Source organism: Rhipicephalus sanguineus, chromosome 7 (assembly GCF_013339695.2).
Source record: "Rhipicephalus sanguineus isolate Rsan-2018 chromosome 7, BIME_Rsan_1.4, whole genome shotgun sequence".
Lineage (NCBI taxonomy): Eukaryota > Metazoa > Arthropoda > Arachnida > Ixodida > Ixodidae > Rhipicephalus > Rhipicephalus sanguineus.
The window spans coordinates 138,698,673-138,770,761 of record NC_051182.1 but is presented as its reverse complement, the minus strand read 5'-3'; the positions used below and the strand labels follow the sequence as shown (position 1 = coordinate 138,770,761).

General features: G+C 46.9%; 2 protein-coding genes and 1 non-coding gene across 7 annotated transcripts; 1 reads left to right on the top strand and 2 right to left on the bottom strand.

The window, feature by feature from the left end:
- Positions 1-5,313: 5,313 nt before the first annotated feature.
- Positions 5,314-14,131, top strand: LOC119399073 (uncharacterized). Its single transcript, XM_037665889.2, has 4 exons — positions 5,314-5,683; positions 8,327-8,551; positions 11,755-11,898; positions 13,720-14,131. The coding sequence occupies exons 1-4, from the start codon at positions 5,414-5,416 to the stop codon at positions 14,110-14,112; spliced, it is 1,032 nt and encodes a 343-aa protein (XP_037521817.2). The 5' UTR covers positions 5,314-5,413; the 3' UTR covers positions 14,113-14,131.
- Trnas-gga (transfer RNA serine (anticodon GGA)) lies at positions 10,761-10,834 on the bottom strand. The gene has a single exon. It is a non-coding gene; the product is annotated as a tRNA-Ser (tRNA).
- Positions 14,132-32,774: 18,643 nt separating the features above from the next.
- On the bottom strand, positions 32,775-60,193 carry LOC119400079 (epsin-2). Of its 5 annotated transcripts, none has more exons than XM_037667005.2 (11): positions 60,119-60,193; positions 55,200-55,602; positions 53,055-53,815; positions 48,661-48,888; positions 47,373-47,445; positions 46,384-46,570; positions 44,315-44,507; positions 43,853-43,949; positions 41,532-41,666; positions 37,931-38,095; positions 32,775-33,219 (listed from the first exon to the last, which is right to left on the bottom strand). In XM_037667005.2, exons 3-11 carry the CDS (start codon positions 53,328-53,330, stop codon positions 32,888-32,890), a joined length of 1,686 nt encoding a protein of 561 aa, XP_037522933.1. In that variant the 5' UTR covers positions 53,331-53,815; positions 55,200-55,602; positions 60,119-60,193; the 3' UTR covers positions 32,775-32,887. The 5 variants fall into 5 exon arrangements, with proteins under 5 accessions (XP_037522933.1, XP_049273912.1, XP_037522934.1 ...); XM_049417955.1 differs by having other exon boundaries at positions 55,345-55,602; XM_037667006.2 differs by having other exon boundaries at positions 47,391-47,445; positions 60,119-60,192.
- Positions 60,194-72,089: the final 11,896 nt, after the last annotated feature.

Here is a 72,089-nt window from a genome sequence, read left to right as displayed (position 1 = left end):
AGAGAGCGGCCGTCGATCGCTCCTCGAGCAGAGAGGAAACGCCCCGATCGTCTCTCTTCGCGCGAAAGGCGCATGGAGATAGGAGCCATAGCGGGCCTACGTGCCTCCCGGAGAAATGCGCTTTGGGCTCCCGCGGCCGTCCATCTTTAGAGGGAATCAGTAGACGGCTCGTACCTTAGTACATATTGTGTGTTCTCTCACCGCCTACTTAACGTTGAAGTGACAGACAGCACAAAACTTCTTCGCTCGCTGGAGCGGCCGTATTCCCTTTCGCTAGCGTTTTGTAGAGTTACGCCACATCGGATCCTGAAGGAGTTAGCCGCTAGCATTACTGCCTATAACCTTCCAATTTGTTACTCTCATATTCATTGCTTCGCCCTGGCGTCGAAACCGTGACTTTTTGTGTTTTGTAATCAATACATCCCTTTTTATTTCACTTCAGAGCGGTGTAATTGAGTACCCTTCTTCGCCGCAGTCGGTGATCACTTGCGGACAAGGACGAGTTTTTTTCACTAACCAAGAAACTTTTCTTTCTGAGAAACCTGTATGGATTTCCTGGTAGCTTCGGGCTATAAACGGTGGATGCCAACTTTTCCTTTTTCACAACGCTTGCTCCGCCTTGACGGTTCCGCAGAACACATTGACCAGAATCATGCATCGCCTACAACGCCTTGATGTCCTGTCCTCCCGTGAGAACTATTTTGTGTATACGATGCGGGAAAACGGATTGAAATGTATTTACTCTGTAATTGTTTTTTTTTCGCAACTTTCGGCTGAAGATGTAGCTTCGGTGGTACATTAATAACAACCAGGCCTGGAAAGCCGTAAGCGTACAGTTAGCACGTGCAAATAATAGTGCTGCTGCAGTATTAGATGAGAAATCACTGAATGGGAGTGTCGCTAGAGCCGACGTTTCAACAAGGCAACTTCTCCTCTTAAGGCAGTAACTGTAGGGCAGGAACATTGCTCCCCTGACAAAGGCAAGTACAATGTTAATGTTTGGCCTTGTTGGTGTGCATATAGGGGGGGGGGGGGGGGGGAATGTGGAGCTCACTCAGACTCACTCACGAAACATATCAACCGGACTCACTCGGACTCAGACTCACTCTAATTTTTCTCAACCGAACTCACTCGGACTCACCAAAAGATAATTCACTCGGACTCACTCAGACTGACAGTCTGAGTGAGCCGACTCATGAGTCCGTTAGCATGTAATTAGCTTTGTCTGCCATAGTTAGTGTCAATGCTCTTTAACATCAATATCTCGCATAATCGGGGCTCTACTTAGCGCAATTTGATCTCGTGCCTTCAAATACGAGTTATCAGAGTTTGTAATTCAGTAGGGACATTTTTATCGAAACAGATTACTCACACGAGCCAGCCGGTCTATGAACTGGCTAACCTCCCTGTCTTTCCGCTTGTTTCTTCCTTTATCAATAACTTCCCGTGAAACAGTTTGCGGGGGGGAGGGGGGGGGGTCAAGGCACCTCCTCCCCCTCTCCCCGCGCAGCTCACGCCTCTGATCAATAAATATTGAGCTCACGTATGAACGGTAGCGCGTGGAAGTATGTGTGAGTAGACGTGAGTATAAACGTGAGCCGTCATAAGGCTGATAGTAATGCTGAAGTTAAGTAGTTATCACCATAGGTCGGCGAAAAAATGTGGAACTCACTCAGACTCACCGACGAAACATACTTGCCCTTAGCTAAGCTCACTCGGAATCATCAGACTCACCAAAATTTTCCTCAACCGGACTCACTCGGGCTCAGACTCACTATAATTTTTCTCAACCGGGCTCGCTCGTGCTCAGACTCACAATAACATTACTCACCCCGACTCACTCAGACTCAGACTCACGTCTTGATCTGAGTCTGAGTGAGTCGACTCATGAGTGAGTTTGCCGGCCTATGTTGGTGTGACATAACTGCAAATCGCTAGAAAGGACAGAAAGAACACAATACGAGCGCTACTGACAAGTCCTCTCGTCGAAACGTTGTCTCCGGTGACACTCACTGTACAAGAATGCCTCGTCCCCATAGGCCTCCATCAAGGGCGCAGGCAGAAATCTTTCTGCGGGGAAGGGTGTTCAATCACCTTTAATGTATGTTCGTACGTGTGTTTGTATATGCGCGTGTATATATGCACATTCAAAATTTAAAAAATTTCGGGGAGGCTTTAAACCCCCTGGTTACGCCGGTGATCTCCATCTTCCCGTAAACTTCTCTCACTTCTGGATTTCTGTCAGTATTGCTTCACGTGAATCGCGCCACTTCGTTCGTATAACAGATCACCTTGAACCCCGAAGTGAGAGAATTCGTCAACGCGCTCCACTCGCTCGAAGAGGACGAGGTCGACGACTTCTACCAATACCTCCTCGCCCACTACGCTCTCGTGGACGACGCAAACGTGACGGAGCAGCTCATGGACGCGGACGAGGAAAGTGAGTTTGCGCAAAGTACATCCGAGATAGTTCCTATTAGGGCTATAGTTGTCACAAGTCGTTTGCAGTAGCGTTTAGTACCATTATGAAGGTGCACTCGTTTTACAGCGCCCATATGTGGGTCAGGGAACGGGAAACATGGCGGGAATATAGGTGATCATGCAGAATTATGGATATAATTGATCATACAGGAGCAGCATAAACCAATAGGATTATCGTGAGTTACGCAAACACCGTCAGCGAGTGAATCTTATTTCGTTAAACACCTCTTTTCCATCGCTGTCACATTGAACATCTCCTGTGCTACCTCTTTTACTCACCCCTTTATCTCCCATAACATCTATCCGTCATGATACAGGATATTATGTTACGTAGTGCCAGCCTTATAGCGAGGATGTCCGGATGTTCGGGTAGTCTATGCTATGCACATACGTATAGTCGGAGCACTGAAACCTATGTCTTCGTTGAATGCAGTCGCAGAGTTCGTAAACGTGACAGCTGCAGCTCCGAGCCGTCTACTCAGAATGAGCATTGCAGACCTCTTCAACACCACGGGTATCTCGACAGGTGAGTGAACACTAAAACAATAACTCTGCCAAAAGCTTTGCTTTTGAACGCCAATAATAACAGAGCAAGGTAATGAACACGCTCGCAAATGAAGTCGTTGAGCTCTAGAGCAGCTTAGAGTGGCACTAACACCAATTTTTGAAAGTGAGTTTACTCTGCCATACAGAGACGCCTCCACGCAAGCGTAACGACGATAAGATATTGATAAGATATTTTGACATGAAAGTCGGCTTTCGCATGGCGCACCTGCTGACATCGACACTATCGTTACGTCAGACTACAGCGTCAATTCGTGTGAATTCACGCACCAGTATGGCTAGTTGTGATAGCGTCAGGTACCAAAACATTCAAAATGGCAGCTTGTGCGTCACCAACGGGGCCACGTAGCGGAGTTGCCGAGACAGGTTTCACTTTCGTGTTATACCGATTCTTATGACAGAGGGATCAGCCATGTTTCTTTTTTTCAGCCATTCGTTACGCATGATTCGTCAAGAAGGATATCATTACCTTGTGTAATTTCTTATGCACGGCAGGTCGGTGGGAGCAGCTGTTTGCACGGTTCGGCCTTTCCAAGGATGGCGTGAACGGCCACGTGACTGTGGACCAGCCGGCTTTGGAACTGGTGGCGTACCTCTCGCGGCCGGCAGAGACCCTGGCCAGGCGAAGGGCGCTCGCCTGGCACGTCCTTCGCTACCTGGTCGGAGCAAAGGCGGACGTCGTGGCGGCCCTCAACTGGACCCGGGGCGTAGAAGACGTTCCAGGAAAGCTCGCAGTCATGGTATGTCCGGTTACAGAAATGTGTCCTGGCCGGGACGCCAGTGATAACTGGGGTCAAGGTTATGCATGCTTCCTCTAAACTTGGGTGCGTCAGTAAAGGAATCTCTTATATAGGCCAGAGGCTGAATACCCCATGTTTCTCATTCGTAAGTTGGCGTGTAGTACTACTGTACGGTAGTAATGAGCGCGGATGAAATTACCTTTGCAGCCAACACCGGAGTCCAAGTGTCGGCGACTTGTGGAGAGACTGAGCGGAGTGCCGCACGGGGTTCTCGACTTCTTCGAAGGTGAGCCAAGAGTCTGTCTCGTTATATATGTGGCAGAACTTCCAATATCAAATCGCATAGCTGCTATTCGTGAAGATGAACTTTTTTTTTGGTGGTTTACGAGTATTTCAAAATGCGAGGTTCGTGCAGAAATGCGAGGAGTTTCATCCCCGCCGGCATAGTGTAGGCAATCAAACTTGTTGGTTCATACTTGTCTTTTGAATAGCAACTCAAGAAACGCAGACAAAGAAGCCACACGCACGCAGGACGTGCGCTGTCCTGCAACCATCCTGTGTACTTGAGCAGGAATGTGTACTTCTGCAGGACTGTGCATTGTGCAGGACTGCGCCCGTCCTGTGTACTTGTGCCTTCTTTTTCTGCGTTTTTTCCACTGCTCTTTAAAAGTCACGGCGTATGCGTGCAACGCGAGAGCTTTACGTATAGTGCAAAAGTCATACGTCCCCCGAAGAGCTAGACTTGATTTACCGGCTTTACGACAGTCATTCGCCCTTTCTGAAGAGTTCTGTGCGTGTGTAAATTCTACTAATTGGTCACTATATTTTATTTGGGCTTTCACTACGGATGCCGCACATACGAAGTTGTGAACATATTTTATATGAATTGTAAGAACTGTAGTTCAACGTTCGAAAAGTATTCGATATTCGATTGGGTTCGCATTTGGCTCTGTCACGGACATAACTGTTTGCACATTACTATATTGTAAATGGTCGTAGAATTAAGGGGGGGGGGTGTTAGGGTGATATTCAATGTGAGCATATGCAATAGAAGTTGTACAAACAGGGATAAGGTGCCCAAAACAGGACGGCGGACGTTTGGACAGGTAGACCTATCTTCGTGAAAGGCACCATGTCATGGTGTCAGTTTTAAAAGTGTTAGCGGATGACGCCACGCGGTGCCACAATCGGTAATTGAAAAAGGAAAATTCATAGCTCTTCCACTACTGCGAAGAGAAAATCCAGCGAAGCCAGCAGCTCTACGGTGGCATGTTCTGCGGAAGCTGCTTCACTTCGTTTTCGCGCCCATTCACGCTTCTGTGCGCGTTGGCGCTCCTTCGCTTGCCGCTCTTCTTCCTCCGAGCGAACGACACGCGTCCGTCCGGTAGCGAGCCCAAAAGGCAACTGCTGATAATAGTACTAGCACGATCTCTACGTCACGTGACAAAGGGGCACAAAGACTGGTTGGGAGTGCCGCCGCCGAGCATCGAGACACTTGTGAAATAGGCATCAGCGGTGGCGAGAAGCGGCGAAAATGATTGTTCTGCGCGTCGTTTTGTGCGAGGACGCGATGCGTCAGAACCTAGCCATAGACGTCTTCGATGTAAGAAAGAAAACCTGGACTGGAAATGAGTATTGTTCGTATTTCGTGCACAGGCAAGAACGCAGTGCCCTCAGCGACCGTACTAGACGTGACGGGCTTCATGGCAGAGCTCCAGGGAGCCGTGGCTTCCATCTTCAAAGGCAGCGCCACCAACGGTAGCCCCGTCGCAGCAGAGGCGGTCTCGGCGCCTTCTCCAACGACCAGTGCTACATCACAAGTGGCACTGTTACCGGATTCTAGACGGCTGGAAGCTGATCACGAACACCTTTTCGCTGCGCTCGAAGGCCCAAGAAAGGTTTTCTTAGTTTCTTTGTAAGATAAAATAGGGGCGGGCCAACTGCCCACTCTGCGCGTTCTTTCGTAATTCTCGTCCGCCTCGGTGGTACGGTGGTTGCGGTGCTCGGCTACTGACCAGAAGGTTGTGGGTTCGATCCCGGCCAAGGCGGTCGCGTTTCGATGGAGGAGAAATGCTTGTTGTCCGTGTACTGTGCGATGTCAGTGCCCGTTAAAGAACACCAGATGGGCGAAATTTTCTGAGCCCTCCACTGCTGTGTGACTCAATATCATATCGTAGTTTTGGAACGTAAAAACCCAGATATTATTACATTTCGTAATTCTGAATACGCAGAGAGGTTTGACGATGCTAAGTAAGACGTTGGTTCCGCCTAGTTGGTGCATTCATTGCTCCTCTGGTTCTAGCACTGCATTTTTAGATGCGAAGCATCTTATACGGAGTTCAAACTGGTGGTGGTGGTGGTGTGCGGCGTGACCACCCTTACTGCGCATGCGCATACCCTCTCCACACACCTCCTCTCCACTCCCTCTTCCCTCCCCTCTCCCCTCTTCCTCTGAAACGCGGGCTAGACATGCCGAAATTCTCTTCTGCGCAACGCCGCGATGAGCGCCAGCGCATGCGCGTCACCTCCCCCTCTCTCTCCTCTCTTATGCTGCCCCCCTCTCACGCGCCTGTCGACCGCGTTCCCCGCTCGCCCTGTGAGAATTAACGGCCAGGCTAGAGGGAAGACAAGACGCGCGTAGCGTTCCACTTCGCGTTCCACGACGCGAGGTCGGTAGCATGCCCAACGAACGCCAACGGAACGCAATCATGCAAGTGCTCCGGCTTCGCATCGCCTCATGGTCCCATTTAGCGGGAGATGGCGTAATTTTTTTCTTGGATGACACTAACTGTTCGTGTCCGAGTATCGTGCTGGAAACCGTTCCGTTGTAAAAGCAAGACTCCACAGGTTATGCAGCAAACTAAGTGTCGTAAAACCATGTTATCTTATAAGAATGGACATAAGGATGGAATGGTTCGTAATACATGTCGATTCGTACAGCTCATTCAACGTGACGGGACGTATCGCCCGTTCAGCGCGCAGTCAAATATGATGTGGCTAAGCAGGCCAAGAACGGTGGCTGAAGCTGTTCGTCTATGTGTTTTCTTTGAGACAACGAGATTTGGAGCCAATCAGTTATAACCAGCTCTGCGTGTTTTCGGATAAATCCGAAATAAAATACGATAAATACTCGACGGTAAAATTTTTGCGAATTCGGATTTATCCGATAAATTCCGATTTTAACGGCCGATATGACCCTGTTTCGTTCTTTATTGAAAGGGCATGTTCTAAGCGGCCATTGATACATGAGGCGGTTTGGACAATATAAAGTTTAACCTGTAATCAGGCCGAACCCATCGCACATTTAACAATGGTCTTGGGCGCTTCTGAATGCAGCTTCTGTACTTACTGGCACTCCACGATGGCGGCTTTGATGACAAACAAGTTGCATCAATGTGAAAACGACCTGGCCGGAACGTCTCTGTGTGTGAACAACGAAAGAACCTGCATGTGATGTTTTGATAACATTAACATCGCAAACGTCGCGTCCCCGCATGATGGTGCTCCCACACGGCGGTTTCACAGACATCAATGCAAGCCATCTATACGCTGCTCTGGGAATCTCTAATTGGTGTCACTCAATGGCGCTTGACGAAAGTCGCTCGACGAAACTTAGCTCCGCATTCGAGAACGCTCCACCTCGAATCGAGAAAGTCGATGGCAGCGCCGCCCTTTCGCAATAGGTGCCACTGTGTATGTGTGATAATCGGCAAGAATTTTTGCGTCATTGTCTGTCGAGTGGCGGCGCTCTACTCAACTCCGTCGTGTGAAGGACAAAAGTTTTGAGTCGAGGCTTGTTCCAGAAAAAAAAATTAGGTCTGGCCCGAATTTTCCTTCAACTGCGAAGTTTTCATTGTGAGACGGGTTGATGGCCATCCTCCTGTTTTGTGGACGATCCTCCATCTTGCCTCTTTCCGCAGACGTGTTTCGTCGTTATTAAAAAAAAAAAGCTTGCCAGTTCCACGCCTGTGAAATCTCAGTAAACTGCGGAACTGGCAAGCAAGCGCCATTAGCTGGCGAACTCAGATTGAGTTCTCTCTTCATCTTTCTTCATCATCTCCTTTTCTTTCTTTCATCTTTCTTTCTTTCTTTCTTTCTTTCTTTCTTTCTTTCTTTTCTCTTTCTATATTGCCCTCTCTCCTCCTTTCCCTCCTCCTTTCCCTCGCTTCTCTTCCCCACCTTTTGCTCTACTTGCTGTACATGGCTATGCTATGGTTTACCCTCTCACCTCCACCTTGTCCTGCTCCTCACTCTCATTTCCATTTCCCATCCTCTTGCTAAACTACGCTATACAAGTCCATGCCGTGTTTTACCCTCTCCCCTCCGCCTTTCTTTCCTCCTCACCCTCACTTCCCTTTCCCACCCCCTTGCTTTACTATACTATGGCTATGCTATGCTAGGAGCTGTTTGGCACGTACCCGCTCTCTGTGGCGCATACCCGCTAAGTTTTACACGCAGGACACACGGCGCTACTCCAATCATAAACAGCTGTTGAAATAACGTTACGTCCCTGTTTTTTTTTTTTTTTTTTTTTTTGTCAGAGCACGAACGGAACGACGCTGCAAAGGCCCGTGGGTGCAGGAGGCAGCTTCCCGCGGCGCTGGCTGCGCCGCCTGCGCGCCTGGCACTCCCTCCCACCGCTGGCGCAGGCGCTGCTTCCGGCCATGACGTCGGCGGTCAGCGTGGACTCGCCGGTCGCCTTCTTCCGGCCGCCCTTCTACGTTCCGGGAGCACCGCCGGCGTACAACCTCGCTGCGCTGGGTCAGGTGTGTGCGCCACTATTACTATTACTTCTTAACTGCGGAGCTGTTCAAGCTGTTCGTTCCGCCGTTTTGCGTGACCAGAAAACTAAGCTGCGCCTAGCGTGGGCAACGCAATGACTCGGCCTGGGCGCGCTCTCTTCGTCCTCTTCTTCATCTTAGGATTGACTATAAATAAAGACAGTTTGCTCTTGCCGACGTACGTTCGAGAAATGAGGATAGTTACAGTGCATTTCTCTGTATCGCCTAGTAATTTGGCGGATAATAAGGCCTGTGGCCAGCACACCCATTGATGTTGACGCGATGTGTGTGCAATGTAGGCGTTTCTTCAATGCGTGTGCCTTTCGAACTACAGAAATGAGAAGCTTGAACAGAAGAGAAAGGAAACAGAAATAGACAGAGAGACAGGAGCTTCCTAATTAAGACTATGGTAATCGAGACCTTGCTAATTACCAGCTTGCTAAATGTGACCATGCTAATTAAGGTCTTGCTAATAATCTCAGTGGTCCACAAGCTCCGCTGTTAGTCTAGCCTTGCACCACTAGTGCAAGCTGCCCACAGTATTTAAAGGGGTCATGAACCATTTTTCTAGGTAATCATCGAATGACCTCAGTATAGAATGAACTCGCAAATCGATTGCCCCCAAAATTTCTCGAATCCGTCAAGAATGAGCGGAGTCATAGGCGTGCGCAGGGTTCCCTTATCAGGGGGTGCGAAGGTTCATCGCAGCGACACCCCCAAACCAAGTCAATGTAGGAGGCAGATTCTGCGCCCCCCCCCCCCTCTTAGGTGACTAGGGGGGTCAATGTATGGGGCTGATTTTGCGCCCCCCTCCTAGGTGACTAGGGGGACGCCCCCCCCCCCTCCCCTGTGCGCACGCGTATGAACGGAGTTGCAGGATTTTGTCCCGCGATTTTTTCTCTCGTCCCGACGAGCGCGCTGGCATCTACATAGAGAGGGATGGCACGGGGGAAATTGCGTCAGCGCGCGTCACGACCTTGAGCAAGCGTTATGAAATGCGGTCGCTCTCTCCTGTTGTGATTCCTGTGCGCGCTAGTGTGGCTACTGTGTAATGTTAGCAGACTATGGAGGCCGACGCCGGCACGTGGCGGTAACCCATGGGAAGAAGCGCATCTGATCCAAAAGCCGCTCTCGATTTATGTCAATAGCGTGCTGTCTGCTGTTTGACGTCAAACAGCAGGAGCCGGCAGCTCCGAAGAGAGTGAGCACAGGCCTCTGTATAAAAAGAGGGCACCTGAGGAAATGGTAAATTGGCGCTCCGCTTGCAAATCCTCCTTCCCGCGCTCTACTGCAACATTTGGCTGAGCTGTTCATAACAGCGTCTGTTTTCTACAGGACTTGTTTTTTTCACCATGCCTGAGGGTTGGTTTATGATCCATTTAAAGGCGAGCTTTCTTTGTGAACCTTCTCAAGCTTTGTTGGCCTTGGAGAGGTTCATGGACTCAATGGGAGGTTCATTGACAGTGTAGTCTGTAAAAGTCCTTCTTGAGAGTCAGCGCAATAAGACAGAAAGAATACAATAAAGATACGGAAGACTTGTCACGGTGTTTCATTACTCTTAAATTGTAACGATGCACTAGAAAACACACAAAGCATCATCGTAAAGCGCCAAAGTGATGGATAAGTAGTCTATAAGCGGTGTTGCTAATCCCAATGCTCTAACAAGAGGGCTGGTCTTCGTAAATCGACGAAGACATTTCACGAAGCATTAGCTTAATTTGTTTGTGGTGTGTGCTTGTGTCTGTGAAGTCGAGCTGTCCAGTTGTATGTCCGCGTCTATTACAGTTAAACCTCGTTATAAAGAACACTGATAAGAAAGGGAAAATAGACAACCACCCGTTTGTAGCACGAAGCCACACAAGGAAATCCATACGGATTTCTCTGAAATAAAGCCTCTTAGTTGCCGAAAAATTCGTCCTGGTCCGGGGATCGAACCCGGGACCAACGCCTTTCCGGGGTGGTCGCTCTACCAATTGAGCTAACCAGGAAGCTAGCAATTGGCAGCGCCAGGGCGAATTCGTCGACAACTCGAAGCAACTGGACACATATTGCAAATCAGTTCTGCGGAATCCCGCAAGGTGGCGGAAGGGTTAAGAAAGGGAAAATAGACAACCACCCGTTTGTAGCACGAAGCCACACAAGGAAATCCATACGGATTTCTCTGAAATAAAGCCTCTTAGTTGCCGAAAAATTCGTCCTGGTCCGGGGATCGAACCCGGGACCAACGCCTTTCCGGGGCGGTCGCTCTACCAATTGAGCTAACCAGGAAGCTAGCAATTGGCAGCGCGAGGGCGAATTCGTCGACAACTCGAAGCAACTGGACACATATTGCAAATCAGTTCTGCGGAATCCCGCAAGGTGGCGGAAGGGTTAAGAAAGGGAAAATAGACAACCACCCGTTTGTAGCACGAAGCCACACAAGGAAATCCATACGGATTTCACTGAGCCACACAAGGCACGAAGCCACACAAGGAAATCCGTATGGATTTCCTTGTGTGGCTTCGTGCTACAAACGGGTGGTTGTTTATTTTCCCTTTCTTAACCCTTCCGCCACCTTGCGGGATTTCGCAGAACTGATTTGCAAAGAACATTGATATTTCAAACTATCAGTTATAGCGAACTAGATACGAACTTTGGTAGGTCAGTGTCGTTCATTCTTCTTATAACGAAATCGAAAAAGCGAGACAAATATATGGTTCATGCGAGGCTCTAGACTCAAAAGGTAGCATAAAAAACAAAATAAATATTGAAAGAAAGCTCCCAACCACATATTTTTTTAATCGTTTAAAGAAGTTGCGCAAATCTTGGTAATCCAGCGAAAAGCAAAAAGTCAACGCATTTGACTAGTTGCGCTACCGTACGAACAGAAAGGGAACACTGCGGAAGCGCGTGTGAAATTCCAGAAGGAGACCGGTAAGGATTATCTCATTTATAGCGGGTTTGTAGTCTAGGATAATGCGTTTTTGTATCTATGATCTTGGCACCAGCCAGATTGCAGATTTGTTAAAGCCGATATTTATCTACACTGCTACACCGAATATCGGATATAACGAACAGTCTTACGGTCCCGGCGCTGCTTCAGTGTAACGGGGTTCGGCTTTATACGTGTCTCTATATATTCATATCCCTACATGCCCGAGCAACGTTCTCGGTATGTCTATCATTATCTAACAACTCGGCGCAACCAGGTCATCGCCCGGGCCCTGGCGCATGAGCTGATCGAGCGACGTCGCGCCGATCCAGCCGTCGGAGAGCGCTGGCGTAGCTTCTGGGAAAGCAGCGACGCCGCCGACGACGACAGCATTTACTGCCTGCGCACCGGACACAACAAGGTACGCACTTCATCCGCCCTGGTTAAAGTGGACTGCATTTCACTCCCGAGTTGTTTCTATGTCTTATCTTCGTCCTGTTAAAGGAATTCAGGGCGCTGCAATACACGTGTTTTGGGGGGAAAACCAGCGTACAATCACACCATCACACACCACCACATCAGCGCACATCAGCCCACAATGCATACTATTACGTCAGCGCTGTGGTATGATGAACTTTATTCGGGTCCTGAAGATCAACCCTAGGCTGACGCAGCGGCTCCCACGGACGTGCTTCTTTCTTGCCTGCATGCGTCCTGACTTTGAGGTGGTCTTCTGTGACAACGTTTGTACCAACAAGCCCAATTTTTCAATGTACTGCAATAAACAGGAAATGTAGATAATATAAATCTCATAGAGGAAAGTTAAGAGACCTAAATGACGACGAAAGACAATGAAGGAAAACGACAAGAGCTGTCCTGCGTTCATTATCTAGGGCCTCAGCGCTGTTAACATTCCTGTAAGAGATGTACCAGCTTGCCCAAGCAGCTGTTATACAGAAATAAATAGCACAAAGTGTAAAGAAAGACGGGACGAGCATGTCATTTTGTGCGTTAGCCCTTTTCGACACGCATTATGATTGGCTGTCTATGAATGTGTGAAAGTTGCATGATTTAATGCCAACGGTCTGGAAACCAAATTTAAAGCAAATGTAACTGTTAGAATAATTTGTAGCGTACTTTACAGCAAGTAATTGTAATTACAGCATAAATAATTATTGAATTATTCTGCAGCCAGTAATGCTGTATTTCTTTATTTCAACGACCCACTCAAGTTACATGCGACAGTTACCGTCTGCAGCGAGCATGCCTAAAAAATAAAAAAAAGAAATAAAACATTTTGAAGTTCCTGCCGAAACGACCCACGTCGATGTCTCGTTAAACGCGGTATTGTCTTCACCAAAGCGATCGTGTATACCAAATATTTTAACCAGAAGAGGCATAAAGGAACTACATGCACGTAACAAGAATGCTTAATTTACCATTAGCTCATTGTCTGCGATCTCTTCCTTGCCCATAGTGCACAGAAATGGCAAAGGTATGGTCGTGTCTCCGAATGAGGACGCCGTGTCGCAAGGGGTTGGTACAATGATTGAGCCTTAAAGGGCCCCTAAACCATCTCCGATCAATGTCAAAAGCGGCAGCGCTACGAGTAGCGGACGCGCCACAAATTCCAAGAAACAATCCCTTCTCTTCTCCGGGCCTTTCGCTAATCCCCAGCGTTGGCAGTGACGTCAGCATTCGCGTCTGGTGATGTCATCCACAAAAACAACCTGTTTGTCTGCTCACAGGTACGCGCCCTCGCCCCTCTTCCTCCTCGCACGGTGAGGAGGAAGAGCGGCGAAGAGCCGACGAACGGAGCATGAAAGAAAGGACGAAACGAGCGAGGGCCTCTTTTGGATCCCCAAACGCGTGGAGCTCCGGTATTACGGCACCGTTTCGAAAAATTCTCGCGGCTGCGTGTTTGTTGAAAACTCGGGCACAACTGCAACACTACAACTAAATGTCGACCTGTGGGTGGTTTAGGCGCCCTTTAAAAGAGAAGAGCTCTCCTGTGTTCGTTATCCATTGTCATTAGCACTTTTAATTTTCCTGTAATAGATGTACCAACTTGCCCAAGCAGCTGTTATACAGCGGTAAATTGTATAAAGCGTAAATGGAGACAGGACGAGCACGTCTTTGCGGTTTAGTACAATGATGGAACCCCACGCAAGTTCGCCCAAATTTTAGTTTTCCTGCCTCGTTGTGCCACCTTAGTGAGCTGATCTCTCACTCGGCACCACAGAACGACACCTGGCGGCAGCGGAGACTCAACGAAAGCGAGATCGGCGACGCGGCGCGCCTTCGGGAAGCGCTGGGTTCCAGGATAGCCTACTTGGCCTTCCAGAGAAACCGACGTAGCGCTGCCGCCGCCGGGGGTGGCGCTGTTCGCCGTCCGGCGGCCGCCGATCATCTGCCGGGAGTGAATCTGTCGAGCAAGCAGCAGTTCTTCGTGATGCACTGCGCGCTCGGCTGCGCCATGGGAGGGGACCGTGGTCGTGCCCTCCCGGGTAGTCCGGCCGACCAGCTGCAACAGCGCTGCATGGTCGTGTACCAGACGCGAAGGCGTCTCGTCGACCGAAGCTGCGGAGCCACGCTCGCCAGCGGTAGCGTGCCTAACGACTGCCGTTACATATAAGCTGCTATTAAAGACGATCGAGAGCTCTGCACGTGGTGCCGTCTGTTGTCCACGCGCTCTTGGACTCGGGTGATTTGAAAGCAATAAAAGTGTCATACCATACTAATTTTTTCGTTAAGGTGCAAGACAACACAATCACGAGAAAGAACACGGGAAAGAGCTCCCAGGTCGAAAGTACAGGGCGCTCTGTCCGGTGTCCTTTGCCGTGATTGTGTTGTCTTGCGCCTTTAAGCAAATATGAATGTACACCAGCTCGCCCAACAAAAAGCTCCCTTAAGTCATACTATACGAATGGGCGAGCACAACCGCTATTCAGTGTCACATGTTGGTGGATTAGACAGCGTATAGGAAGTAGTCACGCGGTCCTTTGTGCATTTGTTTAATTCGACTCGAAGGCGGAAGCCACCTTCCCTTTTCTTCTCAGTCGATTCACGTATGGCAGTTCAAGCGACCATGTCATGTGACGTCATCATGTGACGTCACAATAACGTCACACATTTTTGCGATATGTGACGTCATGGTGACGTCACATGGTGCCGTCATCACGTGGTGATTTTTTGCATCATTCGAGCTGACGCAGACGGTGACTATTAGCGTTTGATGAGGCATCTAAGGCTTTCGCCTTTAGAAAATCACCGCTCAGGCACTCCATACAGATGGTTTACTTGCGAAGCTGAAACGTAACGGCCTCGGCGTTTATCATGAGCTGGGATCCAGCGAAATGTCTTCTGTTGCAGCTTTTGATTTCTTTATCACTGCACTTGAGAGATGCGTGATTCAAACGTTGCGTTCTGTGTCGTTAGCTTAAAGGATATTAAGGACACCTAAAGGATTTTATGGGTAGGGACTCGTGCTGCAGCGGATATTATTCCTAGCTAAATATGCAGACAGAACATGAAGAGAAACTAGCGCAATTTAGTGAGTCTATGGTGATTAGCGGGGCTTGCAATGGTAGTGGGAAGTCAGCGCCATATTAGCCATCTTCTGCCACTTCTTTCCATCGTAAAGTGCGTATAGTACCCTAAATTGTTAATTTGTTCTAAGCACAAGTCAATTTTGCGTAAATACAGCGATGACGACAGGAGCGGCATACTGCTTTCCCATAGTAACAATACAAGTGGTACTCTGAATTACACATGACGGTGTACCCCAACCAACCCGTCCAGGCTTCCACACATGTACGCTTCAACGGTGTACTTATCGCAAACGATACACACCTCGTAACAAGAGCCACAAGGACAACAATTACGTACACCCGCTGTGGTGACTTCACTGCTGTGCCGTCACGCTGCTAAGCTCGCGGGTAATATATAACATCAAAAACAAGAATGAAGGATGGAACCTGATGTAAACAAATATTATATATTGATTTCTCAACAAAATAGGAACGAATAGAAGATTGATGAAACAATTTTTAGAGCGAAAGCTCTTCTACTCCATGTTCCCCAATGTCATTCATCGCGTCGCAATGACCTTGAGCCGCCGGAGCGCAACTGTGACAGGCGTGACGTCACGCCACATGATCCCCTGCGGAGAGGCGTCGCAGCTGCGCTCTCTCAAAGCCTCGACGCTGCGGTACCACGTGACCAGGAGAAGGCTTAGCACACCGTGTGCATAGTCTTTGCAAAACCAAGCCAAACATACATTTTACGAGTTGGCACGTAATGCTGCTTGATGTCGTGGAAACAATTTCTCTCTCGCCCTTACATTTCATCGCCTACATTTCCATCTGCGTTGACCGCTTGCATTTTGGCCATTTCCGCGTAGTGGGTACGTGCCACTAACCGAGGAACAAGCAAGCAAGCCTCTTGGCTTCTCGTGCAAAGCTCGGTACAGCATGATCACTTCTTACTTACTTGCCGTCGTTTCACTAGCCTCAGGAAAAAACATTTCGAAACGTTATTCAGAAAATTAAGAATTACTGTTAACTCTGAAAACATTCTGTCCCTTGGGGCATCTTCTCTGGGCCACAGCAACAGGAACGTTTGCATAGCCGTATGCGAATTTCTTAGGGACACAAGAAGAATTCCTTGTTAATTATTCTCAAAATTTGGTACATCAACTTCCTCGCGCTAATTCATTGTACTCCGTATGATTGGCACATTCCCATTTTTATTAGTTCATAAACGAATAATTCTTCAATTTTTCTATATACCCTACACGGCCGATTAGTTCCTTTTCCTTCGTTCTCAACCACCGGTTTATAGTATATTAACCGCCGGTTTCATGGCCAATCCCCCGTAGTGCGTAAGAGCCAAGAAGGAAGGATTAAGCAAGCACGCAAAGCAATCATCCGCCAGTCAACACTTCCTCGCTCCTTTCCGCGATCGACGACATGGAGCGCTCTTCGACCAAGCCGACCCCTTCGCACTCGCACCACGAAGAATCCAGTGATGCATACCATTCGGACTCCGGCACGTCAGGTACGTGGGCGCTTCACAGGCAAACGCAGTTGCTATAGAGTACCGAGACATCTCTCACCTCATGCAAGATCGTACTCTTCGTCAGTCCTGAGGGAGGTTCGCCATCTGGAGACGCACTGACTGCAGCGATATCTTTTGTTACGCCACTCCACGTGATACATTGGAAAGAACGTACTACCCCGTCTTACACACTGCGCTCGTTCCGCAAGGAATTTCGGTTCATACCTTTATGCGTGTTGTGCTATGATCGCAAAGTTTGCGTTGAAGCCATAGACAAAGCTAACGTCGCTTCGCTCGCTGCAGCTGCCGCATTTCCTAACGCCACCGTTTTGTCGAGCATATACGCCGAGGGGCAAGCTAAAAGATTGATATGCTAGCCTTTGAAACCGGTAAGTGCACCAAGACAGGGACAACGAAAACGAAACACAAGCGCTCTGCGGGGAGTGGGAAAGGCAGAGGTGGGGAGCTGTATGAACCGGGGTGCCAGTGCCCTGGTCCTGCGTGGCCTGGACAGGTGCAATGTGATGGCCGTGCCGTGGCCCAGGGCCAGTAAAGGGCCCAAGCACGCTCGCCCAAGAAAGTCTTTCCTTCCTCCTTCCTTCCTTCCTTCCTTCCTTCCTTCCTTCCTTCCTTCCTTCCTTGTGCCTATCTTGGTACGCTTACCGGGTTTCAATATGTCACTATACAAACTTGCTCGGACCCAGCCTCTAGTGCTAGCCTTCCTTTGTATAACATTGTAAGTTTGTTGCTATAGCATTCATTTCTTCGCCCTTGCGGGTCTTCTCATTCATGTCGGTATATTACAAGTAATCGTTGATTAAACACAAATTCCATGTTCCCTGTCGTATTATTCACGACTGTACAGCTCTCACGGTTTGAATTGCGGCAGTGGGAGCGCGTGACCACACGCACAAGGAGCGCCGCCCGTGGGCGCCGGTGGAAGCAGGCTGTTGCATTGTGGTATAGCGTGAGGGCCAGACTAGCTATACTGTTCTAGCCACACGCCCTAGCCAGACTGTTCTTGGCATATGATGACTGCCTCCGGGCGCCACTGAGCTGTTCTGTGGTTCACAGTAGCGCCAGCGGAGTGCTGCGAACCTGGCATGCTGCAAATGACGGTGCGCACAGCCGAGTCACTTCGGTTAGTACTTCGGTCACCATATGAAAGCGCGCCAAGACTGCAGCGAACCGCTGGCGCTACGGTGAACAACAGAACAGCTCATTGGTGAGAGGTAACAGTAATCACTCGTCAACAACACTCTCGCCCTCGCGATACACCACAATGCAACAGCCTGTTTCCACGGGCGGCGCTCCCACGGTCACATTTCAATCCGTGAGTACCGTATACTTTTACGTCGGAGATAGGTCACAGCTGGAACCCGCATTTTTCACGGTGCCACATGAAAATTGCAGATTTTTGCTTCTGAAGTGTGAATGTGCTTTACAGGGGCTATGACACCCAATTTTAATTCTTTCATAATCTATGTGGGTTAATCATTGTGCGTTCACAAACAAGCTGGCGAAATTTCAGCGTACTTGGTTCAATATTTTCTAAACACACGACTGGCCCGAGAGTCGGGCAACATTAACGCACTCACGAGCTGGGACGTAACTACAACGTAACAAGCCCCTTGCTGTGCGAGCGTCTGCGTTCCGTCGAACGATCCCGTTTCGTGGTCAGCTGCGCGTGCAGTCGAGCCACTTAAGCTTGTTTTCAGCTTGGCATTGAAATTGAACGATTTGCAGCGGCTGAAACTTTGGTAGAAGACGACGGCTCCGCTCCATGCAGCCAATGACGTCACACACACCATGGCAAAATGGCGCTCGGTAGCAGTGGCCGGCGTTTATAGCCGGCGACTTCTAGGGCTTATTTTGCACTTAGATATTTTCTACAGTTCATTTTTAATATGGCGTGTAGGCACAGTAGACCTTCTACTTTTATTTTTCGCTGAAAACAGCGAATTGTTGAGTAGCCGTGTCATGGCCGAGCCTGTTCATGACACGGCGCACATGACGCCCATGATAATGTTGGGTTTGCTTGTTTCCTTGTGGTGACCCAAAGCGAATTGATCTGTATAACTTCAAGTTGTTTCATGGGATTAACCACCACGTAGGTTCAGTACGTTAACAAATTGGCTCTAAGTCGAACCATGTAAGCGCCAGTCCGTAAGCATGCACAAGGGTGTACTGTGGTAATGAACATAGCGTGCGCAGGGGGTGGGGGGGGGGGGGGGCAAAGACTGCCCCGTACATTGGCTTATTCGGGCGGGGGGGGGGGCGCTGCGATGAACCTTCGCCCCCCCCCCCCCTCTTCTGATGAGGAATCCTGCGCACGCCTGTGGTGGTGAACATATGTCCGCAGTAATGACGATAAGGATGAATTTGCTCTTCACGTACTGGAAGGCTTGTTGGTTGGTCATATATATGGCAGCGCACGTCGAAAACATGTACGACACAGAATATAAGAAAAGACCAAATAAGTGCTTATGTTCGTATATGTTTGTTCTTTGTCGTTTTCGTTTGTGATGTGCGCCGCCATGAGCTATGACGAGTCTTCATTCAAGGGTTCTCGGCGTTGATTTTCGTCGACACATGGATGCTACCTGTTTTGTTTTTCTTTTGTCAGGTGTGCGACGACCCCTTCTACGAAAAGCAGATGACGGCCATCGAGGCAGGTCATTTCTTCAATTACACCTTCTTCAAGGAATATGAGCGCACTTTCGTCTTCGACACCCTCAGCAGCATCACGCAAAAGGTATAGGACTCGCACGTGTACATTTTTCGCGTACGCATCACAAACGTCGCAAAATTGAAAAGGGAGCGAGGCTGCCGTTGTATGTACTTCATTAGCCCAGGGCAATATACTAAACAATGCATTCCCGACGGCACGTGCAGCATTAATTAAATACATTTCGCCTTCACTTAAAAGAGCTAATAACACAAATTTTAAATATTTTTTTATTGTCGCTCCAAATGAAAACACGTGTCGAAAATTCTAAACAGAGTACCGCGGTGCCTGGGAATGCATTGAATAATGAAGGGACTAGGGGGCAGCGCTAGAACGTATACAAAGGACGAGGTGAAGACAGAGCATGTCCTGTATTCATTTCGTCGTTTGTATTCGTCCTAGCGCTGCCCCCTTGTCCCTTCATTATAAACCCAAACCAACTCGCCCACCTATATGTGATTGTGCAAAGCATTGAATATATATTTAATGCCGCACCTTTAAAAAATGTTTTGGTTTCAACATCGAGGGAGCGGTTTCAGTGATGTGTAAATACAGTCCGACGTCGCGGGAGACGGCAACTCGCGGCGTACTAGAAGCACCACTTGTCATCCATAGGCATGCGAAGGGTTCTCTATTCCCGAAATTTTTATAGAGGGATATGTTTTACCAAAAATAAAAAAAAAATAAAAATAGTTGTTTTTCTAAAATAGTAAAGGCTTCCAGCAGGTGCCCCCCTCCCGAAATAAATTCCTGGCTACGGGCCTGCGTAAACAGCTTCGATGTTAAAATATGCTACATCTATCCTCATTTCTCGAATGTACGTCGCCAAAGAGCAAACTGACTTTATTTATAGTTCATTATATGTCTAGATTATTTATAGGGGAGCGAAGCAGAAGGATGAAGAGGAGAACGAATAGAGAGAGCGCCGGCCTCATCACCGCCGCCGCGCATGCGCTGACTGCACTCCTGTAAAAGGTCCATTGTAGAGGAACTAGGGCGTTTCCTCCTTTGGCCACTGAAGTCAGACGTGGTCGCATTATGAATGATAAACAATTTTCAAAAAAAAAAAAAAACATTACGATAAATGAAAGCTACTTTTTTATTTCAAGATAAATTGCGTCACTGCGGACTAGTGCTGTTTCCTACCTAGTTCCGTCGTCGTCGTCGTCGTCGTCGTCGTAGTAGTAGTAGTAGTAGTAGTAGTAGTAGTAGTAGTAGTAGTAGCAGTAGTAGTAGTAGTAGTAGTAGTAGTAGTAGTAGTAGTAGCAGGGGCGTAGACAGAATTTTTTTTCGGGGGGGGGGGGGCACCTCCTCGATCTGAATGGGGGCCGGGCCGGGAAGTGTGGTCTAGTGTCATTTTGTGCTCTGTATCCCATGGGAGGAAAACATTTCGGGGGGGGGGGGGGCACGGGCCCGGTGTGCCCCCCCCCTGGCTACGCCACTGAGTAGTAGTAGTAGTAGGAGGAGGAGGAGGAGGAGGAGGAGGAGGCGTCACGCAGGTCTGACCAGTGGGCGGAGTCAAGTAAAACGAAATGACGATGCACGTGACTTCACTAGCCAATCGCACACACTCGCGCGCTTACATCTTCATGATTTTTTTTTAATTTGCTTATATATGGTGTTGCACAAGTGTAAAATTACCCCTCGCATCCTCTTCACCGAAACACGACGGCCGCCACACCTTACGGTCGTTATGCTCATGCGCGATGTGCAGGTGGTGTTGGCTCACCGCGCGTATCGCGGCCTGAGCTTCGCGCTCTTCGACATCGACTACGAAGACGTGTGCAACGAGTGTCCGGGCAACATGTTCGGGGCCTTCGACCGGGTGGCCGCCGTACGATGGCTCACTGACCGTTTCAAGGACATCCGGGAAGGCAAAGTCGCCGCGGACATGTGGGCGATGACCTCGTGACGGTGGCACATCAACGCGACTGTCGGCCACGTCAAATGGCGACGGGCGTGCAGCCATTCTAATTTCTATTTCTTTCACAAATTTAACAGAAGCACAGATTCGTTAATTCGATAATACCGGAGTATTTTGCGTTTCTTTACCTCCCGCGCACTGCTTAAGTTCGCTGTAGAGTTACTAGACAGTTAGTTTAGCGGAATAGCGGGTTTAGCGGAATAGCGGGATCGAAATGCGCATGCGCAGTACGCTAAACGACCCGTAGCGTTTACCGTACGCACGCTATTTTTCAGCCTTAGCGTTACCGTGTTTGCGTGGTTAACGTAGTGTACGGAAAACATGGCGGCGGTTTTGGACGCCCGCTTCGAACTGAATTTAGCGTTGATGTGGACGGATCCACTTCTTTCGTAGCAAACGACTGTGCGAAATGGCTGCGCTTGCCTTCAGGTAGCTTCGACGACAGAGTATTACGGATAACTTAGCGTAGTTTTTGAGATCGCTTCCCATTTCGAACGTCCCTAGGCCTAACTAGAGTATTGGTAGGGTGGCTAGAAGGGGAGGTGTGCTGAGCGCGGCGGCCAGCCATAGGAGAGGGTGGTCCTCTTTCGCGTGATCGCCGCTAGGGCACAACATAGCGCTGCCGTCTGGGGCGCCGTCAGCGTTTCCGCGGAGAGAGGCTAAAGCGGGGGACAGACGGGTCCGATTTTCCATGCGATCCGACGGCCGACGCCGCGGTGGGGGAGAGGGAATGGTGGCTGTACGATGCTATGAAAGGTCACCATTCCGGTTCCCCCTCCGCCGTGTCGGACGTCGAATCGCATGAAAAATCGTACCGTCTGTCTCGCCCTTAATCCGGCTGTCAATGCCTGGCCGGCGGTTTAAACTACAATTGTAGTTGTGTAGTTCGCTGCGAACTCTTGGCGTGTGCTGTTCATTCATGAGTGCTGTGTGCTGGCAAAGATGCCGTCCACCTCAAAGAAAAAAACTGAGCGTTGGTGCTTCGTGCCAGGGTGTGATTCCGGCTACAGGTCTTGTTCGGAAAAAGTGCCCTTTTCCATGCACGGACTTGCCAAGAACTGTTCTTGAAGTGGGCATGCGCCATTCCGAGGGCTGACAAACCGCTTCTAGAGAATTCCGCTGCTTGCGCAAAGCATTTGCGCAAACAGCGACATGAATGACAAGAACTCAAGGAAATGAATGACAAAAAAGTCAAAAGAAGAAAGCCTTGTGTGATGTGAGGCAAGCCGCGGAAACCATCAAGTGCATTTTGTTCCACAGAATAAAGTTTCTTTACCTAGTAACATGTTGCATTTATTTATTTGGTTTCTCAATTGAGCCTGAAAAGACTACCGAACGTTGTATTACCATGTATGCCATGGTTTAATCCTGATTTGGTTGGCGTAAATCAAGTTATCTGCTTTCGCACGTAATGAGGCGCACGAATAAAATGATCAGAGCGCATTGGAGCAGAACTAAGCCCCCAGGGCCGTAACTAAGGGGGGGGGGGGGTTGAGTGGGTTCTGACACCCCCGAATTTTTTTCATGCTTTATTTATTTATTCATTTATTTATCATAGTACCCACAGCGCCCAAGGGCATATTACAGTGAGGGGGAAGAATACAATATTTCGATACAGAATACAGATTCCGACATTTCAACATCACAATAAATGCAATTCACTGTCAACTTACGTAGTGATACATGGGATATACACAATATTAATCGGGTTCATAGTACAGTTTTGTCCTTACAGAACCGCGCGAGTACACTACTGGAGACCCAGCAGTGAACTTGAAAATACTTCATGTGAAATAATTTCTGCTACTTCAGGAGACAACCTATTCCACTCGCTTATCGTCCTGGGAAAAAATGACATTCTAAATGCGTCAGTCCGGCAGCTTATTTCCTTTATCTTATTGGCATGATGTAATCGCTGCGAAACGTAATCCCGTTTGTGAAAGTATCGCGAGGGGTCCAGACCTGTTCGGTTATGAAATACGTTGTGAAAAAGTTTCAACCTCAGATATTCCCTTCGTTTGTATAGAAGTTCCCAACCAAGCCTTTCTTTTGCTTTTGATACACTGAAATTCCTGGTATAGTCAGAGCAGACAAACCGAACAGCCATGTTCTGAATTCTTTCTAAATTGGACACGTCACTTGCCTTCCACGGATCCCACACAGCACAAGCAAAATCTAAGATAGATCGAACGTTAGACATGTACAGTTGAGTCTTGGCCTCAAATGGTAACTTTCTTGCATTTCTGCACAGGAAACCTAGCACACGCCCGTCTTTAATTGTGACGTGATTGATGTGACAGCTCCAGGAAAGGTCCGGTGTGAAATATACACGAAGATGCCTTGCCGAGAACGGAGAACGGCCACGTTCGCTGACGGCGCCCCCGACGAGAGCGCCGCGGGTGGCACACGATCGTGCCACCCGCGTGGGCGCTGCATACTTCCGTTGCCCCAAGGAACAGTGGCGGCGCAGTGAAGCGGACTTACGGGCCCGCGCCCAGGCACGCCGCGAACGCTCAACATAAATTTTTGTTTCTCGCCTTTCACAAATACAAAACTTTCACAAATAAATCTCCTTTGTTTACTCTTCCCAACGAGACCAAGCGTGCATTTTTACTTGGACTGCATCACCACTCTACATGTGCCTGAACGTGGAGCATTTCACACATTTTTCAATGTTTGCGCCCCTTCCACTTCGAAACTACTTGGTCATCGACTTCAATACTTTTTTGACACGCCTACTGCCAACTATCCAGCCATGTGATATAGTCCTATTTTGTCTGTAATATTCGTAGAATTTTTAAAAAATAATCAAAATGGGCGCAGAATCGCAGCATTGCTTCCCCACAAAGCACATCGTGAGACAAAGTAGTGGTCGTTAATGGGTGATAATAAGATAGTGCCATTCTTTTTCAAGTAAACAGCAGATATTTAAAGCGTTCCGTAAAGTATTGTATTTTTTAGAATATTTTTTCGCAACCTATGTTTCACTTACTACGGCAAAATTCAAATCACTGTAACAGACAAGAAAATTTTTTTTTTCACAAAATACTTTCCGAGGGAAAATAGTGCACTGATATGAACGTCCACAATTTTTTACAATACAATTGGAGAGGGTCGAGCGCAATGTCAGGGACGTTTGGCGTGGAATGACCCTTTTATTAATAGATATGTTCGTGAGCTACACAGGCATGACTGGCCTAAAGCATTGTTTTCATGAGACACCTGAAACATAACCGTAAAAGCAAAACTATATTTCAGAATCTGCATCCAGATTTCAGTCATTTTGACGATCGGTAAGGATATGTTGTTGGAATCCTGGCGCCAGATTTCCTTCAGAAAGGACCCGTATATGAGATATGGGAAAGGTTTTCTTTCAAATGGTAACGTTTGCTGACAATTTGTACGAACTGCAGTCGAACGTCGGGAAAATAAGCCTTCGTCACCTCTGTGTGCAGCATCCCAAGAAACACGCTAAGTACGATATTGAAACGCAAGGCCGGTATTAGGGCCACAGCGGACTAGACGCTTCCGGCGCCCGACGAGTACGCGCACCTGAGTGTGAAGATTTTCAGGCGCTTACATCTATACCGTATGTTCTCGTGTATAACCTGCCCTACATATAGTCTCGCATCCCCAACTACAATCCGCCGAAATATACAATGAAAAAAAAAACTACGTATTGCCGTGAAGGCGTCTTTTTTAGATTATAGTGAGCAGTGCCGTGAAGCCAAATCGCTCATCAAAATTCGCATTGTAAACACAATAATTCCATTAAAAGTTGTATATTGAATTAACCGATATCGAACTAATTCCCGTTTTTCAATATATGCGGGTTCGACTGTATTAGCACCACTACCTGTTATTGTGTAACTGAAAATCGTATTATACAAAATTATTGGAAAACTATTAAAGGGAACATCGGAGCCGGCCGGCGGCTGCAGCGAGTTGTCGGGAAGCGAACCGTTCACACAACGAAAGAGAACAGCGCACGGTGCTCACTGCGCCTGCGCGAAACCCGTAGAAGCCGCCTGCCGGCGGTAGGACCGACAGCCAATTTTTATGGTATCTGTTTTCTTTAGCGCAACGGTAAGCTTACCAGTCAGTGTCTAATCACGGAATGGTAATGCGTAAAACGTCGCGAAACATTTGTATTCTAAATTTTTCGATCCGCAGAGACTATAAGTCGTATGCAGACAGCAAATGCAGCAAAGAGTGGGAGGTGAACGCGAGAGCAGTTGGTGTTTGAGCGCGGCGGTTTGCTGCGCATGCGTGCACTTCGTGCACATGCGCCGAGGCTCACGTTCGACTAATTACAGCGAAGGCGGCGCCACTTCTCATCGTGCAACTCCTCTTACCTCGTAAGCAGCAGAGAATAGAGCGGGGATGGATGATAATATGCATACTCCAATTTTGAGCACTAATTATGGTACGCATGGCAGCATCACAGACTATGGCAGCAAAGTGAACGACTCCATAATCCAGCTTCAATACTCTACCGCTAGGCTGCGCGGCATACCTTTTTTTTTTTTTTCTGTGTGTGACGTTCAAACCCGACTTGATATATGCGGGTTCGACTGTACTAGTACCACTTACTACCTGTTATTGTGTAACTGAAACTGTTGGGAGAAATATGTCCTACTCAGATCGCCAAAAGGATGCTCGAATCTGTCACCAGTGTTGCGGAGTTGCCACTCCGGAATTGTAATGACTCCGGAATCATTCCACATTTTCGCTACCCCGGAATGGAATGGGGACAACGCTTGGAGGAATGGAATGGAATTAGGTCTTTTTCCGAAAATAGAGCACGTTTTTGTCTATGCGCTGTTTTCCAAACTTCGATCATTAGTAAGGCAGAGCCTCGAATTTAACAATAAAGCAGTATTTTCAAAATGACTTGGCTGATTACAAGCACCGTACATTTATAAGCAACGCGCCTACCACGATTCTGTCCTTATATAGACTGTGTTGCTCCGAAGTTGTCTCCATTCTTCGCGTAACCGCGGTTCTGTGCCGTTGGTATCTGTCTTGCGAAACTACGGCTGCGGATGTCACCAAGCTACTATCACTTGACCTTGGTAACGTGTTTTGCGTACTTTTCCAGTTCTTAATGCATCTGACATCAGCTTTATGTTCATTCTTAACTCGATAAAACTATCAAGGTGCCTTTCCTACATTGAGGAATTACAGGAATGGAATTGAGCTGCCCGGCCATTCCCGGAGTGGGAATGGGCCAAGTTTTTTCATTCCGAGTAGTTGAAAGGAATGGAATTGTGGTAAGTTCTACTTCCCCGGAATGGAATTAGAATGGAATGGAGGCGCCCATTCCGCAACACTACAATTCGCGGCCTTTTCATTTCCAACAAAATCTAATCGCACATTCTGGCCAGTTATCGGCCCCTCAATAGTGGACCGCTGTCTACACCTCGAAGCACTGCTGCTGTTACGCCCGGCGCGACACAGAAAAACTTTATTCGCAAGCATGTTCGGACCCCCCCCCCTCCCCGGGTCCCTGGACCACCGCGCGGTCCCACGCCACGTCTACATGGTCATGCCTCTTGTGGTAGTAACATCGGCAGCCCAAGTCACCGCAACAAGCTGCAGTGTCAGGTCCGCAGACGAGAGCAGGGCCTCCAATTCCTCCCAGGTTGAGATACCAGGCTGTCCCTGTGGGGGAGGATCAGCCGGGCAGCCGGAAAAGATATGGGAATGTGTGGCATGATGTTAACCGCATAGGGAACATTCAGGGGAAGTGCCACAGTAGTGGGACAGCAGCTGAGGGGAAGGGAGAGTGCGAGTGGGTAAGGGAGGTGTTTGGAGGAGGGCAAGTCCGGCGGTTCAAACGGGGTACATGCGCGAGCTCTGCAAAAGTGTGCACCCGGTCCATCGAGAAGCACGAGTAGGACCACGTCAGAATGCTAGCCACCCGCTCTTGCCCTGACCCGCGGGCAATGTATTGCATTGTCGAGAAAAAGTGAAAGATGAATGAAATCGTGAGGTAAAACTTTACTTTCTCGGCGGTGGGACAATCCAGACAGCGTCGTAAGCGAGATGAAGGGGGTGGCAAGCAGGGGCGTAGCCAGAAATTTTTTTCGGGGGGGGGGGGGGGGTTCAACCATACTTTATGTATGTTCGTGCGTGCGTTTGTATGTGTGCGTGCCTATATACGCAAGCAAAACTGAAAAATTTCGGGGGGGGGGGGGGTTTGAACCCCCCCAACCCCCCCTTGGCAACGCCCCTGGTGGCAAGGTCTCGCGGAACTTAGAATGAGAGATAATAGAGCTAGCTAGTACGGATTTATAATTTAAAGTAGGTATAGAGACTCGGACTTAAGTGTGTTGTCTTGATCTCGTGTTCGCACGCCTACTTCCTTTCTTTGGTCGTGTGGAAGTCAGGGGCGTAGCCAGAAATTTTTTTCGGGTAGGGGGTGTTCCAACCATACTTTATGTAGGTTCGTGCGTGCATATATACGCAAGCAAAATTGAAAAATTTCGGGGGGGGGGGGGTTAAACCCCCCCCCCCCCCTTGACAACGCCCCTGGTGGAAGTCGTAATCATGCTGACTGTGCATTGCGAGAGGCACACAAGTAAATCTAATTGCAATTGAAATCTAGAAGTGCGTCTGACCATGGTTCGGTGCCTAATCAGAGCTGCCTAAGCTTTGCGGTCCGGAGCGGGAGGACATTTTTGCACCCCCTGCAAGCGACGGCTCCGCTGCCGCGGCAACATTTCGTTGCAGGGTGAAATGCGAAAGCTCTGGCGCACTTCCGTCTGCGCTTTAGGTAGTGATAACCCAGAATTTTATTATCAGGAGGCGAATTTCTGCCGTGATGTTCCTTGCTTAGTGATACGCATCGATCATCATGTACTTATTTTACGATACGTATCGAACCCTCATCATGTATATTCATCATGTAAACATTTTGGTGGTGGGGGGGAGGGGGGTCACAACCCCGTCCCCTCTGGCTGTGTCAATGAAGAGAGAAGCAAAGCCCTAGACATTCAAACATTCAACAAGCACCTCTCGCACGATCAAGTTAGTTGCAAACGGCCGCTTTCATCTAAAAGCGACTGCTTTGGCTCAATCGCTCGCTGTTAGATTTTGCAGTCGAGCAACTATGGTCACGAACCTATAACCCAATTAGATGCGCAGGAACAGGACATAAGCTCATTGTACAAAACAATGACTGTTAACGGTGAAGCGGAGGCAAGTTCGGTGTGGACAACGGTCACTTAGAGTCACTCTTCAGTCACCAGTTGCAAACTGTCGTGCGACCGGTGGCAGATGCGGGTGTGAAGAGAGCCTTAAAACATGCGACTTCCGTAACATTTTCCGGAGCTGTCCAGTGCGGGTTATATTGAACCAGTGGCAAGAGAAGAAAGCTGTGGCAGGTAGACACACTTGCCTTCATAAAAGATCTCAATACAGGAAAATTCCGTGCCTGTTTTTCACTTCATTTGATGCTTAGCAAGACACTTAAACTCATTGCTGAAACCCCCTCCTAATGCTAGAACTCAACCCCTCCCCCTTCTTTTTATACAAGCAGTTTGTACCAACATGTGTCAGCGAGCAACAAGCAAATTTTGAAAATGAGCACTGTTGCAAAGCGCATAAGCAAAACTAAAGCTGAATAAGCTGTGCATAGTTCACTGCAATCTGCAAAGAGGGCAGGCAGCCATGAGCGCATCCAATTGTGTCAACTAAAATAAGTTAATGGCAGCAGGGTGGAAAAAATTGCACTCAAGTGGCAAGGCATTAGAAAGTAACAATTACTTCTTAACATGTGGTGTGACCCCTTTGTTAACGGCGATTCAACTCATTCAACCACAGTTAACACCAACCCTAATCTGCACAGTCGCATAGCAATTTCTGTTAACTGGTCAATGGCATAATGGCATCTCAAATGACTGCTCAACTGTATCTGTTCAACAATTTTTCTGCTACGTTAGGCAAGAAAAAAGGTACATTTCGGCAATACAACTGCAACAATGGCTTGTGATGTAAAACGGCACAAAAAGAGACTCAGAATAGTGCGTGTCAAAGTTCCTTTTCTATTCTGTGCCACCATTTCTGTGTCGTCTTACATCACAAGTCAAAATCAACTCGCCCAACTTTCCAGCGTGCAGTAATGAATTTGACGAGCCAACGCAGCCCTCGGGTAATGCACCATTTGCATTTCTGCCCATTCGCGAAACATTGTTTTCTTTTAGAGCAAGGTTGACAAGCTTGGTCAGCGGTGAACCACGGATAGGGTATACAAATGGCGTTTGGCCTGTCGTGTTATGTACTGAACGTGTTAAGCGATAACCGCAATTGAATCAGTTAAGAGGTTCGTTGTCACCCATGCAACAGGAGTAATACAAGGCGTCTCAAAACACCAAGTGAACAGAGCGCACCATTTTATTTTTTTATCTCTGCATTCTTCCCAGTCCCGTTGAGTGACGCGCAACGGACATCTTTTTTTCGCCACAGTTCCACAGCTGACGGAACGTTTCGCAACATTTTTTTATGTTAGCACTGGCCGGCATTGCAACAGATACACCATGCAACGTTCCTCAGTTATTCGAGACAAAAGTATGCGATGCATTCAGACATACGATCACTTACACCCACTCACTCACAACAGAAGTAAAAAGAATGAAGTATCTTTACGAAAGGAGCAACAAGCCACACATCTTTCATTCAAAGGACTTACAGAATAAGCAATTAGCAACTCTATATTTATAAAAGCTATAATAAAACTCTGTAAATAGAAATAGTTCATTTCATTAGCAGAAAACAACTCCACATGCATTAACATAAGATTTTTTTTTTCTAACCTCAGATTATAACACTCACATTTTAGACAAACACTCTTCATTTAAGAAAGCGCTTGCAACGCTCCTTTCGCCATCATAGTGCCAAACGCATACAAGCTGTCAAATTCCACGACGTGCTGCAAAGGCTCTCGCATTGACACCATACGCCGATGGAAGCTAAAAAGCAGTGGATTGCAAACGTGCTAGGAAACGCCAGCAGCCATTTAAAACCACATCGACAATTATGTGATCGGGGTGGCTCACACAAAACTGAATTTGTTTACAGCCATTCCAAGAGTGGTAACCAGACAAGCAAGACTGTTCTGCGTTCAAGTGGAAGATCACGAGCTTTGTTCGTCCACCGTTTTTTTTTTCAACATGGCAAGCTGCTGAGCATCTTCGGCTCTGCGACTACATTCAAAGACGGATCGGTGACATTCGCAAACACGCTGCCATACAAGAAACAAGTCTCACGTACACACACGTCACAATCCCTCCTCGGGCATACTTTGTACAAGTCTATACGAGGTTACAATGCTTCGCAACGTGCTTTCTGAAACTTGCACTTAACACCTAATCTCAACGCTAACGCACAAACAACACCAGCACGTGCCTCCCGTATACAGTACATTCAAGTGAATCACCCCACCCTGCCCGTTAACGTTAGTTCTTATCCTGGCACAATCACCTATGCAGGTGTGCTACCAAAGCCCACCCCCAGTCCGGTAAAAAGCAAATAGATACAATGCACCTTTGTACACTACGCCCACGCGTCGCACATCCACATCGGAGTACGTAGATGATGGTGGACAGCTTTCAGCACAGATATTTCTTTTTAACTAGGAACAGGTGATACAAAGGACCCACACTACTACATTCACGCTTAAAAAAAAAGCAACATGAGCCGGCCACGAGGTGAACTCTGGCTTCGCGCACATGCACAAAAAAAAAAGTGATGCTCGCTTTCGCCGCCGCTGCCAAACAGTCCATACGTCACGGCAGCGAACTTCACTGTGTCGCAAAAATGCACGCAACCACAGTACACGTTGGGAGGCTGGCGATATCAGTGGTACGGTAAAAAGTGCTCGATTGAAAAGCGTAACTAGTGATAGCCACAGGCGTGCAGAGCGTTTTTTTTTTTTACTTTCAAAAGCCTTCGCTAGAGTTTCTCGGCCAGAATGCGTACATACGGCTGCACGAGGCAGTGCGCGGGAGATGAAATGCAGCGCCCGGCAAGCAGCATCGGTCGGGGGAAAACGCGCGATGTTCACAGATGACACGGGCCCAGAGCGGAAACGATGCGCCATTGCGCTAAATTTCGTGCGAGATGCTTGTTGTAGCACACCGTAAAAAAAACGGGCCGGTCTTTTCAAGCTGTCGCGTACTGAACTTGGAGAGAGCATGTGATCTCGTTCGCTACACAGCTTCAACTTGACGGCGTATGATCAAATCACACGGCGATGCTGAAACTGTCCATCGAAGCGCAGGACAATTACTACAGCTCCGTCTAAAAGGCGGCATAGGTGCTACCATCAACCTTTGACCGTCACTCGACATGGTCTTGGTCACGTCGACCATTCCGGATACAGCAATGCTGAGTAATCCGCTCAAGCCTGAAAGGGGGATCTTGAAGTAAACGCGAGAAGATTCGCGAACCACGATTATAAAACTCATTATGTAGACCCCTCTGTGAGGAAAGGCTTACGCTTATCGGCTTCTTAAATCCAGAATGCGTACACTTGAGGCATCGTGGTCTGTTGAGTCTCTTCCACTAGACGTAACAGCTATGACTCGCCACCAAGAGCAATGCCTTGGCGGGAAAGCGCTTTCAGTAGATTTTATAGCTGCAACGTTGTTTCATGACAGCTTTGCAGAGTGATGCCTTGGTGAAGTATTGGCTCCCTTCTTGATCTACAAGGTAGCACAACATTCAACAACTAGAACCATCTTCATCCTGCCTCTTCTTGTTGTTGGGTCTGCCCACAACCCTCAACACAAGGTGCAACACCCAGCACCACGTAGGAATGCATCCGACAACCATGCCAGACATAGACCCTCCTCACTCATAGCCAACACAAAGAAACACACAGCGGAGCTAGTCTGTGAAATGCAAATTTCTCGTTTCTTCTGATATTCCGTGAACCCCGACGGGGTCGTTCCAGTGGTCCGACGCATCGCTCAGACCGGACCAAAAGCGAACTTGGTCTTGGACGATGTCGTGCCTCACATCTCACTCCCCCCCCAACGCACACTTATGTGCCCGCCTCATGTAAATGCTCTCGCTCTATCAAGTTGAGAGAAGAAAAAAAGACGAAATCACTTCAGTAAATTTTCGTGCGCATGAATGCTCTCTTCTTTTGCGGAGACCTCGGGTCGGAACTGGAACTGTGCTCAATTCTGTCGCACGTATAATGTTATGTGTACACATACATATTAGAACTTCTCGCTTTCTAACCAACCCCCTTTTACCTTCTACCGTACTTTCACACCTCAGTGAAGAAGACGTCCAGAGCACACACTACATCGACTCGTCGTGCCTCGTTTGACGGTCAGGCAAGTTCATCAGTCTGGTTGGCTTCGCACGATCTAGTAAAAAAAAAAAAGGTTCACAGCTCACCACGTAGGCGGAGGAACCACCTCTCTTTTCGTTCGCACCATGAGGAAGGAAAAAAGAAACGCGAGAGCACCACAGGGAATGCGCAACGGCATCTAGGCTCTCTTCACACGCACCAACTAAGCACAAACAAGGGCCTTCCTTTCCAGAGCGATGCAAAAGGTATAAAAAAAAAGACGACGATACACTGCCAGGTAAGCCAGCAGCAGGCCTGACTGTCGCGCTTTCTTTTTTTTTTTAATCGCGGTCCTAGCGCAAAAGCAGAACCCCCCACTACTGTTGCGGGTCCCTTCAGAGGAAGGGGTTCTGCTGGCCCACTGCTGTCGCGCCAGCAGGCATCCCCACGTAGCCGGCGTGTGGAGCCAAAGGCTGCTGCGGAACCAAGGCGGCCGCGGCGGCCGGATGCGTCAGGAGCGTCGTCGTTGTCACAGGTGCGACTGGCGTCGCCGGGAAGCTGTTGTTCTGAAGTCGTAGCTGGTTGATTGTGGGCGGCTTGGACGCCTGGAACGGGTTGCTGGCCGCCGCCGCCGCCGCTGCGCCGGGTGCCGCCAGTCCTGTCGTTGGTGCCGAGAGCGGCGCCGCGAACGGGTTCGCTGCAGTGGATGGTGCGACGCCCAGTGTACCTGCCCCAGAGGAACGACAACAAGTGTTCCGTAAACATGTCATAGAAGTGAATGTCACAATTTAAACCAATGCAGGTGTGCTATCGCAGAGATTCTGTTGTATTCTATGACTTCTTAATGCCTTTCACCACCATTAGCCATCTGCCATTGGTAAAAATTTTTGGGTTGCGCCTTTTGACCAATGGCAGATGGCTAATGGCGGCGGGAGGCAGAAAAAAATGTCGCAGAATTGCAATAAAAACTTCAAGCCTGTGCGGCACACGCAGCACAGTCACAGCAAAAGCTGGAGGACCGGTCATTCTAGAGCTTGTAGACTCTCTAGGGCGACTGCTACAACTACAGCTGCAAGGTATTCACTACACCATAAATTATCAAAATTTCGGTAAGTATATAAGGAAATACCCACTATGCCATTATTCATCAATCCATGGAGAAGCAAGGCACCCGCTACACATCTGCAAGGCATTATGTGCACTTTGTTGATGCTGTGGCTGAAGACGAAGAATTATGGCCGAGCCATCTGTAATGGGTGGGAAGCTTAAAACCACCCACTCGTTATGCAATTCCCTTTTTGTGACAACTGAATGTTAACGATTAAGAGCTTGTTTCAAAGAAATTCTGGTGTTGACGTCGTTGGTTGTGAGCAAAAGATCAATGCTGTCCGTGAGCAAAAATTCTAGGTAGATGCAAATAAATAAAAAAATCTTCGGTACGAGTGAGAATCGAACCCAGGCCTTTTGCGTGGCAAGCAGGTGTTCTACCACGGAGCCATGCCCTTTAAGGGGCCCTGCAGCACTTTTTTAGCATGGTCAGAAAACTCTGCTGATAGGTAGTCTAGGCTCCTGAGAACATGCGAGCCAAATATTATAGTGCAGCGCGCGGCCTGGAATTTGCAATTAATTAATAAAGTCGGCTAGAAATCGTTCCCTCTTCTTTCTACAAACGATGCCATATACCCAAATTCACGGCCATTGGCTGATTTGAGCATCGTGAGCTGCATAGTTACCGAGGCCGCTGCAAGATGCCGCCACGTGCCCGCATGTGCGCTCTTGATCCCACTGAAAGTAAGCCATGCGTTCGAAGGAAAAAGGTCATGACGCATGCAACTGACCTCTTTCCATTGGGCCATCCCTGCCTGCTTAGCTTCCAACGCGCTCGTCAGGACGAGAGAAGAGAGGAAGCAATTACAACGCACAAAAAAATTTCTTAACTTTGCTTGTACTTGACGGATTCAAACATTTTTGCGACTGTCAATTCGTGAGGAAATAAACTCTTTTAATGAAGCCATCTATGGTTACTTGGAAAAGTGTTGCAGGGCCCCTTTAATGCATGTAGTATTGCATGGCAAAAATGTAGAGTCGCGCCAGGCGTCAAAACATGTGAATTGTGTAACGAGTCGCAGGGGCGTAGCCATGTTAGGGCACACCGGGCCCATGCCCCCCCCCGAAATTTTTTTTTTGCCATAGCATACAGAGCAGAAAATGACACTCGACCACATCTGCCTGCTCGTCCCCACTACAGATCAAGGAGGTGCCCCCCCCCCCCGAAAAAAATTTCTGCCTACGCCCCTGACGAGTGGGTGTCTTAAAGGTGTACCCATTACAAAGCACTCAGACATATTTAATCATAATCATCAGCGAAAGCATCAACAAAGTGAGCGACTGCGCAGGTTCGAGTGTTGCATTATAGACATGTAGTGAGCCCTTCAGTGATTTGCAAAAGGAAGAATTATGGCGAAGCGGGCGCTTCGCAACTATATTTGCAGTAGGCATTCTAGGACAGTTTGAGACCGCGCACAGAGGTTTGTTTCCTTGCAGCACGGTTGAGGCATCCACCGAGAACCGAAGCCAGGCTAGCAGTTGAGAAGGCAATGCGCACGGGGCCCGATTATGCTATCATGTTCTACTCTTGAAGGCGAAGCTCAAGCGTCCTCCAAGTTTTTATTGTACTCTTCTACCACACCATACCCCACACCCATTAACTTGATTCCTTGCCTGACATGAAGCCTCATGAAGGGTCTCACTGCGACAGAGTTCAAAGGACTGGCACGGCATTTGAACCCAGGCAGAGGGCCTGGGTTCAAATGCCGCTCAATTCTGTATCTTTTTTTTTTTTCATTGTGAACGATAGCAGTTACGGTTACCTGTGGCAGTGGTGGACAACTAGGCCACCTAAATTGGTTCTTGTTGTGAGCTCATAACAGCTTTCACTGTAGAACTGCTCCGAAATGGCACCCCAAGGTTCCACCTTAACAAGCTTGAACCCGCTGAGACCACTGTCACTGTTCTACAATCTGAAACAGCAGTGCACTTTAAAGTATACTTCTAAAGGTCCTCTATATTGGATGGCTTTCTCGTTTTTAATGCTGTTCACCTTCGAGGTCATGAATGCCAGCCACCCCGTTCTAGAGCTCCCAACATTCCACAAGTGTGGACTAGGGAGTGGCCACCACCATAGCACAACCGGTATTGCATCGCACCCATTATGTGAAGGCTGTAGGTTCGGCCCCCTTCGGCAGCAAGCTGTGTTTTCCATCAATTATTGCCTCTCTTCACCGCATAACTACAAAAATTCAATAAAGAAGTTACAAATCACGCCGCCTAGGCATCACTTTGTTTTCCCGCAGTGCCCTCTGCTTTAATGTTGAATTCCAATGGCGGAGTCGGAGCAGCCGACGGACTCTGCGAGCAAGCACAAGACTGGCACAGAGCAGCACCTCCAAATATGCGGTTGCAACACAACCCACGCCCCAGTGGAGCAAGGCGGAAGCGGAAGTTCTGGCTTTGAGGTGCCGAAGTGCTTTAGCTACACTTCCTCTGTCGAAATCCCACTCATACGCGACAGTTTCAGCATCGCTGTCACTATCCAATGGATTGCTCGTGCAAGAACTCGAGCTTTCTGACTCTGACGTGTTGCTATTGAGCAGAAGAAGCAATGATGCATGATTTGCCGAGCCGTCCATGTCGTCTGCCATTACCAACAAAACTCGGGACTACCGATGGCGCCCCAAGCAGGCAAGCATGCTAAAGCAAGTGTGGCATGCAGAGTTCCGGTCCAGCCTGCCGATTTTCACAGAGCAACCTTTCCTGCTCCATGGAGTGTGACTCCCGCTCTAAATCCACTCCGACTGATTGGGACACTTGACTCCAATTCTCAGTCTATCATTGGAACACTTAAATCACACCCTCCAACCCTCACTCTGTCAGTGGAACACTTGACTTGCACCGTCACTCTATCACTAGAACATTTGACTCACACCCTCACTCTATCACTAGAACACTTGACTTGCACCCTCACTCTATTATAGGAACACTTGACTCCAACCCTCACTCTGTCATTGGAACACTTGTCTCGCACCCTCACTGTTATTGGAACACTTGACTCCCACCCTCACTCTGTCATTGGAGCACTCGACTCCCACCCTCACTCTATCAGTGGAACACTTGACTCCAACCCTCACTCTGGCATTGGAACACTTGTCTCGCACCCTTACTGCTATTGGAACACTTGACTGCCACCCTCACTCTGTCACTGGAACACTTGACTCCCACCCTCATTCTATCAGTGGAACACTCTACTCCAACCCACACTCTGTCATTGGAACACTTATCTCGTACCCTCACAGTTAATGGAACACTTGACTCCCACCCTCACTCTATCAGTGGAACACTCGACTCCCACCCTCACTTTAGCATTGGAACACTTGACTTGCACCCTCCAACCCTTACTCTGTCACCGGGACAGTTGACTCACACTTATCGCTCTTATCACTGAAACACTCGACTCACACCCTCACTCTGCCATTAGAGCAGACTTCCTCCAACTCCGCCATTGGAATTCATCATCATCATCATCATCAGCCTGACTACGCCCACTGCAGGGCAAAGGCCTCCCCCATGTTCCGCCAATCAACCCGGTCCTGTGCTTTCTGCTAATCTCATCTGCCCACCTAACTTTCTGTCTCTCCCTTGCGTGTTTGCCTTCTCTTGGAATACAGTCAGTTACTCTTAATGACCAGCAGTTATCTTGCCTACATGCTACATGCCTTGCCCATGTCCATTTCTTCTTCTTGATTTCAACTAAGATGTCCTCAACAGCCATTTGTTCCCTGACCCACTCTGCTCTTTTCTTGTCCCTTAAGGTTACACCTATCATTTTCCTTTCCATTGCTTGCTGCGTCACCCTCAGTTTAAGTTGAACCCTCCTCGTAAGCCTCCACGTTTCTGCTCCGTAGGTGAGTACCGGTAAGATGCAGCTGTTATATACCTTCCTCTTGAGTGATAGTCGTGAACTACCATTCATGATTTGAGAGTGCTTGCCGAATGTGCTCCATCTCATCCTTATTCTCTTAGTTACTTCAGTCTCATGGTTCGGCTCTGCCGTTACTACCTGTCCTAAGGAGATGTATTTGTTTACAAATTCCAGTTCCTCGCTACCTATCATAAAGCGCTGTTCTCTTCCAAGACTGTTGCATATTACCTTAGTTTTCTGCATATTAATTTTCAGACCGATCGTTCTGCTTTCCTTGTCCAATTCAGTAATTATGTGTAGCAATACGCCCCCCGAGTTACTAATTAATGCAATGTCATCAGCGAATCGCAGGTTGCTAAGGTATTCTCCATTAACTGATGTATTCTCATTAACATTGGAATTTAACATAAACTTAACTGGCGTAACTTGGCTCCTCCCTCAACGGGACTGCGAGCCTTACCTGCGGGTCGCGTCGTCACGAGCGCGTCCAAGTTCACCAGGTTCGAATTGGGACCTAGGAAGCTCTCCGGCGTTTTCCGTTTGCTCAGTTCGTCCTCCTCCGCACTCGGCAAGGCCCGGCGCAGGCCGCCCAATGCCAGCGCATCACCCACTGCCCCAGTTTGTTCTAAAAAGCGAGCGCGTGTCGGTGACATCCGTCCCCCAGACCAGACGCGATTTTGGCGAGATATTTGGTGTCACAGAGCATTGACAGTAAAATGTTTACAAGGGAAATGCCCATAATTTTGTTAACAGCGTGGTCAAAATTTCAATTCACGGCATGCAAACACGTGCCAATAGTTTTGAAACATAGTGTGTTATGGAACATGTCATAAAAGTAATTTTGACAGGGACATGTTCAGTGAGACACAAAGACAATATGAAGAAACATGTATAAAGTACGTAATTTAAGGAGCATTAAAGGCAGTTGCAGACATTGTTTTTGCAACGACGTAATCAGCGCACAACACCAATGATGATTTACATAAGTTATTCCATGGTACCAAGAGGGACCAGCATGTAACAGTGAAAAGACGTTTACGATGACCAACAGTGTTGTGACATGAAGCAAGATCCCATGGTGAGAGCATCCAGTGACACCCCAGGCCCAGCCCGATTCACAATGTAGAACAGTTAGGTGAGGGAATGAAATGAGTTTGTGAGGTAAGAAAAAAAAAAAGTGATGTCACCCATATGCGCCACCAGCAGCGACCGCCCGAACGTCGAGACAGCACGTTGAAATGAGACGCCACGGTTGCCATGGTGATGTAGAACGACGGAGGTGAATGCAGAGATCGTCATTCGCACCACACGGAGAAGTTGAGGAGGGTGTGTGAGATGGCGGTGGTAGACACAAAGGGGAAAGGGAAAGAGGGGAGTGGGAAGAGATAAAACACAGAAAACACACAGATGAGAGACCAGACAACACGGGAGATCACAGGACAGTCACACAACACTTTCGGAAAGAGCACGTAGTATTGCCGACCAAGTCATGCCGCTTCGTACACTCGGTGTCCCCCAAACCTTCCAAGCTGTACAACTGAACATCAAGTCTCAAGGCTTGCTAGAACAACGCTACGTCTTTGTTATACAGTCAAATCCCGCTACAACGAAACTGACGAGACGCGCAAAAAAGTTCGTTGTCGTGGAATTTTGATGCAGCGAAATTTCATCTATAGACCACAAAAGTTAAGAAGATCTGATGATCATGACTCGTCCTTTGGTCCCGGCAAGCGCATGCATTGTCCTTTGCATTTAACTCTCGCTAACTCGGGCGTACTGGGCCGGGCACCGAGTGAATGTATTTTCTCGCGTATAACACGCACAAAACATACAGAAAATTTAGCGCTAAACTCGGGGTGCGGGTTATAAGCGAATTTCGGTGCGCAAGTTGGCTTCACGGTAATGCAAGGAAGGCAGCTTTGTGTCAATACGCGAGTTATACACGTGGCTTATACACGAGCAAATACTATAAGCAGGCTACCATCGAAGCGTGCCGAGCGTATAGCGCCGCGAAGGAGTGTGCCAAAGTTCGCTAGAGGCTAACTGAAAACGAAGTGTCGAAGCTCTGCACTACCACAGTCATAAGCGAGCGAAAGGAAGGCCGAAACGCTTCGTGCCATTTTACGACTTTATTGCCTTTAATCTTTTTTCCATTGTGCTAGCTGCATACTTGAGCGTATTCGCTATCAATGATCGCGACGAAAGCGACCGCGGTTTTCTGTGCAGCGGCTGCGGCAGAAGACAGTAGTTCCGTTTTCAATCAGTGCACGCTGACCGTGTGCGTGCCTTCAGAACTGCATCGTTGCTATCTGTGATTGCGTCTACCACGGTTTTGACCGCAGCATTTCTCTGAGTCTGTGCACGTACGTTGGATGCGCTCGTACTTTCGTTGTCGCCCATGATCACGTCGACACGACCGCATTTGTGTTCGCAGTGGTTGCAGCAGAATGTAGTTACACTTGGACTAGGTGCGCGCTGGCCGCGCGTGTGCCTTCAAAACACCATGGATGTCATTCATGATCGCAGGGCTTGTGACGACGAGCAGTAGTTTTATTTTGAATGCTACATCAAAACAATGATGGGAGTTCTTGAACGATTCTTCCGCGGCCCGCACGCGCATCAAACCCACTGGCAGCATCACGGCAGATGGACGATCTGTCGCCGAGCATCTCAATGGCGAATAATTTACCAGGATGTGCGTGTGGTGGCAGCAAGCATGTCTCCGATGAAGACACGGGTCTTGCGATGTGGCCGCACGGCTCTGGCAACGAGAAATGGTTGAGTTTCTAGCAGAATTTCGCGGCAATCCTAGGCAAGCTCTTTTCCTTATGTGGTGGTGCTCGCGAAAACTTCGTTCAAGCGGAAATACCCAGAAAAAGTATTCGTTGTGATGAGACATTTTTCGCATTGTTTTCTATGGGTGGCTGACGGGGAATCGAAAATTATTCGTTGTGGCGGAAATTTCGTTGTAGCCGTATTCGTTATAGCGGGATTCGACTGTATGCCATGGTTATATTCGATATCCCTCAATAACATATACCTTTAACACGAAGATAAAGCTGAGAAGCATTTTAGCCAGTGCTGAGATTTGGCCTTGTTGGTGTGACATATTAACAATGCAAAGTACTTGAAGAGGTGAGGACAAATAAAAGAAGTTCAGCGCTAGAGTGCCCATGTCGTGTCCTCTTTTTTTTCTGTCCTTGCATGTTCAAGCACTTTACATCCTTAAGGACAAAGCATTTTAGACATATTTTGCTACATATGATAATTCATTACTATTAGGTTGGACTAAAATGCTGCTATAATGAATTGGCAAAAAAGTGGCATCTGTGGCAAGACATACTGGACGAATGACGTGAGTACAGTTGCCGATCGATAATTCGGACATGCCTGATTATTCGGACAGCTTCCCAGTGCTGCACTTGGTCCAATATGCTTAATCAGACACCTCACATTGCGGTATTCGATAACTGAGACCCTGCCCGCACGGCAGCATCCTAATTTAGCCAGCGAGTCGATCAAAGAGATGTTATGATCTTGCTACGTCGGAATGATAGTGGAATGACGTCTGCGATCAAACTGCATGAGAGACACAGATCACGACATACAGTTCAAAACACTTTCAAGCACCAGCGATTACCTTGTGACAAACGATAATTCAAGTAATGTACAACGCCAGATGTGTTTGACACATGCGTCAGATTTTAACCACTGGACTGGCAAATGCACTTGCCGCTATCATGGTGCTTAGAGCCCTACTTGCATTCGCAGCACATAAGCTCACCCAATGAAATGTTCAATCTTTAACCGACACTTTGAATGCTCTATTCATCCGTCACAGTGACACGACACTATTACACTATTTCTGAAAATGAAAAGACGTCACTTTACATACAACTACCATCATATGAACATTAGTCATACACATCATACGTGCACATAAATCGCACGTACGTCACCAATATCATGGAAACTTTCTTACTCTGCTTCTTCATAAGCATACAAATAGAGAACAAATTATAGAGAATCGAAGTAGAGCACAAAGAGAAGGTTTCACCCACCAGAGATTGGACTGGTAGCGGCCGATCGTTTGCTCAAGGTGTCAAACTCATCCAGGTCGTTTCCGTTGGTTGTGGGCCCGCCAGCCGGAGACCGCCAGGGGTCTTGGCTGGCTGACCATGGGTCTCCATGATTTGCTGTCCCAGACAAATAAGATTGACCGAATGAGATAAGCATCCCGGAGCTACAAAACAAAGGCTACGAGAGGCTTAGTGGGAAGATCACGGACCACTTCCAACCACCGGAAATGGCCATGCGTCAAAACCTCTATGCGCAGACTTCCTTTTACGTTCGACACTATCGGAATGCACATCAACCACTGGCTCGCCAAATTAGTTTTATACAAAGTATAAAGCGTGAACTCAACGCTGTCCTTTCGTCGACACGATCAGTTATCCATCCACCAGCAAACACAAGACATGCATCCGATAATATGTAATGATGAAAAAAATTCCACATAACTCTGTTAGCTGCCAAAACAACTATGTTTTCCTGCTGCAAGGCATGCAGCCAGAAAACTATAAATCGCTCCATCTAGACTAATCTCACACAACTCTGTCGCCCCCTGAAAAAAAAAAAAAAAGCCCTTGCTATTAGTCTAGTTGACGCAGTGAATAACACAGATACAGGCATTTAGACTAAATTTTGTTTCTTCCTATTGCTAAGATGTGTACTTCACATACAGAATTAATGGAATGCATACACAATGTTTCAACAGGGTATATGCCATTTCAATAGGTTTGTTGGTTTCCATACATTGTTGCGGAGTATATGTGATTCCATTAACTCAATAACAATGCTATGGACATGAAATGCGTAGAATTCATATGGAACGCTTCAACAGGGTAATAATTTTGTAGATTGCCATGTAATTAAGCAGAGTATATGCGATTCCATATACAGTCGCCGACCGTTTATTCGGACTCCGCGGGGACCGCTGAAAAGTCCGAATAATCGGGAGTCCGAAAAAAAGGATTCACCAGAAAAAAGCACTTTTATTGGCCCAGCGGCCGGAAAAAACTTGTTAGTGCGCGCCTGTACACATGTACGCTTACGCGCGACCAAGTCGGGCTGTATTTCAGCCAATGTTTGGCCATCCCTGATGGTCGGCAATAGCACTGCAACGGCCTACGCTAAATCCGAATTTGATGGCTGTGGTGTGGGAGGTGCGTCGTCAGGCAGTCACTGTCCACATGTGCTGGTTCGAGTAGCTGACGGATGATCTCATCGCCCAACTCGGCGAAAACTCCCAAGCAACTTCCACCTGGTGAATAATCGCCGCTTTTTTCGCCATCGTCAGGACCTTGTAGTTGCCGCGTTTCTTTAGTTCCGACGGCGCACATGGAACGGGCAGCGTCGGAGCAATTTCAGCAGATCAGGACTCGCACGAGCAGGACACAAAGCTCGGGATGCAGATCAGGCCTAGCCACAGAAACATCTGAGAACGCAAACCCTCACACGCCAAAAGGAAACGACGTTGGTCTAGTTGATATTGCAGCGCTTCTGTAATCTTTTGTCGTACTCTCTTTGTCCGAACGCGTTGTACTCGTACGCGCTGTCATTCGCCTCAAACGCCGCACTAGCCGCACAGAGCCGATTCTAAGCTTGGCTTGGCTTGGCCTGCTGTTTGGCCGTGGTAGCCGTTCAATGGATACGTGACTGGCTAAAGCCAAAAGACAACCGTTACGTGTAGCCAACAAACATAGCCTTCGAGATCGGTAACTTCTGCGTGGATTTTTGACACTGGCACGATCTCCAGTTATAGCCAGTGCAACATTTCAGTGCTGGCAACCTAGTAAAAATATTGTAAACATTGCTGACAGTTTGTTATGGCGTTCAACGTCGCACTCTATCAGCCAGCCGGAGTCCGAAAAATCGAACGGCGGGCTGTGGGGCGTCCGAATTTTCGGTCGTGAGTTTACATTACTTCAATGGGACGAGTGGCGGTGCCGCGAAGGTGTCCGAATAAACGAGCATGTCCGAATTTTCGGCGTCCGAATAAACGGTCGGCGACTGTAATTCCACTAGACTCAACGTTACTGACGTCGGAAGGATTGGAATACATACGCAATGTTTCAACAGGGTATATGTCATTCCAATAAGTTTATAGATTTCCGTAGATTTCCACATAATGTTGCGGAGTATGTGCAATTCCGTATAAATTCCATTAAACTCAACACCATTATGGACAACATACGAAAGTGACGGAATGCATACGCAACATTTCAACTGGATTTTGTGGCATTGCCTGCACGCATGAGATAGAGAGCTCAGAACATCGCGCACAGCATGGAAACAAGGTCCTCGGCAAGAGAGTGCATACCTGGCTTGGAAGTTGGTGACTGCCAGGGGTCACTCGGTTGACCGACTGTGGCCGGCCGACTGCCCGTGGGCGATGACCATGGGTCTGGAGCTGCAGCCTGGCTCACGAGAGATGCAAAAAGAAAGGCAACACCAAGCTCAGTTCAACAGCTCTTATCACCAGCCATGTGCATTCACGTCAATCTATTCAAAGGAGCCAAAGTTCAATCTATTCGCTCAATCTATTCAAAGAAGCAACTGTATAAGCTTTGATGAAAGGTAAAGATTGCTTTTGCGACGGTCACACAGACTGCCGTGAGTCAGTTTCCATTACCCAGCCAGGCTTTTCAAAAATTCCCTGACAATTCCCCGACTTTCCCAAACATGTCCAAGTTCACTGACAATTCCAGGTTTTTCCGGGTTGGTAGACATCCTGCATGATACTCTGCGCGCGCTGCCACCCCCGCAATTTTCAGCCACTCACCTGCGCACCGTCGTAGAGTGGCATGCCCCAGGGATCCGTCACCGATGGAGGCTCGGCACCACTGGGGCCCCCTGCAGCCCCCAGGTTGAGACCCAGCAGGTCGTCAAGGCCCGACGCTGCCGCAGCCTGGTGGTGCGACGAAGACGGTCCGGCCCCCGACGAGGACGCTCCGCCGTTGGGCATGGCCGCAGTCCTGCGAACGCAGCCCGTGCAGCAGATGAGTGAACAAAAAGTGCCGTCGCACTCCAAAAACGAGAGAATTTTAACTGAAAAGAAAACGTCTGTGCTTACACTTCGGGGTGTCGAAGCACATATTGCATGTGCATTTCGAGAGAGAAGCTGTGGAGTCAATGAATGAAGAAGAGAAGGTTTCAAGAAGCAAAAGATAAAGTTGCGATGCACAGACAAGTGGCCTAGGTTAGTGCGAAAATGGGGATTGGCAACGTCGATACGTTAAGGGGGGACGTGGCAATGGGAATGGTAAATTTGGTCAAATTGTTCAATTTTTCAATTTATTTTTTTCTGCAATCCTGAGACCATGTTTTAAGTCATGGTGAAATATTAGACCAAAATAAGCAGTAGAAGTTGAAAAAAAAAAAAGCATTTTACTAGTGTGCTGTCATCGAAAACTATGAGAAAATTGGGCTTTAGAAAATGCAAATCCGAAGTTTTCCCTTGGCACAGTGCCACCATAGTGGTGTCATCATAAAGAGGACAGATAGAGCTCAAGATAGCCGCAAAGCTGCATTTCTCCGATGAAAAATAAAACCAGCTTCTGTCCGAGTTCCATTTTCTTAGCTTTTAGCTCCATTTTCTTTGAGCTCCATTTTCTCAGCTTTCATTTTTTGAACAGTTGCTGTCAGTCATCCCTGTACCATTTCACAACAAATAAAGATATAACCATCCCATTTTCAACGCTTAGATCTTGAGACATTGGTGAGTGCTGTAAAGCTGTCCATATTTGTCTGCACATCATACAGATTTTTATAATTGGCTTTTTGTAAAAGTTGTTAGTAAGACAATATGTACAAGAAATTTCAAAAATTTTTGTGTGTGCTTATTTGAACATTAAAAAATAAACCAATAGCATTACGGCACAGAATGGGCCCTTGTGAATATCCCTATGCAAAAATCTTGATGAACTTATCTCTAATTCATTAATTAATTCTGGGATGACAATGAGAGTCTATCAAGTGTTGTAACTCAAAAACTACGAAAGATACATATCAGCACAACATATCACATCTGCTTGCCAAATTTCATCACTTTATCTCCATAAATAACACAGCTTTCATTGCCACGTCCCCCCTTAAACATCCGGTTTTCGCAATGCAAGGCCAGCGGTAGTAATTAGAGCATCTTTCTGCCACATTAACCTCGCCATCTGGCTTGCCTGCATTTCTTTTCTCGAAAAATGCGGCACTTCCCACTTTCCCATCAAGAGTGCTACGTCACACTGACAGCCGCACACCGTTCGTGGCTGTGAAGTACCGGGCCCACGACCATTACACAAGGAAAGCGCGGGAGATGACGATTATTGTGTGCGAGAAAGATGCCCCAAATACGGCTGCTTTTTTTTCTTTCTTAAGATGCGTATTGCAATTTCTTCGAAGCGATGCAAGTTGGCGCTCACACGTCTCCCCTTAGCCATCCTTGTCTAGTCGTAGGCTAAAAAGTTTTGCCGTGTCTAACAAGCACGCCCAAACAGCCACTTCAGTGATCGAATGTGTCAGCACAACCTCACTTGGAGTCGAAAATAAACAGACACAGCGCAGTCTCCCTTTCTTTCTACGTCCTCGTGAAGTCATGGTTACACATTCTACCATGGATTCTAACCAGCTACCTGCAACATGCTTTACGACTTCAGTGAGCCAAGAAAGATCTGCTGGCATCAACCCCGAGAAACGTGCGTGGAGGGTGTGGTACAGTGTCGTCTCCCCCCTCTCTCTCCCCCCCTCCCAAGCATTTGAGAATTCCAGAACGAGGTCGAGACACACAAGATAAGTTCAGCATCTCTTCGTCGAGGCCTCTGTGAAACGCGAGGGCGCGGTGAAGCAGCGATCACTCACGTGTGCTGCGATTCGTTGATGGCCATCTGGAGCCGCAGGTCGTCATGCTTGCGGAGCCGCTCTTCCTGTTCTGCCTCCTCCTTGCTCATGGCCAGGGCCAGTTGGAGCTGGAGCTCCTCCTCACCCGCCGTCTGGGGTCGGGCACACTCCAGCTCCGAGGAGAGGCCACTTGCTCCGTCACCCTCGCCTGCGAGTTCACCGCACACGGGGTCATCGCACCAAATTTTTAACATATCTATGGGAAGATTTACAAGAAGGGATAGCGAGACACAGAGCTGCAAACGACTACTTTCTAGAGTCGTCCACTCACGGCAAAACCCATAATTAATAATTGTTGGGGTTTAACATCCCAAAACCATGATGTGATTATGAGGGACGCCTTAGTGGAGGGCTACGGAAATTTCGACCACCTGGGGTTCTTTAACGTGCACCTGAATCTAGGTACATGGGCCTCAAGCATTTTCGCCTCCATTGAAAATAGGGCCGCCGCGGCCTTCGGGTCAGCAGTCAAACACCATAACCAATAGACCACCACGGTGGGTCACTGCGCAACCCAAAACTTGAAACGCTTAAGACACGCGTCTATCCCAACAGAATGAATAGCGGTAAGATTGATTTGGATGAGTTGGTTTATTAGCGATTCAAAGGCACAGGGCAAATGATGCAGGACAAGAACAAATGTGGTTGTCTGTTTCTTCTTGACCCGTTTCATTCGAACTGCACTTCTGCATGAATTACAGACCTTTTCCTTTGGCACTCTTTCATACAGCTATGCCAGAGCCAGCCCTCGCATAGCTTAAAATGAAATACAAGTCCTCTTTTCTTTCTTCCTCGACATAGGTCCAGGCAGCACAATGCGATAACTCTGCCTAGCATTTTTCAGTTCATTCATCCCATTTCCGGCTGTTTTACCTTATTCCCACATTTTCAGTCAAAAATAAATTTAAATTATGTGTTTACAAAAAAAAATGCCTCTAAGTTTTTCTAACCTGGAGAGAGGTCCTCACCTCTGGGTGACGTGGCGTCAGAGTTGTAAGAGTCTCGTCGACTGGAGCTGCCATACTGGAAAGACACAGACAAGACAAGTTATAATTAATTAATGAAAGTTGGGGGGGTTTTACGTGCCAAAAAGAACTACATGATTATGATGCACGGGGGAGTGGAGAACTCCCAATTAACGTTAGCCCGTAAGATTCCTTAAGGTGCACCTAAATCTAACTAGACGAGAGTACTTATAGTTCGCCCTCATCGAAATGTGGCCACTGTGGCCAGCTCAACTCACTCTGAGCCAGGCCCGTAGCCAGCCAGACCCCCCCCCTCTAAATTTTGATAGATGTGGGTGTTTGACCGAAAATAAATAATGAAACTAGCTGTCTTTCTCAAATAGTGAACTTTAGGGCAACGTACGCCTGCCCGTGTGCTGCTACGTTTAGAAGATGCAGCAGTGCACAGGCAGGTGCAGCGCAACTAGCATTTGGAGGACAAAGACACGTGGAGGATTGCACACGTACGCGTATGCCGACTGCACTCAGTCGCTGTCAGTGTCTGGAAAAATGCCAATGTCGCGTACAAGGACACATTGCAACGTCACTGCCGCACAGACAACCAACGGCAACAAAAGAGCGTCTTCAGATGCAAGATGCACACGCAGCCATTCCGATGTACAAGATCAGATCCAGTATGTCGGAACGAAACGAAAACCAAAAAAATCACACCATCTCCCACACGATGCAAAGCAGCGTTTCGGCATGTCGAGCTCGCGTTTCAGAGGGGGAGGGGAGAGGGGGAATGGGAGTCGCGAGGGGGAAGTGGAGAGGGGAAAGGGAGTGGAGAGGAGGTGTGTGGAGAGGGCTTGTGCATGCGCAGTAAGAGTGGTCATGCCGCAAACCATCGATTTGAACTCCGCCATAAGATGCTTCGCATCTAAAAACAAAAAACTCCGAGATTGGCTCCGGCAACACAAGCCAATCTCGGAGGCCATGGCTAGACGATGACGGAGCAGCATTGTATTGATGTCCTACGAACGTTTAGTATTGCCATCCCTCACAAACAAGCAACAGAGCAAAATAACGCAGTTTTGCCGCTAAATAAATGTTTTGGGTGAGCTCTGCCTTCAATTCTCCTTGTGTTTAATTTGTGCGTTTTTTTCTGAATTTTCATGCTGAAACTGGATAGAACGAAAACCTGTTTATAACAAATTTTTTCGGGAATTTGTCAATTTCATTATATCCAGGTTTAACAGCAATTGCAGAACGATAAGAGCGGCGGCAAATGTACCTTGGCCAGGGCCTCGGAGCCGACGCGGGCCGTGGCCTGCGCAAAGCGCTCCTTGGCCTTGAGGGCGCGCGTGCGCTCGGCGCGCAGCCGCTCGTCGTCCTTCAGGAGGGCCACCAGCTGCTTGGACTTCTCCCGTACGTTCACCCCCTGGTCCTTGTTGTCCTCCGTGTGCTGGAAGTCCTTCAGCGTCTGGATCGCGAAGATGTTCTCCTTGCACTGCTGGCTTACCTGCAACGTCACAAAGACAGCAAAGTATTAAAACTGGATGCATAGGGTTCGCGCTGCCTGGGTAGGCATGCTATTTTTACAATATAACATGCACACCCAAAAGGTTAGCATGTGCAACAGCAACAAACGCGAACGCAAAGCTTCGGGTACCCTAGGCTAAAGCTGTCCACTGAGCATCTGTCAGCATCAGTCCTGAAAGGTCTGTTTTAGAAAAAGGTTACAGGATTTCTGAACATCTTGAACACAGTGCAAGAACGACAAGGACACAAGGAGAATAAAGGACACACTACAACACAGCCATTATTGCTCAGTGTGCTTGTCGTTCTTGCACTGTGTCCAACATGTTCAAGAACCATTACCAACTAGCCCAGCTACCAATTCTGAAGTTACAGTAGTTTTACGTGCCAGAACTACGATAGGAGAACGAGGCACGCAGTAGTGGAGAAGGCACATGAATTTTGACCGCCTAGAGCACTTCGAGGTGTAATGCGAGCATGGGGCTTTATGGTGCCAAATCCACGATATGATTATGAGACTTGACATTGTGGGAGACTCTGGACTGACTTTGATCACTTGGTTTTCTTTTTGTTTGTTTTTTTGATGACTGATACTGCAAATTGGGTGAGATGGTGCATATTCATTTCATGAAGGAAAACAGCACACGAAAAGACAAGCCAACAAACACAAAACGAGAGGGAAGACACACAGCCCTGCAATCACAATCAAACTGAAATTTATTGTGTGCTGTTTCTTTTTTTTTTCAAGAAATAAACACGAACCAACTACGATGTTCAAATTGCAGTTTTTTACATAATGCTCCAGTGCCGAAAATTAAGATATATGCAGCTCAACAAATCGACCATTTTGTGTAATCTGTTACGACCGTGCAGAGTAGGTGCACAAGAACACTACTACACGGTTGAAACCGGCACGCAGCCCTGAACTACAATGCACCTCAGAGAGCAATGGAGCCCTTCTTGGAAAGTAAACCGTGCCCCCACACCCACGCACAAAATGAGTGAGCAGCCCGTGCCACATGTCACTGCAATGCAGGAAATCCACCCACACGCCCACGGCCTTTGGTAATGTGGCCAACGAACACCTGTTCCGGGTATACGTGGGCGAGAGAAACCTGGAGGATGCAGTCATGCAGGTGCTGCCATCGTCGTGAAACGTACCCCGTGAGAGGCATAGGCTTTGCCATGCCCAAGGAAAGCAGCGGTAGCGATAAGCTCACTCAGTCCGTAAACTTCAAAAAAAAAAGAAAGCTTTAGATTGTGATTGAATCCGACTTCCCCTATTCAAGCACGAAAGAGAGAACGTATGAATCTTCACATCACATCTTCCCATGACAACTTAAAAACGAAGTCTGTCCCACTTGAATGAGAAAGGATGAAATTCAGAAAATGCCACCTAATGATATATAATTTACAACAGGCATAAGAGTATATCTTCGATAAAAATCGTCAACCTTTATAGAAATCACAGTTCTTTAGCAACACGAGATCTAAATAAATATATATGTATTATATATATATACATCAAAGAGACAGGACAAAAAAACAAAAAAAAAAAGAGGACACAGCAACTGTAATCATGTAAGGTGCTTTCGTTTCTTTTTCGTAAATTTTAATTCCCAATCTTCCAACCTCGCTTTGTTCTTAGTAAACATTTTCGGCAACTAAAAAGCCTTCTTTCCGAGAAATCCATATAGATTTCCTTGTGTCTTTGTGCTACTAATGGGTGCCTCTCAATTTCCCTTTCTTATTAAACTTCCGAGAAATTGAAACACTAGGTTCTATAAGAACCTAGAACCGAGAAATTGAAACACTAGGTTCTATAAGAAATAATGAATCTTAACACTGCAGCTCCGAAAAAAATGTACAATGAGAACACTTTAAATGGAGAAATTTCACACCTTACACGGCAATACCGCCAAGTTAATTCATCATGAAAAAAGTAGAACTATGGACGTGAGGTGAAGGAGAGAATGGTACGAGACAGGAGGTGCTTGACAGTTTGACAGGCGTTTGACTGTCAACGCCCGCCATGTGCCCTCAGCTTCGTGTTGTGTCCTTCGCGCCGCTTATCTATTTCGGTGACGCAAATATGGCTATTCGCATTCAAGATTACCAAACGGGCTAGCTTGTGAATGTTTTCGTACATGATAAGCGTAGAGCTATTCTCACGCGCCGCTGATAGACAGCGAACAAAACTATCGAGCTGGTCACATTAGATGGCAACGACTCGGAAACAATAGAAAAAGGTCACACAATATGGCACTTATTACAACTTACAGCCTACGAACCTCCGCATTATGTGTTACGCATGTGTCAATGGCCCAGCTGTTCTTATGCAGTACAGATACACGCAGAACAAAGCCAGTGAGCCTGTCGCATGACAAGGCAACGACCCAGAGGGCAGTCAAAGAAATAAAAGAATACAATGTGAGACAAGACATCTGATATTCACAACCTGTCCACCCAATATCAAGGCTATTAACAAAGGATGATCGGGACATTTCCCGTTGAGAAATGAGCTTGGAGCGTGATAAGGATGACACAATGGTTCCAGCAATAGAAACTTTGCCGCTTCTGTTGCCAGCGGAATTTGCAGACATGGCAGCCCTCATTGCTAACTTAAAGCGGTCCTGAACCACTTTCCCAAATAATCCTCGAATGGCATTCAGTATCGAGGTTTATTGCCTCATGAATTGATTACCCCAAAAATTTCTCGAATCCATCAAGAATGAGTGGAGTTACAGGGATTTCTCGCACGCTTTAAGCACTTTCTCTCTTCTCTCGTCCCGACACACATGCTGGAAGCTACACAGGGAGAGATGGCACAGCGGAAAGAAGTTACATCTGCACACGTCATAACCTTGAGCACGCGAGATGAAACGCAATCGCTCTCTCCTGTTGCTACTCCTGTGCGCCTGAGTGTGGCTACTGCGTAATGTTAGCGGACTATGGAGCACAGTGCCAGCACGTGGCGTGACCCCATAGCAAGGTTCTCATCTGATCCAAATGCCACTCTTAATTTATGTCGGAGATTGACCAACAGCACGTTACCTGTTGTGTGACACCACACAGCTGGTGCTCGGTGAGACCCAAGACCTCTGCATGAAAAGAGGGCAGCTTAGAAATTGACAACTTGTCACTCCGCTTCTGAACTCCCCTTGCCGCGCGTCACTGCAAGATTTGGCTGAGCTGTTCATAGCAGTGTCTACTTTCCACAGGATGTGTTTCTTTTCACCAAGCACAAGGGTTGGTTCATGACCCTTTAAGCTAATTCTGACCGAACACAGTGAAACTTCAGCGGGCATCCAAGTCCTGCTATGAGTGCTTCTGCCATCACACCTTTACTGAATGGCAACAGCCACAGCTGGGGGAACCGAACCTGCAACCTTCGTGGCCAGCAGCAAGAAAAATGGGGGGGTAATTCTTCGGGTAGGATGGTGCTTCACGATCACGGCTTACAGCACACAAAAAACACATGGACAAAAGTACAATGCAAGTAGATATTTCTCATCATGTCTTTTCGCTTTTTTTTTCCGCCTTTTTCAATTTACTCGTTGCATTTCTTTCACAAATGCCAGTCCTTGTCAGCGCCTTGTCAGTCCTTGTCAGTCCTTGTCAGCGCAAATGTCAGCGCCTTGTTTGCCGTTTTCATTCTACCCCTGTCCGTGTTTTTAACAGCGGGGGTGTTTAAAGCTGAGGTAAATCCCTGAGGATACGTCCGTACTTTTTAGCCCAGCTGAGAGAGTGAAACCCGATGAAAGGAGAGCATGGGTAAAGCACAGCGGGCAAGAGGGAAGCGCAGTGTAGCGAGCTGAACATGGTGGAGAAAGGGTAGCATTGTGGAGAGGGTGAAGCTGGGTGGAGAGGAGGAAAGCAAAGGTGAAGCTATGGTGGGAGTGGAGCAGGTGGTGCGGAGAGGAGAAGAGAGCAGAAAGCGCAATTGGCTGTGCCGGTGAAAGGAAATGCTGGTGAGAAAGGAGAAAGGGCACAGCGAGTGTTGGCGAAACCGGAGGAAGGGTGCAGTGATGCCACCAGCTCCGCTACGTATCTGTCAGCCTTCGCGACGTTAACTCAGTTGAAGCTGCACGTAATTTTTCTGTGCGCACCACAGGCCGCGATTGGGGAAAACAAAACGGGCACACCCACCTTCTCGGAGCCAGTCTTGATGAGGTACTCCAGCAGCACCAGCGCCTTGTAGACGTGCCGCCAGTTCTTGCCGTGGTCGTTGAGCCGCTTCCAGATCATCTGCATGATCTCGGTGAAGGCAACCACGTTGTAGGACAGGTCGGCGATCTCGCCCATGAGGGTCGAGGGGGGCCCCCAGGGGTCGTTGGAGGTCGCCTCGCGAACCTTGACCTGGGCGTCCGAGTAGTTGCGCACCACATTCTTCACGTTGCGCCTGAGGCCGTGTACGTTCATCATGAGCACGAAGGAGGCGCAGCACAACAGCTGCCGCGGATCGTTCTTAGGCACGGTAGATCCCTCGTCGGGCGTCTGGCGCTAAGACACGCAGAGCCAGCACGACCACGCGCCGCAGCGGAATGGGTCACCGACTGTCGACGCGCTCCGGTGAAACGCGCCACCGACGCACTTTTGGCAAGGTGACGCTGAGACGTTGGTCGACTCGCGTCGTTGTCTCGTCACCTTTGCGGATTTTATGTTTTCGTGCTTACGGTGGAAACTCGGCACACGGACCGATGGCAACAATGCTGGTGGCGAAGGAATCAGCACACGCGAGAGCTGCTCGGAAGCAGTCCAGAAGACGGCAAGTCCAGAAGGGGGGCGGACGTATTTCTTCGCCCCGTCTCGGAGAAGAAGAAGGGCGGTGGTGGGACGGAACGTGGACGACGGTCTCAGAGTATGGCACGCATCAGGGTTGGTGGTGCCTGGTCTCCAGGTCTTGATTGCTGGGAAATTGGGATGGAGGAGAACACAGTCTTGCTGAGAGAGATACAATGTAACAAAAAAGATTCATGAAAAATATGCCGTTAAACAAGGCCGACACTAAACTGCATCGACTTATGCAACAGTCACACTTTATCTACATAATGTACAGCAATAACGGACTGAAACGCGAAAATTTAGGGATAAGTATCGTAGCCTTTCAGTAAATGGAAATCTCTTAAATGGAACTGCTGCTTAAATGAAACAACTGCCTCTGATATTATAGGTTTTGTACTTGAACTCTGTACCCCTGTTCCCCTCTCAGTAAGCAAAACTCCTGTTAAACAGAATACATTTTCCTGGTCTCTTCAGGTTTGATCCTACTGTAATGTACATTCTTGAGTTTCCAGCGTCTTCAGTACATGTCATATCGGCGTAATTTTGACTGGAACACTTACGTCAGAGCCAACATTACCTTTAGTGGCCAGATTCGTAGTGATATGACACGGTTATCTCAAGCAATTGCTCTTAGCAGTCGTTATACTGATAAAATTGGTGTCGCATTTCAATCCATGAGGACTGTAACCCTCCAAGATCGAATGACACTATGCGGCGAGCCATTGCTACTACAGGATGCGTAGAACCAAACTGACTGCTTATTGCTTCTCTGCCCTTCTAATTTTAGCTCCAACGTCAATGCACCCAACCATTCTAATCTATTCCAGCATGCACAGAGTTAGCGAAAAATCACTCAGAGTCCGCTTGGCAATAAAAGCGTCTGGGTCAGTCACATTGCTGAGAATTAGATTAGCTTTCGTGCGAAATAGAACCACATAGTTTTTGCGAAAGATAAGGCTTGAAGAGAGAACGTTTGAATAAAAAAAGGACTCTGAACGACTCGTCACATTAATAAACACAATGCAAGTGGGTGCACGCACAGGTTAAGCCCCAGCGGACCACGGGGGGAAAAAAAGCAGAAACCATGATACAGTGAAAGACAGATCTAAATACGAGATAAACCCTGCGATCTGGTCACCTCACGTTTCCTTCTAACCTATGTTTGTGGAAACCACCAATGCAGCACGTACAATCATGAACAATATGAAAGGGAACACAAACTATATTACGTTCATGTTGGTTTGGTCAGTTATTTTTTTTTTTACACCGCTTCATAAATTTGTTCATTTGTGACTGTATTTATTTATTTATTGATACCTCAAGGGTCCCGATAAGACATTACATGGGGGGTACATTTGTAATGTTATATATTTATGGGTGTTTCTATTGTATATTTGTCCTGTGCATCTGTGTTATTGGATACTGCCACCCCAACTCCCCTCCCCTCTATATGCCGAAAAGCCCAGAGGAAAAGAAAATACATGCATCTAAATCTGGCGCAGGACTCACCTTCGCCTCAAAAAGCTGTAATCCTCGACGTGGGTTGCCTCTGAAGCAAGGCTATTACCCCTTGCTCAACGTTACCAGCAGCACCCTGTGCTGACGAAAGGATACGACTACGCAAATTTCAGGGTGGGAAGGGGTTTGCACTCACAGTTAGGGGCCGGTGCAGCACTCTATCTCGACTCTGAAAGTGCCGCGGGCCTGTCTTCGAAATTTTGATCGGCGACGAGACCGCAGGGGTCGGGGGAAAGGTAAAAAAGGTCACGGATGTGAATGGGGACGAGGGGTCGCCGTCAACTGTACGGCCGGGACAGCATGTCACGCGACGACGACGACGACCGGGCGGCGACACGGGGGAAGGTGAAGCGTCAGCGACACAAAGCGCAGTGGTAGCCTGGCAGAAAACAACCTGCGAGAGATACACAACGCGCACACAGTTCAGAGGAAGGTCGTGGGAAGCATATTCCGGGAAAAATAAGTGTTTTGACATCGTATTCTACAAGTTGTCTCTGGGGTTTTCCAGCAATGCTTCGCATAAAAGAGCAACCAAGTTTCACTGCACGCACAAACAAGCTCAAAATGCGACAGTAAAAGACCCAGTAATGTAATCCAACCTTTAACCCTTAATGAGCCCAGTATTTACATTAGCTGAGAACAAGTACTGGCGGTTAGCGCAGGAACCAGCTTGCACGGCAGTCTTTGAAGGTAGAGCTTAAATTTTTCTTGGGGTGTAAATGAGTATAGTATTCGTTACTTGCGGCTTTGAATGCGCTTGTGACTGTTAATTGTTGTGTTTTGGCTTTTGTTTCCGACAGAATGGCTCATTGTCAATCTCATGAGCTGATTTGGTTAGCCTCAAAAGGTCAATGTAGTGAAGTGGGACTGCTGAACTTTTGCTGAATTTCGAGTTGCAACAAAGCTGCTGCAGGCCACCCAGAGCCAAAAGAACAAAGCTTAGACCAATCCATGTACTGCTCATCATTTCCATGCTAGCTGAAGAGTCAAGCTCCCACAGACACTAGCGCTAGATTTCCCCCTAGTGCTCTATTATGGAACTACGATTTCGAAGCCATCGTATCTGGTTGAGCTTAGTCACCCAGCAGGGCTCTAGAATGAACGGGCAAGTACGCTGGGCTACACTTTTCACAACCCATAATTGAAAACACACACGAGATCAAAAGTTTCGCGGAACGGACAGTTCAGAAAGAAAGCCTGCGTTTATGTGGAAGTGGCCAGTGAGGTCACCAAGTGCCGCAGTACTGTGTGTCACCCTGCGACTGACAGTTCTGTGTCAACCGCATGTGTGTGAGTGTACCCTGTCCAATCCAGCTGCTTTTCGTGTTGCACGTACTGCCGCCCATTTCCAAAGAACGCAACCGCTTGCTTTGCAACTAAGACAGATTGGGTGACGTCATGATTCAGTACATAATGCAGAAGCTAGATAACAGCAACCTCGCACTGAATGACCGGGGCTTATCTGATAAAAACGAAACGCGTTGGAAAGATACGACGAAATCACTATGGGAATGCAGCGGAGGTCGCGACTTAACCATGCAACAAGGTCACGGACGGCTAAAACAAAGAAACCATCGGTGAAGCTTCGATCGCCGATGAGCCTTGATCTCAATCGGCACTAACACCTCGCTTTTTTTTTTTTTTTTGCGCAAGAATGTGACGCGTTTGCGTACCTTCTAAAAGCTGACGCACGGCTTTCGACTTCACGATCGGCTATCGCATACCACTACGCATCGTTTTCGCAGCGTTGTATGCGCCCTAAACGACAAAACAAAAAAAAAAATCACTTCCAAGCAATAGGCACAACAGCAATCGCGCACCACCACAACAACAAACGTATATTGCTGCGTTGGACACCGCTTACAAAGTCACCGTCAAACGCAGAGCGCAAACAACACTATCACATGCCATCACGTAACACAGCATCAAACCACACTTGAACCAACAAGAGCGATACAACACACAAGTCATCACATGCCACCAAGCAGTACACCATCAAAACCACACTTTAACCCCCAAAAACGGCCGTAAAATGTAACACTACCTACGTCAAACGATGCGCAGGCCAATCGGGATACGATGCAGAGGTGAAACGGACTCTTTTGAGCTCGTTTAAAAGTATTTTAACGAAGCTAAAGTCACAAAAGGGAGCGAGGATTCTGAACGACGGGCAAGTCAGTCAGTTGATAGCAGACGTTTGAACATTTCCTTCTTTTTTCTGCCGCGTGCGTCACAAAACATTTTTTTATCGTCTCCCGCAGCGCGCAACGATATCGCATTTAATGATGGCCTCCCACATACCACGGAAAAAACTTCTCGTCACAACGCGATACGAAACACCCACAGCGCGAACGTCATCACCGCGGCTTTCCGAAACGCGCCGCAAAAAGAAAAAAGAAGATAACTTCCTCTCTACGCCGAATGACTAACGCAACAGTCGCTCGAAGCAGCGAGCAAACTCCACCAGCAAAGAAAACCGCACGAACCACCGCTGCCTTGCGAGCTCATAAGGATGTTCACGGCGCTTATTTATTTACTTTTTCTTCTAAGCGCGCACAGAAGCCAATGATCCTATGCTGCTGCGGCAGGTGTAGAAGTACCTTGTCCCGAAGTGAAACCAATCGTGTTTTTTGTCTATTCGTTGACGTCTTGCTACGCGGCCCGAATCTAATTAAGGTATCGACGCGTTGTCCTAAAAAAGAAACGGCCCGACCAATGCTATTACAAAGGCGCGTATGTCTAAACGAACCGAACCCGTGACCCCCCGAATAGATGAACAAAAGGGACGATACGCAATAATTGCTGGGGTTTTGCGGCTCAAAACCACGACGTGATTACGAGAGACGCCGTAGTGGAGGGCTCCGCTGGCCTTTCGCTTCCATCGTAAAATGCGGCCGGGATTCGATCCCGAGACCTTTGGGTCAGCAGTCGAGCATCGTAACCACTTAGAGCACAGGGTAACAAACCGAAAGAAATCGCCGATCAAGCACTCGGCACTGACGGTAAGCCAGTGAAACGTGCGGTCCCGGTGTTAATCACTGGGTTAATCCCGATTGTTCATTAAAGTCTTTCTGCAATTATTAGTTACGTCTGTCCAGAAATCTTAATTGGTGTTTGCCGCCCGTGTGTTTCCTTCATTTTCAGTGGGCCGTTGGTGAGTACGCGCTAGGGGCTTTTTATTATTTTTTTTTTTGCGCACATGGGACGGACGAATTTTGGTTTCGCCTCTGTAGAAACGGAAATACAGGAACTAATAATACGACCGGAAGAAAGAAAAACAGGAACAGCTGCCTTCCGCAATCGTTCGCACGTTTTCAACCCGAAGTACGTTTTCCTTGTGTCCTCGAATTGCGATCATAATCAGAATTAATCGGCTTTTGAGGATGATCGGCTTCGGCAGCTGTAAACACTCCCACCCCGATCGCACGAAACCACTTGTAGTAACATTTTCGATAATCGTTCAGTTACGAAATGCGGAGATAACCACCTCAATTTCTAGAAATAAACGATATCCCGACCGACTCCAATCGAAACTCGGCAGTCTTTTCGTCTTCGGCAGGCAGCAAAACCTATCGCATCGCTAGGCGAAAATAGACAAGACCAGAAATCGAACCCTACAACACACTATCTTAAGTCTTTTATATTTTATTGTCGCATAAACGTAGCAGAGAGGGTCCTCTGCGATCCCCGCCCGTACGTGCAGTCAACAAGCATCGATTTGACATTCCACACACGAAAGCACTACGGTCGCCGAGACGTGACATACGCGGCAGGGAGGGCTACGTCGATTTCGAGCCGATCATCTGTCGCGCTGCAAACGCTACGTTCTTTAAAAAAAAAAAAAAAGATGAGAAAGCCAACTCGTGTTGGCCACAGGTTACGGCAGGCAGCTGTGGAAAAGAGTGCGCCTATCTATGACCCTGTTGAGGTTAAAAAACGGGCATTCCTCCAAATGCAATAAACAAAACGAGCGCTCGACGGCGCACAGCTACGGAGTGAAGGGGGGGTAAGGGCTACGCGGAAGGACGAAAGAAAACAAAAAAAATAGTGTACGAGGACAAGTCACGATTATATTTCTGCGGCCGGTCTCCGATGACCAGGAAAAGAACACGAACAGCGTTTGTCACGTTCAACACCCCCACCTTGGTTATACACCTGCTAGAGGGGTAGATAGCCGAAGTAGTAGTAGTTGAAGATAGCTGGTGCGCCCGCAAAAGAAACTTGGCTCGCGAACCCACGGAAAAGACAGCACGCCTACACTTGATTGCAATTAGCGCTTCGCGTGCGCAAGGGGTGGATGACTTTTTGCGGTGTAGGCAGGCCGCCTGCCAAAGCGACACGCACAAAAAAAGGAACACCCCGGGCGAACGAAAGTTCGGTTTCTCCGAGTCCACAGTGGCGTCACCTCATGATCGCGCGGGGCGTTCCTTCGCGAAGTCACACGTTCTTGCTTGCACAAGCTCTCGGTCGTGCGAAGAAATCAACAACACACAAACGACCAAGACTCTCTTTCGGAGTATCTTGTACGGGCTAGAAGATTCCCCGACCTCCTCTTAAAGCGCTTCGCTGTTGCTCGCGTTTTAAACGTTACTCCGTTGGCCGGGGCGTACGGCTTAGTGGCTCGCCATGAAAGTAGGGAAGCGGAAAAAGGAACGTTCAGACTTGTCATTCGAAGGATAAGCGAGGACCGAGTCCTTTTCGAGGAGGGGGTAAGCTCTGTATCCGATAGGCCTAGCCTAGAAACAGCAAACGTCACTGGGAGAAGTGAGATGTGACAGGCCATCGACGGGGTTTTAGAAAGGTTCGGGGAGGACGCGAGACGTTTTGAGGTGGTTCGGATGGCGTAACGAGGCTAGCGTAATGTTGGGGCGTAAATTGAAGCGTACGGAAAAGCGGAACACAAAACTTACATTTGATCAGTTGACCCATCCAGCGGAAGTCGGCTGCGGATGGATCTTTACGCAGGCGAACAACAAACCGGAAGCCAAATCAGTCGATGATGATGATGATCGTAACGATATGAAACATGGCGTTCATGACGTATCGTGGCTGCAAATTATGGTAGAGAGGCCTAGAATGTGCTAGAATTTCTGTCCTTATATCTCTGACGTGCTATGTACACGCTCCTGGCTTCTACGATCACTTTTGTCACATATCGTCGAGTTACCATTCTCCCTCCATCTCCTATGGCGTTCCTTTCCCCCATGGCGCTATGCCACGCTCCCGCAACTATCGCACAAGATTGCGTATTGCGTCATTTTCCTTCTCTCCCCTCTCTCTCTCTCTTGGATTTGCGATACATTGCTTTCATCAGGTGCAAATAATGTCTGGCACGGAAAAAACACCCACATAATATTTAAAGGGAAACTATGATTTTTCTCGTATTAGTAAATTACCTTTATAGAATAACAAAACAACTCTTTCGGCTAGAAGACGCCATGGTAAAGGACAAAACGCGCAGAAAAGGAAATGGAGGTGGCGACGCCAAGTCTAAGTACCCGCACTAACTCGCTGTGACGTCATAGATTTTGACGGAGTCTAAGTGAGTTTCAAAGTTTGGCTGTTTAGCAGTGGTAATAAAAGCTATTGCTGTAAAATTTGCAAGATATTTTAAAGGTAGACGCAGGTTGCATTAGAGCTCAAGATTACTTTCAAATTGCGTTTAGTATGTTTTGTTTTTCTTTTCTTGGTTTTTCTACATATGTACTTTTTTGTATAAGATCTGCTATCTGCGGAGCATTGCAATTTTGCAAAAGAGGTAGCTACTAACGCTTTACAGAAGTGGAACTAAAATTGTGAGTGTACAACAAAAACTAGACTTTTTATATTTTTTTAAGTTTGTCGATATATGAAAATTGTCATTTATGAATGATTTTTCTTATGCTAAAAAATACAAATGCACCTAGGCTACTGATTCTAGTACCAGTTATGCAAATGCTGCTAATTAACAATTGAAAAATTTTGTTTGCTTACACCTGATAGTTCCCGAGAAAAAGGTACACAAATTCTAGAAATGTTGTTTGGATTGGAGAAAAACGCAGAAATAACGTAGGGGTACACGCATTTCCTGTCAACGTGTCAAAGAAAAAAGGACCAAAAATTCTTCTTGAAACCACAAGTACCCAAGTGTGATATATTTTCTGAAAGATAAAGGAAATCCTCTTCAAGTGATTGCAAAATCCCAAAATTGAATTTTTTGACCAAAGGAAGTCTCACGCCACCTTAATCAGTAGAAATGAAATACATTCTCTTCTGAGGGGCCAGAGACTTACCAGTGCCAAGTTGCAGGAAATTTTGTTGACCCAATGTGGCCAAAAACACTTTGAAATCTTTGACGTCATGCTGACGTCCATGTGCAGAGATTTCGGCGTGAAATGTCAGAAATGAAACATTTACCTTCATTTTATCTCCTACTAAAAAGCCTGTGATGGTGAAATCGACGAAACTAGAGTTTTCGACGAATAATTTATGTGTTTAGATTGATTCATGGTTTCACTTTAGAATCCCTTTGAAGTCTTGCTGTATATTTAGCTGTCACTCGCTCGGACATTGTCCTACACGGATCATTTCTCATTGCCGGTTCTCATCAGTTCAAATTTAACCTCATTTTATAACACTCAAGACCTCTCATTTACTGCCCCTTGGCATTACAAAACAACAAATATGTGTAGTAAAAGACACAAGCCTCAAATTCTGCAGTACATAAATGACAATATTTCCCAAGATTGCAAAAATAAGAATACTGAAACTGATTGTTATCTTCAGTTCTCTGTGTTTATGAGCGTACTTAAAGTCTAAAACACCATTTGACATATCTTTACGTTTTATGCCATGAAGACCAATGGATTCTCTGGAGGGTTTGTAATCTGCGTCTTCCCATGAATATCCAATTGGACCCATCAAATGGAATGAAGCGCACATTTAGCAAATATTAGATTCACTTACATAATCTATTTTGATGGTAAAATGTTTGGCGTTCCGCTAAAGTGCAATGTTAAACACTCGCATAACTGCGTGTGGCACTGTGTGGCGCATGCTCTAAAATGCAGCGCTATACAGCTCTAAATATGGCTGCAACTATATGACAGTTAATAGAAAATTGCCATAATTTACAGTTAACCTATTGCAACTACAAAACAATCAAACTGCGACTCAAACTGCGAAGTTGAGCCACTTGGTACAGATTTATCATAGAAAAGCAGGTAGGGCATGTTAAACACAGTCACAAGAGAAGAGATCAAAAACACCAGCGGAGCTGTGTTGATCTCTTCCATCTCTAGAGTGCGTTTTTGCATGCCTACCCTTTTTTTTATCATGACACAAACTTCATATTGAGGCCTTGGCCACAAAACAGAATAAAGGCACTACAAACGCTGTGTGGAAGGGTTTCAGTTTATTAACTCACAGTTGCAGTGGGAGTCATCGATGCAACTCATCTGGGAAGACCACTTACAAGTGACGCAGGAGTGCGTGCCTACTCCAGCGGTAAAAACGCGTGCAACGTATTCCCCGTAAACATACGACAAGCATCAAAGCACGTTACTTACAGAACAAGTGAAGTTACAATGTGGTGCCTTTTTTTCAGCGTGCACTATTACACAACTGAAGGAGTTTGCACTAATTCCTAAATGTGCACAAAGACACAATCAATAAGCGTAGGACAATTTTGGAAAGTGTTAAGAGACGCGAAAACTTTGCAGCCATAAAATAATGCAATACATTATCGTAAGCTATGTCAGAACTATCACGAAACATTTGATAGAATGCAATGGAATCATACTCGATTATGTGCAACTGAACCTTTCACTGTAAAAGTCGTATATGGCCCACTTATACGATAAGGAAATAATTTACAAAGCATATAAAATAATGCATAAATATAAGGCAATGAAGCTTAGAAGAAGCACGACCCACTAACTGCTCCACTTATGACACCGGTTTGTCGACGACATAAAGTTCACACGTTTATGGGACCCTCATTAGCATTTGACAGGCGTTGAGTATAATACAGTTCATATGGGCTCATAGAGTTAACATACAGTTAACAGAGAGATCGCTTGGACATATACTTTCTCGTGCACACACATGCGAAGCAGACGAAGGGGGGCACAACACTAGGTGAGACGAGGTGACAGGCTGAAATATAGCCCGAACAGTGGAAATTATAAGCACTCTTGACTGTATATATATATATATATATAGGTGCAGTAATATAGTTGAGGCACAGGTTAACACGTCGGGCATTTCAACGTGGCAAAGACGTAAACACACACCCACGTACGTACGGCGCGTAAAGACCAAATGGCACAGAAAAGCGTACGTCCTCCGTTCACAGAGATCATCTTGTTTGGCTTGCAACGTAGGGCAGAACTATGGTACATACACAGCATGCAACATTTTTCCTCGTTCCTTCATTCTACAGCTGTGCAGTACCAAGCAAGAGTAAGCATGCATTCAATGATACAACACATCAAAACAAGCACAGAACGAATCATTTCTAAACTAACTGCACACACTATGGCATAGATGAAGCGACGACGATAGAGCATAAAAGAATTGCATAGCATCAACAAAGTATCGGATGATGCAACGAACAGTGTCACAGCAAGTGTTAAATACGGTAATGCCAGAAGCGTGGGCAGTAGAAAAACGCAGGTTCTATGGAAATGAACAAGTAGACATTTGAGACATGTGCATAACATCAACATATCGCTCACTATGCAGAGCTGTAAGGCCTAACTGACGCTGAAACTTTTGTAGCTTATTAAGAACAAAAAGCAGTTGAACAGCTGTACAATCAAAGGTATTCAAATACTTGCTCTTGGGAGATGAGTGCAGTGTGTCACAATAAACAATTTTTTCCATGCGCAGTAGACTAACACATTTCGAAAAGAAATGCATAAATAAATGTTGGCTCAGGCTTTACACTCAAACCTCGTTATAACGAACACGGATATAACGAATTATCGGTTATAACGAAGTAAATTAATAATAGTCTTGTCATAGCTACAGTGCTACAAATAAACTTTTATAACGAATTTTCGGATATAACGAAGTATTTTCCGTGACAGATGCGACTTTGTTATAATGAGGTTTGAGTGTATATAAATGACAGCCAAAGGAAGCCTCCCAAATTCTAACACTTGCAACTATGCTAAAGCAAAATATTTTACAAAACTAGGAACACATTGAGGTCCTATTACGCAAGCTGAGTGATTTAACGATCAATCTTGCACTAGCTTTAGCTGTACTAAGCAAACAAAAGCAAGGATTACCTAGAGAACACAAAAAATAAGTCACACATTATGTCATAAGATTAAAAAGCTTTCAAAGCTGAACATCACGGGAACATTACTTTTTTCTTAGGCTAAGCGAAAGAGTGTTAATGCAATAGCTATGGATTTACAGATTAGACCAGAGTGAATCAAACACCCAAGTCAGGAACACATTTCAAATGTGCAATAAAGTCAAGCCACTGAAGCGAAAGCAAAGGGCAGGAACTACCATAGATGTGGCTTTGCGTACATACATCGCAACGTTGCATTACACAAATTCATTCAACAAGTGGCTGTAGCTTCTCTAAGAACTACGCAGTCACAATGACTAGAATGTCTGAGGAACTTCACTGCGTAGCACGTACACTATGCCATGCACTTACGCATGTAGGAGATTCAAGACATAGGATATGCATAACTGTGTCGCACTGAAAGTCGGTGCAAACTGAACAAAAACTAAGTGACAAATTTCTTAGCAATTATGTCTCAGTTTAAGATCAACGACGATGAGCTGCAAGAACAAACAGGACACAGATGGACACGCAAAGATGGAAACTTGCACTAAACTTCCAAGCGGTGTAGTTTAACCGGGGCAACTTAATTTTAGGTTTGTTGGTGCCACTGCACTGGGCTGTGACAAACGTTTTCTCAACTTTGTGCGCGTTGAAACTGTCAACATGCTAGCTATATGTTAAATGTATCTGCATTAACATATAGCTAGAGTGCATATATAGAGTGCAGATGAGGTACAATAACCGGTGCCTGTCATCATGGTAAGAAGACGTTGATGCCAGGTGGCCATAACGCAATTGCTGCATGACGACAAATTACATAATTACAGTCAATTACAGTTAACATATGGTTAGTGGACGCATTACGGTCATATGTCTCTTCTGACCAAAATGTGTCTGGTTTATGGTCAGAAGACCAATGTGAAATGCATCTGCAGAACCACTTTTGCAAGTGCGAATGAAGTACGTTAACCTGCATCTGTTATAATGGTCAGAAGACACAGATGCCAAGTGACCTTAATGCAATTGTTGCATTACACATACTGTCATATGCAATTATGGTCAATTACGATTAATATACAGTCAACAGATGCATCACGGTTGTATGCACTTTCTGATCGTAACGCGTCTGCTTTACGGTCTGAAGACGCCAAGGCCAAATGCATCTGCAGAACCATTTCTGTGAATGCGAATTAAATACATTCACGACACCTCTTATTACTGTCAGAAGATGCATTGGAAGTCTTTGGAGGAGGTACTTCCAACATTTCCATCGTTGCCTTCTATCAGATGAACAAGAGAAACAGAAGCTGAGGAAGTCAGCGCTGCTGCTGACGGTAAATACCAGTTGGATACTCAGTACTAGCCCCATCTTTGCGTGTCCTGCACCTCATGTTTATAATGCCCCCATCATTCACAATGAACTAAATTGCCTGATGTAAAGCACAATCAAAGTTGTCAAATTAAAGTACGACATGAACTAATAAGTGTTATACATATTCTGTTCCAAAATGTTTGCAGCACACGCAACATGGACATCAACAGCATTGAGTGTTCCTGTATTTGTGTTGAAAGCGCGGCAAAAATTTTGGAATGGCAAGAAAGTTGGCCTATTTTTTTCTTCGCAAGCGAAGAAGCCTTTGCGAACAAGCATCGTTCTGTTTTTTTTTTTTTTAAGCATTCCTAAGCAGTCCCAGCACGATGGAGCGTCAACGATTATCTACAACTCCACATTCCGCAGCAGCACACGTGGTGCCAGTATCCAGAGTGTGCCATCTCCAGAATCAAGGCAAAGAGAGTCACAACCTCTAAGTGCAGGAAGCCTGCGTGTCACATGGAAAGCACAACCACACATGACTACACGTTAACAGCAATTAAACGTACTGCGTTCGGGTGGTCTCGAGTGATGAAACCGAAGTGGTAGACTCGAAGGTTTCAGGTCACTCCAGTAACCGTTACTGGTTAAGGAACAGAAAGCTGGGTACCTGAGTCCCGTTCGCATCCCACGGTGCAAACAAGGACAAAGTCAAGAACACATGGTGCAAACAGGATCAGATGACAGAAAAGACTTCTCGTCACTTCCTTTTGTCATCTGCTTTTCTTTTCTTTTTTTGCGACAGGAGCAGACGACAATAGGAGGTGGAACTTCTGTCTTGATTTTCTGTCATTTTTGTCCTTTTTCACACTTTAGGAAACCAATACATATACCACCAGGGGTGTGTAAGCTTCATGTTAAAAATTTCGAAAGCACAAACAACACACTTGAAGGGCTTCTCACCAGGTTCGAGTGTTACAAACGAATAACATGGCACGTAAATTATGCTGTAGTGATCATGTGTGCAAAGTGTGAAACAACTCTACTGCGCAGAAAGAGGAGAGCATGTAAGTATTTCAAACAGGAAAGTACAAGCCCCTCTTCATAAATCTGCGAAGTCACATACACATGGAGTGCTTTGAACATCACTAACAGTGCCATGTGACCAGTTCATCAGCCAACTTGGAGTGTGCCATGCCATCACTGGAAATGCGCTGCCAAGCAACATAGAAGGGCAATGAAAAAACAAGAAGGAGGCGGAACATAACAAGCTCCCTATGCTTCGGTAGATGGGAGAATGCAATGAACGTCACTTGCGGAGACAAACCAAGGCAAAAGGAGGAGAGCAACTCTCTTCCCTGTGGCTCTCTCCTGCTGGAAGCGTGTTATCAGGACAGCTCATTTTAGTCCAACTCGTCCAATATTTCAGTGGTCTCAAAAGATTAATTTTGTGAAATGCTTCCTAAATGCGTCTTACTACAGCCAAACTTCAATATACCAAATGCAGATATAACAAATTATCAACAACAATAAAATAAAGAAGAGTCTTGCCGTTATTAAGTGTTACAAATATATGTTTATAACGAATCATTAGTTGTAACGAATTTTCAGTTATAATGTAGTAAACAAAAAATATCTTGCAATTAGTTCAGTGTTACGAATATATGTTTGTAACAAATCATTCATTATAACAAATTACAAGTTATAACAAAGTAAATAAAGAATAGTCTTGCCATTATTACAGTGTTACGGATATGCATTTACAACAAATTTCCCGGGATAGCAAAACCATTTTCATGCCAAATGCGCTTTCATTGCAATGAAGTTTGACTGTACGTCCAGAGTACTGTACGGTATACTGCAGTCCAGTATACTGCACTCTATGTCCATTGCAACATTCAGTTGCAATGGGGCCTAGTGAGAAGCTCTTCAATGACCACATATACAGTAACATAAATGTTGTGCAGGAGGAAATATAAGAAATGTTCACAAAAGCAAAATGAGAGAATTTCAAACCAAGGCATACCTGTAGCACTCGCAGTATGTGCCTTCGCTGCGATCCAGTTTGTAGTTATGTACAGTAATGCCAAACAACGTGCAATGGCTGCCATATTGATATGCAATGCTCATCTGTGAAAGTTGCGCTGCCCTGCCTGGGCTTCGATCGAAAAACTGCGTGGCTTTACAATGTTTCACGCCTCGTATTTGTGACCGAACCATCTACGGTACAAAATGTGTCACGAAGTTCACGCAGCACAAAGAAGCAATGGATATTCCACCTCTGTCGAGCGCGTTGCTTTAACGTTCCATTTACCACGTAGATCTAGGAATCAACTTGAGATAATGCGTGCAGTGAGCTACCTCGCGGTGAGTTACAAATGAAAACGAGAGGGTAATGTGTTCACGGCAAGAAAAAAAAAGGATAGACTCAAAACATCGTAACAACACCTTCGTTACAACTCTGGAAAAATGCACAAAGCACGTCGACACAGCACTGGACATCACTTCGTCTAAAGCCGTGGGCATTACAGTCTCCTGGCTAAACAAGCTGCCTCTCACATTTCAAAGACACAACACGAGTTTAACATTCGTTAATATTCAGTGACTAGATGTATAAATACTTGCTCACTTCTTCAGTGAATTGCGGAGGGGGTCACAATCTCTCGTTGTTCGTATCCGTCCTTGCGTTCAAATTCTCGACACCCGACGCAGAGAGGGGTAACGGAGCGAGCCAGACGTGTTTGAGTGAACACTAGCAGGGAAGAATACAGTTGGAGCAATGCGACACAAAGGATTGTTAGTTACCCTCCAGCCACCTGTTACCCCCTTCTATGCCTTCGTACTTTCCTTTTCTAATGTCCTTTCGTGCGCCTCAGCCAACTCGAAAAGATTCCTGATCAACAACGCAATCCTAACCATTCCTTCGATCGTGCGAACTCCCTCTCCAATAAACCTCCCCCCAAGTTCACTGACGTGAGCATGTTCTTCAGAACGGGGACGGAAGATGTGAAAAATACGATCAACAACAACCCTTGACCTGTGCTCTCCACAAAGAGAGGGGGAGAGATTAGCGTGGTCCATGTAAGTACTTTGGAAAAACGTTGTTGCGAGGGAGCAGTAATGTCAAAAGCAGCATTGGTGATTGAGAGGCAACGTCTTATATTTATGAAGGTAAATAGCCTGCCTACGCACTGAAGTGGTCGCAAAGCGGGTTACTGCAATTGTTTACTCTAGTGGCGGTGTTAGAGTGAGCAAAACGGTGCAATCAGACGACTACGACGTCGGGAGTGAGTGACACTTTTGTAATGTCTCCTCCTGTTCAAAAGTACTGCAACCGGAACGAACGTTACCGGACCGACACATTAGTATCTACTCTCAACACCACACCGTACCACGACATTGTTGACAGTGTCAGCACAGAGGCGCGAGTTGTTTGCGTCACCTGGGCGTAACCTCCGTCATCCAGATCAGAGTTCTACGTTATCACACGACGTGAGGAAAGCAAGTAGTTCCGGAGACGTGGTGCATGCTGCACTTTGCAAACTACTCCAGCCTCTAACGATGCTCTCCGACAGCAGTGTGAGAGAAAAAATTACAGAGGCAAACAAAATATCGGTGTGTGCCACGGTCATCGCGAGATGCCCTTAAGCACGGCAAAAGTGATCAAAGCTCGCCAAAGAAAGCATATTTCCATGTCTCAGCGACCCCAATTACATAGTGCGCCGGGGACAATTGGGAGACATTCATTAAGCAAGCGTGCTAACGAGAGGCTTTATAGATGATGGAAGATCCTAGTCTACGTTCTAATCCTAAAGACGCAAAACTGCACCTAAGAACTACCAGTGAGGAAGCATGGGTGACAACGACCAGGTGATTTGCTCACACTAGCTAGGGTTTAGCATTACCAATGAAACATGCTACATTCGCAAACAGCTTGATAAGCGCTACTTCCTAGGTAACTACGGCTGTTTTGTTCCAGTAGATGCGGATTATGCAAGAGTGCTCTCAACGTTCTGAAAAACCAATGTCCTTCATATTTAATTCTAACAACGCATAGAATTTTCATTTAGCGTTACCACTGGCTCATTGGCACACGGATCTCGCACAGAAATTGCATTGTGGTCTGTCTCAAAATTACAGACAATTTGACAGCAGTAGCTTCCGTTCACCTGGTAAAAATGAAAAGTTATGGTCATTAGCAACTAGAGCACTGCAGAAAGTGAGTCAAGCCTGCAAAGATTGCATTATTAAACATCCGCAAAAGTTTCAGGCACTAATGAACTACTGCGATAAACTAGACGAATGTTTAAGAAATTGCTAGACTAACTGCACAAATTGCAGATTTCAGTGCACTGGTGATTACACCCCAGCGTTGTGCATTTCAAAGCGACCAATTTGCCTAATGTGTTCATCTTACATTTCAGGTATGTAATGACAACCTGGACCAACAAGAGTAACTTTGAGTGCTTCCCAAGTACATCGTGGCCCCGCCCAACCATACTGATTGTGTGATTGTGGCCAAATCAGACGCAAACGAGTTAGGACACACTAGAAGGCATAGTTCTATTTCCGCCACCCTGTATGATGTTGGCATTGCTGGTTTGTCTATTTGTAGGGCCTATGCAGTCTTGGCAACGAGATGCATGCCACCAGGGAAATCCCACCCCAAAGTTGCTTGTCATAAGGAATGTACTCCTTTATTCGTCCATCTTAGTATACAAACTCTACGCAAGGAGCACGGAAAGCCCAGCCAATGTTTGCGTCCAGCACTGAGCCATGTTTCAGACAACACTGGCTCAATTCAAACCTAACATTAGCCTCGCTTCCAATGCTAATTGGGCATGCTTCGTGGTCTCAAAACTGTGCTTTGAGGCAGGTGCGGGAAGGACCCGTACATTTGGTTTGATTACCAGCATGCAGGAAATCCACACAATGCACGCGCTGCTCATAAAGAAAACTTTGAGAGCTGGAATGCAAGTTCGTCCTTCCACGCTGGAAGGTCAAAAAACGTGCGAGCTTTAAAGAATGTATGAGCAAGCCACAGAGTGCACTTGAGGCATGCATTTACACCGTTCCGTTAAATGCGGTATACAGGGTAATGCTAGTGCCAAGAGCTAACGTGCACGCTATAGCTTGACAGATGAATAAAGAAGGTTTCACTTCGATTAGCAGAGATCAGAGACCTTTAGTTGAGCTACAAACATTCTATGAGCAAGACAATATGTTAGCTGACAGTACAGCTAGACCCAAACACTTACTACCTTCTCAAAACATGCACATGCACGGTGTACAATGGTACGCTTTGCTACGAACGCATCATGTGAGTAGACGAAGTGGAGTAGAATGCATCAACATTGGGCAACGACTTAATATCGGGATAAATATTAGACATCTCATGTAACATATTGTATATGCATATATAATTATGTATTTTTATCGACAGTGGGAAAAATACCTGTATTTGCATGCCAGTGTGCCATCTGAAACCCAGCACAGTTAGCATCGGTGCAAGCTCTTACACATTTAGAGATTAGGTACCAACCTGTACAGCAACTGGTGTCTGAATACTATTTTCTGGGAAAATGTGGTGATGCTTGCATTCTAACCAGATGTGCTGAGCAGATCACTTCACAGTGGCACAGTGGCAAATGTTACTTGCCTTATGTAGTCGTAACTACTAAGTGGTCGTTGAAATTGTTTTAAACACCCGAGCAGTGTACAAATTATTTAATAGGAGCATGACTACTGTCAGTCACTGAGTTATCGGCCACGTTTTAATCGCTTTTCTTTTTCACTAGGCCTGCAGACCCTTACCATTAACAATAAACGTGTTAAGATGACAGCAGTCAACAAATGGGGCTTGTATGTTCGCAATGCAACCTTAACATCACTGCGTATAACTTCGAGTGCCCCAACAGCCTTTATGGTAGCGAACTTGAAATCAATGAACAGGTTTTGTTATATATCTATCCACGTACAGCATTACACATCAAAAGTTACGGCATTCCGATTATAAATGGTTAATTATTATAAATGGGCAGTAGTGAACAACGGTTTTGGCATGGGGTGTGTGAGTGCCTGCTCCCATTGGTTGTGCAAGGAGTGTATTACTGTTTTGGGAGCTCAACGCGAAATCATTAAGCCACAGCCACGAAAAGTGCGGATGCCATGCCAAGTATGCGGAGAGGCAGTAATAAGAGCGTAGGATTTAAAAAAGCAGCAAACATCGTATAGATCATATGTACATACACTGTGTCATAACACATACATGGTTAATTAG

What these genes read in the sequence shown, in the direction of transcription:
- LOC119399073 (XM_037665889.2), top strand. Translation starts at nt 5,414, where the DNA reads ATGAGTATTGTTCGTATTTCGTGCACAGGCAAGAACGCAGTGCCCTCA. An exon ending in ACCTCGCTGCGCTGGGTCAG is followed by an intron (nt 8,552 to 11,754) that starts GTGTGTGCGCCA and finishes CGGCGCAACCAG; the next exon opens with GTCATCGCCCGGGCCCTGGC. An exon ending in TGCGCACCGGACACAACAAG is followed by an intron (nt 11,899 to 13,719) that starts GTACGCACTTCA and finishes TCGGCACCACAG; the next exon opens with AACGACACCTGGCGGCAGCG.
- LOC119400079 (XM_037667005.2), bottom strand. Translation starts at nt 53,330, where the DNA reads ATGATGAACGTACACGGCCTCAGGCGCAACGTGAAGAATGTGGTGCGC. An exon ending in TCAAGACTGGCTCCGAGAAG is followed by an intron (nt 48,889 to 53,054) that starts GTGGGTGTGCCC and finishes GTGACGTTGCAG; the next exon opens with GTAAGCCAGCAGTGCAAGGA. An exon ending in GTCACCAACTTCCAAGCCAG is followed by an intron (nt 41,667 to 43,852) that starts GTATGCACTCTC and finishes TGTCTGGGACAG; the next exon opens with CAAATCATGGAGACCCATGG.